The 72,089-nt window shown below is 37.1% G+C and overlaps 1 protein-coding gene across 1 annotated transcript; it reads left to right on the top strand.

Annotated features, from left to right (window-relative positions):
• Nucleotides 1-42,360: 42,360 nt before the first annotated feature.
• LOC110629036 (monoacylglycerol lipase ABHD6) lies at nt 42,361-45,322 on the top strand. Its single transcript, XM_021775875.2, has 4 exons — nt 42,361-43,035; nt 43,903-43,995; nt 44,426-44,493; nt 44,752-45,322. Exons 1-4 carry the CDS (start codon nt 42,412-42,414, stop codon nt 44,912-44,914), a joined length of 948 nt encoding a protein of 315 aa, XP_021631567.1. The 5' UTR covers nt 42,361-42,411; the 3' UTR covers nt 44,915-45,322.
• The last annotated feature ends 26,767 nt before the right edge of the window (nt 45,323-72,089 follow it).

Here is a 72,089-nt window from a genome sequence, read left to right on the forward strand (position 1 = left end):
TAAATGCATAGGGAAGCTGAGTTTCTGCCATTCTGGGAGAAACCAGGTTCGGCAGCCGAAGGAACTTTCGGCCGCCGAACATGCTTGTGGAGGCAGCCTTCGGCTGCTGAAGCTTGCCCCCGAAAGGAGACTTTCGTCTCTGTCTGGGACTTTCGGCCGCCGAACCTGCCGCCGAAAGTGCCCTGTCCAGCCCTTTCTTGCATGTTCTTCTATGATTATTCCATGATGTTTTAGGGGGTTTTTGGAGAATAGTTTAGAGTTATGTTCATGTATGTTTGGTCCCTCATTTGAGTCCACCTGTGTAGGTTCGGACCCGAGGAATCGAGGACCCCCGCAGTGAGTCTGTTGCCCCAGTGTCTGGTCAGAGCTATCCAGAGGTGAGTGGAATAAACTCTTACGTTTAAAGTAAATAAATTTCAAAGTTTTGAGCATTTTCCATGCATCATGAATGCCATGTGATGAATTAGGTTGCTTGCATTAGAATTCACGAATATGTTGCATTGCACATTTTGATGTTGATGTGGATGAATGTTGAATGATCCATAGCCCTCGATCTATGATATGACGATATGATATGTACGGTACGGAAAGTAAGATCAGTGGGACCCATTCTACGTTCGCTGGCACTATGTAAGGGAAAGACCAGGACCCATTCTACGTTCTGGCACAGTTGGACACTGTTATGTTATGATATGTAAGGGAAAGACCAGGACCCATTCTACGTTCTGGCACAGTTGGACCATGTAGAGGGCTATTGGTGACAAGTTCATCCTTGATGTGATTAGCTGTGATGTGATGCATTTCATGTTATCATATGTTTTAAGTGTTTTATTATTCTGCTCACTGGGCTCTAGTAGCTCACCCCTCTCCCAATTTCCCCAGGATTGCAGGTACAGGGTAGACCAGGAGGTTTACAAGAGTAATGAAGTCACGTGTATGTAATAGATAGTGTGGACATGATAAATGTATTAATGTTATGTAAAAGTACAGTTTCAGTCATGTAATGATATTGAGGATTAGATATTGTGCTTGACATTGTGTATGAGGTATCCCTTTTATTACATGATAAAAAATGTTTTATTATGTTCATGAAAGCCAACTCATCTTATGATGTATCGCCCATTGGGGCATTGATGAGATCCCACAGAGGGATCATGATTATGATTATGGCTATGTGCAGTGCATGTTCAGGTTGAGTTGGATGTATGAAAGAAAAGTTTTAAATTTTTATGTATGTTGTGATCATGTATGGGATTAAACAGGTTTTCAGATTGCAAGTCAGGCTTGCTACGGGTCTTGGCGGCCTTAAGCCGACCCGGATCCTAGCGCCGGTAGCGGTCCGATTTTCGGGTCGTTACAAGATATCTGAGTCTAGTGATCAGACATCTGAGCTTGGCGATCAAACATCTGAGTCTGGTGATCAGACATCTGAGCAACCTGCAGCTCTAGACGACCCATGGCATCATACAGATCAGATGCAGTCCGAGAAGATGTACCCTGCTCGGTGGACCGCCCGGTACTAGCATCGCCTCTGGGAGCTCGCTCTGTCTCAAGATCAGCAGGAGAAACATCATCTGACTCCTCATTAGAAACATCATGTGCCTGTGCTGCTGCATGTGCTGCTCTGCGGGCTGCAAAATCTCTCCTAGAATTATAAAATTTATTGCCTCTCCTAGTCAGACCCATGTGGAGGAGGGTAGCCTCAGTGTAAGGGGTATACTCACTAGACAAGGGTAAGGCAGACTCGGTACCTGGGTCAACCCCTAGAGCTCGAAGAAGAAGAGTAAGATGACGACCAAAGGGGAGACAACCTCGACTCAGCCTAAGGGAGTCTGCTATAGAGTGAATCATAATATGTGGCAGGTTAAGGGCTCGACCCTCTAGCAGACAGGACACTACAAACATGTCAGAGTAGGAGAGTGCAGTCCTATGACCCGCTCTAGGGAGAATCTCATAGGTGACTATGTGGTGAACAACTTTAGGGAGAGTGGTGAGGTCACAGGCCTTAAGCCTAGAGGGCTCCTCACGATCTACGTCTCCTGAAATAATCCTAGTCTGGTGAAGGGAAGAGACCTCACCAGTGATCCACTTATGAGTGGTGGAGACAACAGCCCCAGAGTTGGAGACACCTAGATGCCGAGCAATGATGTCAGAAGTGAGGAAAACTCTCTGACCATTTACAAAACTGACCAGGTGGGGGGGGGAGTGTGACAGGTAAAGGTGTGTAGGTTTGCATAGAACTCCCTAACAATCCTAGGATGGGTGTCTGATGGAGTGATAAGAAGGTGCTCCCAACCCTGGACTCTGAAGGGCTGAAGGAATCCCTGAGAGCGAAAGAGCTGAACACTATTAGCATGAACTGTTCTCCCAGGATGAACAAACCTGAGAGAAATAGGCTGAGAAGCTGGATCCTCCTCTCTAACTATAGGAAACTCAAAGGGGGGAGAGGCAGGAGGGTCTGGGGAGGGGGACCTAGGAGCCTCAGACTGTCTACTGGATTGACCTCTAAAATATGGATGTCTACGAGCAGTGGATTTTCTACCCATTTTTAAACACAGCAGCTAAAGAGGCAATGATACAGAAAAGACAAGCCCAAAAATAGAAAGCTAACTATAAGCAACATTGCCACAAAAACTTAGCCTATAAACAACACAAAGGCCAACCAATAAGCATAATAACTCTCACATAACAACTAATCATCCATTATTGTACCATATGTAATATAAAGAGAGCTAACAATATGAAATATAAAGAGAGCAATAAAACAAAAAAAATAACAGGCAATTTTTATATAAATTTCCAGCTAATCACAACAATAAGATAACCCAGCTAATCAGTTATTGCACCATGCCCATATTTAAAACCAGAAATAATAATAATAATAATAATAATAATAATAATAAAATTATGATTGCTTCATAATTTGCAAAAGCACAAAAAATTATGTAAAACAAAACCAAACAAATAAAACAACCCAGCTAACAAAATGCGGATATTATATGCCAAAAAAAAAAATTATCAAAACCACATCAACAAAACTCATCAAAAACACAACCCTAATCAAATTAGGAGCTAAAAACAAGATCAAATCAACAGAAAATAAATAAAAAATGCATAAAAAAGAGAGAGAAAATAGAAAACTTACCCAAAAGGAAAAAGCTCGAAATGGGTTCCTTGAGAAGAAAAGAAGGTGTTTTGAGGCGTTTGAGTGAAAGGAAAGATGAAAAATGGAGGTTTTTGAGGGAAAATGACTCAGAAACAACAGATTTTTGAGAGGGAGAACGAAGGGAGCTTCGGGGAGAGAGAGAAAGCTTCGGGGGAGAGAGAGAGTCGCGCGAGGAAGACGATGAGCTGTCGCGGGGGGTTTTAAGGAACGCGCAGTTTCGGCGGCCGAACTAAGCTTCGGGGGCCAAAACTGGACAAGTTTAGGAGGCCGAACTTAAACTTCGGCTGCCGAAATTCAATAATGTTCGGCGGCCGAATAAAAAGTTAGGCGGCCGAAAAGGAGAAAAGAAAAAGACAAAAAAATTTCCCGCTTTTCATATTGCCCTTGAAATTGAAGGTTAGGGGGCCGAATGTGCCTCCAAACCTGAAATTTTTGGGCTTCCTCTTTTTTTTTTTTTTAATTTATAAAAATAAATAATTAAAACTATATCAAACAATCTGACAAACTTTCAAAGAGATAAACACATAATAATAAAAAAATAAAAACACTCAACAAGCAACACCATCTAGCATTCCCAATTCCCTTTTAATGAAGTTAAATCTTTCTTCATTTAAGGGTTTTGTGAAAAATATCAGCTAATTGGTTGTTTGTATCCATAAATTCAAGAACAACATCACCATTTAACACATGATCACGAATGAAATGATGTCTAATGTCAATATGCTTAGTTCTAGAATGTTGAATAGGGTTCTTGGTTAGATTGATTGCACTTGTATTATCACATTTAATAGGAATGTGATCAAGAGACACTTCAAAGTCTCTTAATTGTTGCTTAATCCAAAGGATTTGACTACAACAAAGACCCGCCGCCACATATTCGGCTTCGGCGGTTGAAAGTGCAACCGAATTTTGTTTCTTGCTACACCAAGAAACAAGAGATTGTCCTAGAAGTTGACAAGTACCCGAGGTACTTTTCCTATCAAGAATGCTTCCAGCAAAGTCGGCATCCGAGTAGGAACATAAACTAAAAGATGTGCTTCTAGGATACCATAACCCCAAATGCAATGAACCATTTAAATATCTAAGAATGCGTTTAACGGCATGCAAATGAGACTCTTTAGGACTAGATTGAAAACGTGCACATAAGCATACGGAAAACATAATATCCGGTCTAGATGCGGTGAGATATAGAAGGCTTCCGATCATACCTCTATAGAGCTTTTCATCAATTGGCTTACCCTTTTCATCCTTGTCAAGCTTGGTGTTTGTGCTCATTGGAGTTCTACTAGGCTTGCTATTCTCCATTCCAAACCTTTTGATTAGCTCCTTTGTGTATTTGGCTTGGTTGATGAAGATGCCATCTTTAGCTTGTTTAATTTGAAGTCCAAGGAAGAATTTGAGTTCTCCCATCATGCTCATCTTAAACTCACTTTTCATAACTTTAGAAAACTCTTCACACAAATACACATTAGTAGCACCAAATATGATATCATCAACATATATTTGCACTACAAGGATGTCATTTTCATGATTTTTGACAAAGAGTGTTGTATCCACTTTGCCTTTTGAAAAACCATTTTGCAAAAGAAAATTGTTTAGTCTTTCATACCAAGCTCTTGGAGCTTGTTTTAAACCATATAAAGCTTTAGACAATTTAAAAACATGATTTGGAAGGTCATGATTTTCAAACCCCGGAGGTTGCTCAACATAAACCTCCTCCTTAATAAAACCATTTAAAAAGGCACTTTTCACATCCATTTGAAAGAGATTAAAATTCATATATGATGCATATGCAAGCAAGATTCTAATGGCTTCTAATCTAGCTACGGGGGCAAAAGGTTCATCATAGTCTATGCCCTCCTCTTGGTTATAGCCTTTAGCTACCAACCTAGCTTTGTTTCTTATGATATTGTCATCTTCATCAAGCTTATTTCTAAACACCCATTTGGTGCCTATGGTGGGGTGATATTTTGGTCTAGAAACTAAGGTCCAAACCTTGTTCCTTTCAAATTGGTTGAGTTCTTCTTGCATAGCAAAAACCCAACTCTCATCACTAATAGCCTCATCTATAGATTTAGGTTCTATATGAGATATGAATGCAATATTGTTACATACATGTCTAATAGAGGATCTAGTTGTTACCCCTTGTGATGCATCACCAATTATTTGATCTTTGGGGTGATCCTTCTTGTAGGTCCAATCCTTTGGCAAGTCATGTTGGACTCCTTGACTTTGTGTAATTTGCATTTGTTGCTCTTGAAGTCCAACTTCATCTTCCTTTGCTTCTATTGAATCCTCCTTGGGTTGACTTTAATCTCCATGAGGTTGAGGATCTTCAATGGTCAACTCATCAAGGTTACCTACAAGATCATCATCACAAGATACCTCCTTTCTAGGAACAAAGGGATTAGATTCATAAAAAACAACATGCATTGACTCTTCAACTATCAAGGTTCTTTTATTGAATACTCTATATGATTTACTAGATATAGAGTATCCTAAGAAGATACCTTCATCGGTTTTGGAGTCAAATTTACCTAGATTATCCTTGTTGTTTAATATGAAGTATTTACAACCAAAAACTCTAAAATAACTAACTCTAGGTTTCCTTCCATTCCAAAGCTCATAAGGAGTCTTATTTAAGAGAGGTCTAATTAAAACTCTATTTGAAACATAACAAGCCGTATTTATGGCTTCCGCCCAAAAATAAGTAGGTAAATTATACTCTCTTAACATAGTCCTCCCCATATCTAAAAGAGTTATATTTTTTCTTTCAACAACACCATTTTGTTGGGGAGTCCTAGGAGATAAGAAATTATGAGTGATCCCTAACTTATTACAAAAGACTTCAAATTTTTCATTTTCAAATTCTCTACCATGATCACTCCTTATTGAAGAAATTTGAAAGCCCTTTTCATTTTGAACTTTCTTTGAAAAACTTTTAAAAGCATCAAAACAATCATCCTTATGAGCAAGGAACACAACCCAAGTATACCTAGAGTAGTCATCAACTATAACAAAACCATAATGCATGTCACCAAGACTAGCTACTCTAGTTGGACCAAATAAATCCATATGCAAGAGTTGCAAAGGTCTAGAAGAGATTACCTTATTAATAGATTTAAAGGAGCTCTTAACTTGCTTACCCATTTGACATGCATCACACACTTTGTCCTTTTCATATTTGATCTTTGGAAGGCCATCAACTAGCTCATCTTTGCTCAAATTTTTTAGGAGATCCATGCTAGCATGAGAAAGCCTTCTATGCCAAATCCAAGAGTTATCACTAATAGACACAAAACACTTCATATCTTGGTTAGTCATAGCTTGTAAATCAATAAGAGAAATATTTTCAACTCTTTCACCAACAAACAATATTTTGTTATCCGACATTCTAGAAACAAAACATGATTTTGGTTCAAAGATAACTCTACAACCTTTATCACATAATTGACTTACACTTAATAAATTATACTTTAAACCATCAACTAAGAGAACTTTATCAAGAATAGGAGAGTTTTTCTTACCGACTTTACCTATGCCAACAATTTTACCTTTTTCATTGTCTCCAAAAGTTACTTGTCCACTTCCGTCTTTCTTTTCAAGAGAGATGAAGTGACTTGAATTTCCGGTCATGTGCCTTGAACATCCACTATCTAGATACCATTTGCTTTCAATTTTTGAGGATTTCAAGCACACCTAAAAAAAAGAATTCAAACACTTTTAGGTACCCAAATGTACTTGGGTCCTTGGGGGTTAGTCATTCCACTATCCAATTTCCATATGCTACCATATCCAAGATGCAATTTTCTAATAGTACACTTATAATTGGTATGACCAAACTTGCCACAATAGTGACAATGACCATTGAACCTTCTTATTCTAGGTCCATAGGTGAGTGAGTGTGTTTGAGTTCTCATATGGCCATTTCTCCTTTGTTTATTAAAAGCATGTGAGCAAGAGATATGATTAGAGTGGTGATTTTGTGAACTAGAAGTGTGTGTTCTATAATGATCATTTCTCTTATATACAAATTGCCTAGGTGTGTGTCTTATATGAGTGTTGTAACTAGTGAATTTGTGTACATGTGCATTCCTTATAGACATATTACTATTAGAAACTTTAGGCATACTTCCATTGGAGCTAGATACCTTAGGTTCATTTGAGTTAGTAGCTTTAACAAAAACCGTTTTAGAAGAGTTTGCTTGAGTTGATTTATCATAGCCAAGGCCATACTTGATGCTAGGAGACCTTTGAGAGTCTAATATTTCATCAAGTTTGTCCTTGCCTTTTAAAAATTTTGAAAGAGAATTTTTCAACTCAAGGATTTCATTTTTAAAATTTTTATTTTCTAGTGAGATCTCATCTAAGGATTTTTGTAAAGAATTATTTGAGGGTAAAAGTTCCTTAGGTGAGTTCTCACTTTCCCTTTTAAAGCTAGCTAACTCACATTTCAAAATTTTATTTTTCTTATGACTCTTTTCAAGCTCATCATTCATCAATTTTAAAGCACCTACAAGTTCATCATATGAAAACTCAACAACATCATCACATAAAGTAGAGTCATCAAGTATAGTTACCTCATTGGAGCTTTCTTCTAGAGCCATGAAGCACATGTTTGCAACTTCATCACCAACATCCTCCTCTTCGGTATCACTTGACTCATCCCATGTTGCTTTGAAGGCCTTCTTCTTGAACTTTTTGATATGCTTCTTCAACTTGGGACAATCCACTTTGTAGTGACCCGGCTTATTGCACTCATAGCAAATGACTACTTCCTTTTTGCTTGACTCACCCTTTTCCTTTCTAAAATTCTTTCTTGGGATGAACTTTTTATTTTGGAGAAGCAACTTCCTTATTCTCCTAGTTTCCAAGGCTAGTTCTTCCTCACTTATTTCTTCTTCTTCTTCACTAGTATCTTCGGAGGCTACCCTTAGAGCAATGTTCTTTTTCATTTTGCTAGGTTCCTCCATTTGCTCTCTCTTTAAAGTCATCTCATAGTCAATGAGGTTCCCCAAGAGTTCATCCAATTGCACTTTGCTCAAGTCTTTGGCATCCTTTAAAGAAGTTACCTTTGGTAGCCATTCTTTAGGTAGACATCTAAGGATTTTCTTCACCAACTCTTCATTTGTGAATGTCTTCCCAAGAGATTTCATCCCTCCAATGATCTCAATGAACCTATCATACATTTGGCTAATAGTTTCATCGGATTTCATTTTGAACAACTCATATTGGTAGATGAGGGATTCCATCTTGTTTTCCTTGACTTGATTGGTGCCTTCATGAGTGACAACCAAAGCATCCCAAATTTCCTTGGCGGTGGACTTCATGCACACTTTGTTATACTCACTTCTACTAAGAGTACAAAATAAGATGTGAATGGCTTTGTCATTTAGGGCTACCCTTCTCTTCTTTAGTTCACTCCATTCACTCTTAGGTTTTTGCTCTTGGTTTCCATCTATCACTCTTGTGGGAAAGAAGGGGCCATTCTCTATAATATCCCACAAATCAACTCCTTCCGATTTGAGGAAATAATACATTCTATTTTTCCAATATAGAAAGTCATTTCCATCAAAGAAAGGTGGTCTCACAACCGATTGACCTTCTTGAGAATTGAGGGCTGCCATTTGATCTTTACTCCAAGATAATTATATCTTCAAGATAGGGAGACTTAGCTTTGATACCACTTGTTGTCCCTTGAAGCAACCCAAGAGGGGGGGGTGTATTGGGTTTATAAAAACTTTAAGGCAAAAGAACAAATTAGAAGGCAATAAGGAAGAAGATAATCAACACAAGAATTTATAGAGGTTCAGCTATCTCAAGCCTACGTCCTCTCCTCAAGGTCCACCTTGAGAGTTCAACTCCACTATCAAATCTTCTTTGGGTGAAGATTAAAACCCTTACAATCTTAGAGCAAGCCTTTGCTCTTTACAAATCTCTTTTTCACTCAAGAGCAATTCTTTGCTCAATGCCACACTCACAACAACAGAATCACTCAACAACCTTTACTCACTCTGTAAACCCAACCAATTACAACTCAAAACAAGCTTTCAACAAATTAATGCTTTGGCTCAAGGTTTTGAGAGAGAGAGAGTGAAAAATGCTGTAATCTCAATAAATATTTGCTTAGATGGTTGTTGTAACCTTTTCATATCAAAAACTCATTGTATTTATAGTTCAGTCATAAATATGGCCGTTGGGAGTGCATTAAATGCAAATAGAGCCGTTTATGTTCAGAAATAACCGTTATATCTTTCTCAGAAAAATTCAGGTTCGGCGGCCTAAGCTAAAGTTCGGCGGCCGAACCATTTGAGGCGAAGAACATCACTCTTTAAAAAAGGACTTTCGGCGGGCTAAATTCATAGTTCGGCGGCCGAACTTGTGTGACTTTCATCTCTGTCCCTCTCTTTCGGAAGCCGAACTTTTGGCTTCGGAGGCAGACTTAAAAGCATACTTTCGGCGGCCGACTTAAAAGCATACTTTCGGCGGCCGAAGGTAATGTTCAGCGGCCGAACATAGGTGACTTTTGCCTCTGTCCTTAACTTTCGGAAGCCAAACATTTAGCTTAGGGAGCAAACCACCTTGGGCGGCCGAAAGCCAATGTTCGGCGGCCGAACATACAGGACTTTCGTCTCTGTTCCTCACTTTCGGAAGCCGAAGGTTGCACTTTAGGGGGCAGGCTGAAAATGCACTTTCAGCGGCCGAAAGTCAATATTCGGCGGCCGAACATGTGGGACTTTCGTCTCTGTCCCTGACTTTCGGAAGCCGAAAGATGACTTTAGGGGGCACAAAAAATAAATCTTTAAATCTTTGAAAAATCATAACTTAGGCTGTAAAATTCCTTTTTTCAATCCGTCTGAATTTTTGTAATCCATATTTTTAGATCTTTAATTTTGATAAAGAATAATTTCAAAATCGCTTCTTTTGGAAAATTTCATTTTAATCCCTAAAAGTCAATTACTTAAAATTTGGCCATATAAAAAAAACTTTTAGAGATGAAAGAAATCTTGAGCCATCACAATTAATTAATTGAAATTCACAATGAATAGAATTTAACAAAGTATAAACAAAAATACTTTCTTATCCCTTTCTTGTGGTATGCTTCCAAAATAGCCACTTTTCTCATTTGAGATTGAAGTAATTTCATTATTGTTAGTAAGGGACCTACAAGCTCAACATAAACATTTTTGAAGGTAATTAGTAGCATACCAATCGTTTATTAATCATCAAAACAAGGATTAGAACATTTAGGTTCAACATAACCTATTAATTATTATTGTATCAAATATATGTATAATTAGACAATAAAAATTCGTATTTATAGTATTTATAAAGATTTTTATTTTTAAATTAAAAAAAATCTTGTTATTTGTTTTTTTAACTTTTTTTCATTTAATATAATGTTTATCTAAAAAAAATTTATATGTTTTAAACTCAAAAATTATAATTTTTTTATAATCACACCACTGCGTTAATATTATATATATAAAATATTCAAAAATTTAAATTAAATATAAATAAAAACAAAAACAACCTGATAAACAATCTAATAGTAAAAACTAATATAACTAAGGAAAAAATTGTTTGATATTTAAATTTTATTTAAATAATTGTCTCAAATACATAATAATTAATATGAAAATATAAATAATATTAATTTCACTAAGGGTCTAACATTCTAAAAAAATATATAAAATACTGAATTAATATAGAAAGAATCCTAGAAGAGAATACCCTAAAAATTTATATTACAATATCCTATAACCACTTAAAAATTGTGAAAGTTTATACATATAGAAAATAAAGCTCAAATAAATTTAAATTAATTAATAAAAAAAAAACTGAGAATATGCTCAAATTAAGATAATAGTATGATATGATTTTAATATTGCTGAATAGTTTAGATATTTATAATATATATGTTTAGAAAATTCAATTACAATTTAAATAAGTAATGATTATCTACTATTAAATTTACCATTTAATAGCGGTCATATAATATTATTCAATTTATGAAAATATTTAGTATGTTTTTTTAAAAAAGTAATTTTAGTTCAATTTAAATATTTTAATTTGTGAATTTAAAAAATGTAAAAATTTTCATTTTTAGACGATATCAAAGTTCTTTTAAAAATTTGAATTATAATTTAAAAAAAAACTTTAATCTAATATTTTTAAACTCAAATCTATAATTATAATTGAAATTAAAATTTATAATAAAATTATATCATCACGAAATTTAGAGTTTAAATTAAAAAGAAATCCATTTAATTAAAATATTTTTTTCTCTTAATTTATGATGTGGCTGAAATGGAGTTGTGCTGCGATTAATCAATCTGCAAGAAAAAGAAAGTGAGGTGGTTGGCAGTAAATTAGAGAAAAGGGCGAGTGTAATTTAATGCTTTGAATTTAAGAGTAATTGTGTAAGAATTGCGTACTTTGATCTCTATATTCATCTGTTTTTATACTGTAAGAAGATGGAATTGGTTATCACATCTCCTGGAAATTCAATTAACATCGGCTAGTGGATATGAGATCCCATGATTATAGGTGTAATGGGAATTTGCTGGATTACATTCTCTAACGGTAACTTCCCATGGAGTCTCGTCCTGTAGGTGAGAGGGCGAGTCTTGACAAAAAGTTGAAACTTGAAGCGTCCGGGTCTTCTTTTCTCTCAGTGAGGTTGAGTATCATATGATCAAACCCTTGCCACGTGGCCCTGTCTTCGAGTGCCAGCAAATGGCCTACTTTGGGTGATTATTATATTATATCAAAAGTCCTCCGCTGGTCTTTGATTCTTCAGATTCGAAGGTGAAAGTTGCCTTCATGATCTGAGGTATGTGACCTGTTTAGATTGGCCTTCCATGCTTATATTGATTTGCCTGCTCTTACCCATAAATGATGATTGCCTTGTTTCTTGAGCTGCATTCAAAATTTGCTGGCAAAGCCATCGTATAAAAACTCTTCCTCTTCTTTAAATATGCTTTTACTCACAACTGACATCTTTACTTTAGAAAAGACTCAACCATTCCTCTTTTTCATTCACATTTCATTGCTTCAAGGTAACTCCTGTTTGCTTTCCCTTTTAAAATGAATAGGAATACTTTCTCTTCTTCTTCTTCTTCTAGTGAAAGTTCTGCCTCAAGCTCCTCCTCTAACGATCCCTATCTGCTCTCCGGCTCCCATTGTTCCACTGAGAGCAGTCCATGAAAGTGAAAGCATCTTGATCAACACATCCCTTCTGTACTAACTGAGAAGGACACAAAACGCCTTCACGGCCAATACCACATCTCTCGAGAAACCTTTCGTGTCTTCGCTCCATCTCCAAACATTCTCGTAGATGACCAGATTCCTGTGGTGGATACTATCATGGTCTACGAAGAGCAGTTGAAGGCGTGTCTTCAGTTTCCTACTCTTTTTTACTTATGTCCTTCGATTTCACAAGCTGTCAGTCACCCAACTGCACCCTAACTACTGGAGGATTCTGGTGGCTTTTTGATTCATTTGTTTTAACAATAATATAAAGCCGAGCATTGTGCTTTTCTCCCAACTGTACCAACTAGGTACATGAAAGAATGAGGATTTCTGGTTTTTCAGAAGGAAAAAACATTAGATGCTCTTCGACTGAATCCCCTAATCTTTGAAATGATGAAGGAATAAATCTTTCATTCTCCACCATTGGGTGTCCAGGGGTTTTGGTCCCCTTCGATCAAGCTGGAACGTATTTGTGGAGCTGAGAAAGGATGGGGTCTAGCCACAAAGGAGTGAGGAAGAGGCTTTGGACTTCCTCCAAATGATGGCCACATCCCAGAAGATAGACATCACTAACGTGGTGATAAACGTCATTTTATTTTGGCAGAGCCATCTCCAAGCGAGCCAAGCTCAGGGTCCTCACTTGCCCAACCTTTCCTACCTTGGGGAAAGCACCTCCCTGGCTAGTGAGCATGGTATTTATCTTTTCAACTCTTTTTGTACTTTAAACTGCCTTACTCACTTTTTGTTCTATGCAGACATGGTTGGATCATAAAAGAAATTCGTTGAGGCTGCCCATGCTGCTTGAAAAGACAAGGCTGTTATTGGAGAGATCGCGCCTCCACCTAAGCGTGCTCGTCGCATTGAGGAGATCATCATGCTTCCTCCTCCTCCTCCCTCTCCTGCAACTGAAGAATCGACTCCTACTCAACCCGAGTCCTCTGTAAGGAATACTTTTCCTACCGCCCCTACTCAAGCTGATGCTCCACAGGAAGAAGCTGGTGTTGGTGACACCTGGCCTCGGGGCATCCAGCACTTAGCCTTAGCTTTGTCTCAAACTACTTCCCTTCTCGAGGAGCCCCACCTATGGTGGCCATCTATGAAGGGGGAAGTGACTTAGTTTTTATCCGCTTGTGAGGTGTTTCAGAGGGTAAAGTTAGAACATCAAAAGCCAGCTGGAATGCTCAACCCACTACTGATTCTAGAGTGGAAATGGGAACATGTGGCAATAGATTTTGTAGTAGGGTTACCAGCAACGTCTAACAGACATGACTCTTTATGGGTAATAGTGGACAGATTGACCAAATCTGCTCACTTTATTCCTATCAAAAGCAGTTACTCTGTGGATAAGTTGGCGCAGATCTACGTAGAAGAAATCATCAGGCTACATGGGGCTCCAGTTTCTATAGTGTCAGATAGGGGACCGTAGTTTACCTCCAAGTTTTGGCGGAGTTTGCAAAATGCTATGGGCACGAGGCTAGACTTTAGCACTGCTTTCCAGCCATAAACTGATGGACAGTTGGAAAGGACCATCCAAACTATAGAGGATATGTTAAGGATGTGTGAGCTAGACTTTGGTGGTTCTTGGAGGCAACATCTACCATTAGTGGAGTTTGCCTACAATAGCAATTACCATACTAGCATTGGGATAACTCCTTATGAAGCTTTATATGGAAGAAAGTGCAGGTCACCTGTCTACTGGGAAGAAGTAAGAGAAAGGGCTTTAGCAAGGCCAAAATTGGTAAAGATCACCAGCAGGGTAGTACCCATCATCAGAGAAAGAATCAAAATAGCTGTGAGTAGGCAAAAGAGCTATGCAAACATCTACAAAAAGTAAGTTGTCTCTCAGGAGGGAGATATGGTATTGCTTAAGGTGTCTCCTAGGAAGGGGGTGATTTATTTTGGAAAGAAAGGTAAACTAGCTCCAAGGTACATCAGACCTTTCGAAATCTTGCAAAAGATTGGGAATGTATCTTACAAGTTAGATTTACCTGCTTCTATGGAGAGAATCCATCCGGTTTTCCATGTTTCTATGTTATAGAAATTTGTATCAGATCCGGAAAAGGTTCTTAGTGGACCTAATATGGAGATCCTAGGAGATCTCATCTATGTTGAGCAGCCAGTACGGATCGTAGACATGTAGATCAGAAAGCTGAGGAATAAGAAAATCGCGATGGTGAAAGTTTTATGGAATCACTACAATATGGAAGAGTGCACCTGGGAGACCCGAGAGTCGATGCTTAAGAAGTATTCCCATCTCTTTTAAAGTAAGTTCTTAGATGGTTTTATCCATCTTCTTAATGTGTATGTTTTGCTTACTTGCTTTGTGGAACATTCAAGGATGAATGTTCTTAAGAGGAAAAGAATGTAATACCCAGCTAAACTCCAGGGTGGGAATTCTAACTTTCTGATAGCATCTCCGTCGAAATCCGGGATCTCGAAGATGGAATCTTTAGAAGGGTAAAATAGTATTTTCATAAAATGAATTTGAAGTTTTTGGAATCATGTTAAAAAAAAAGTTTTAGAGGAATTTTAAGGTTCGGCCATCGAAGATGGCTCTTCCAGCCACCTATAAAAGGCCTTCAGCCCGAAAACGTGAGAGTTCTTTCTCCATTTTCGGGCAGAGGTAAGTCCATGCCCTTTTTCAGATGTTTTTGCTGAAATTACTTCAAATCTCTTGGACAATTCATGAGTTTTTACTTTGTTTTTGAAGATTTAAGTTTGGATTTCAAGCTTTAACCTTTGGAGACCTTCGAAAATCGATTTCCCTCTTCTCCAAGTCTTGGTTGCTGTGATTTTCCGTGTTCTTCAAGAGGTAAGTTCAATCCTTGCTTTTCTTATGCTTTCTGAAGGGTTTAAACCAGTATTATAAGTCATTAGGGCATGCATAATTGATTATTCTAAAGTTTTAAGTTTGGGTTAGTCTTGATGATGGATGATTTTCTCTTGGGATTTTGTTGATGCATGTTGAGTTTAGAACAAGTTTTTGAGGTCTCTTATGTATGTTAAGTGTGTATGGTAGTGTTTAGGCTGTTACATGTAAGTTTGGGCTTGTTTCTTGGCAGTGGGCATAGGGCAGAATTGGGTTCTGCCTTACTGGAGAACCCAAGTTCGGCTGCCAAACCTGCTTGTGGAGGTAGCCATTTGGCCGCCTAACCTACTCCTGAAGGTTTTAACCTTCAGATCTGTGAGGAATCTTCGGTCGCCGAAACTACTGCCGAAAGTCTCCTGTCCAGTCTTTTTCAGCTCGTTTCCTACGTGTGTTCTTGTATGTTTATAGGGGTTTCTTGGGAGATTATTTTAAGTGTTGTAAAAGTTATGTTTAGTCACTCATTTAAGTCCATCTGTGTAGGATTGGACTTGGGAGACCGTAGAGGCTTGCAGTGAGATAACTACTTCAGTATTAGGCAAGTATCAGCCAGAGGTGAGTAGAACTGAACTGATCTATTATTTTAAAGAAATCAAACTTTTTGAGCATGCTCATGCATCACGAATGCCATGTATATATGATTAGATTATTTTGCATTAGAGTTCACGAATATGATGCATTGCATAAATTATTATTTTTGTGGATGGATGTTGGATGACCACTAGCTCTCGAGTATGTTATGATATGTTATGACGGATATGGAAAGACCAGGGCTGCCCATTCTACGCCCCTAGCACTATATAAGGGAAAGACCAGGGCTGCCCATTCTACGCCCCTGGCACTATATAAGGGAAAGACCAGGGCTGCACATTCTATACCCCTAGCACTATGGACATGTTATGTTATGTTATGTTTAAGAAGAAGTTTTGAGGAGCACCCGTTGTGGGCTGGGCACTATTGGAATCTGTAGAGGGTTACTGGTGACAAGTTTATCTTGATGTGAATTGTTTGTGTTGTGACGCATTCATATGATCATATATTTTATTGAACTCTTTTTTTATGTTCTGCTCACTAGGCTCTTATAGCTTATCCCCTTTCCCCAAATTCCAGGTTTGCAGGATCAGAGTTAGCTCGGGAAGTCAGCTGAGTTGCTGGTATAGCCTGTTGTGATAGCATAGTTATGGACATGTATTAATTTGTGGATTATAATTATGCTTTGCCCGGATTCTTCCTTGTAATTCTTGCTTCATGATCCTTTTATATAAAAGTTTTTAAGTATATGTTATGTTTGAACCGAGCTTGAGGCATATTATGTTGACCATACTGGAGTATTTGATGAGGGCTTTCATATGGGTTTTGTGTTCTCATATATGATGCATGCACAGGTCGAGTCTTGGTTCATGTAATAATTTTATTTTTATTATTCGTGTGATCATGTATGGGATTATATCAAGTATAACATAATGTATAGTAAGCTTGCTACGGGTTCCGATAACCTTAAGTCGATCTGAACCCTAGCGCCAGTAGCGGTCCGGTTCCCGGATCGTTACAATCACCTCTTACACCACAATCACCATTATCTTAAGCACCAAAATCATCACCACCTTTGCCACAAATATTAACACCTTCACCAAGTGTGTCATCACCTCCATTATGTCCTTTGTGTGATTCACTATGCACTACAAGTAGTTTGCTATTGCTTCCTAGGAATAGGTTAAGCAACAACTCTTTAGACAGGTGTAAGATGGGGAAGCAATTACTTTCATCAGCAATGGAAAACAGTCATGAAATAACTACGGGACAAAAGGTTTGGTTGCTTATGGGTATTGTAGTGATTTTTCATATCAACTTTATTGGGTTCTTGGTTTTCAAGGGAAGGCAACTTTTGAGCAACTAAGATAAATATGAAACTTGTTGTTCTTAAAATTTTTATTATTTTCAAGTTCATTTCGTCAATACTTTAAGCAAGGTTTTATGGCAAAAGATTAATTTACAGATATAAATTAGATTATTTCGTAGTAATTTCTAGAGTTGATTCCCCATTCAAGCCATTGAGGTATTTATGTAAAGCGGGTTTTCACAAGTGTTAACATACTTGTAGTCAATGTCTGGAATGTGGAAGAATTATAATGAATTTTTAATTTTTTACTTCACAATCTTCCATTTATATCTTATCTGATAGATTTTATTTCTATTGAATTTAATGTTGTGAAGTTTGCCATTCAATTTAAATTTTTTCCATAGAGTACGAAGAATGTGAGGAAAGAGAAAGTCAATGGAGAAAAAAGTTAATTATTTAGAAATTTATAAAATTTTAAGGGCATAAAACTGATTATAGGTTTATATTAATTAAATTAAAATTCGGAGATTTTATATTATAAATTGAAGTTTGGAGATAATATTGTTACAATATATTAATGATGATTAATGAAATTTACTTGTGTTTTAGTGATTTTATCTAAATGTTTCAATTTTATCAATTTAATATAAAATTGAATGTTTTGCAAAAATTTTATTTTAATTTGAAATTAAAATCAAACGATTACTCTTATTCACATGGCATTAGTATTTTTTTATTATTAAAACATGAATTCCATTTGAAACACAAAAAAAAAATCTATATCTATACTTTATATAAAAGTGGAAAGAGAGTACAATGGGATTACCCATTTTACCCTTATATTATTTAATTATTTACAATTGGCTTCAAATTTTAAAATGAATAATTGTTTTATTATTTAAATAATTTTAAATTAATAAATTATTCATATATTACCTAAAATGATTTTAAATATTTATTAAATTAATGTATGCTTAAATTTCTTATTTATGAGTTTTAGTTAATTTTATTTCATAATTATTAAAAATTGATAATTTTGGTAATATTTAAATTAAAATTTTCAGTTAAGATTATTAAAATAATAAATTTAAGTATTAATTAAAAATATTAAAATAACTATCATGCTATCGTATTATTATATTTAAATTGTTAAGTTTTTGAGTTTAATTAATTGTATTTGATAATTAATTAATATTTAAATAATTAGTATCTTAAAATTTTAATTTTGATGTATTCTGTGCATTCAAATTTTGATAATTTTTTAACATACCTACCATTAAACTTATAGGTTTTGATTTATATATATATATATATATATATATATATGTATGATGATTAAAAAAATTAAAATTTTTAGATATGATTATTAAAATAATGAACTTAAATATTATTTAGAAACATCAAAAATAATTGTCACAATATTAAAATATTAAATAATAAATTTAAATTTAAAAAGTAAAAATAGTAAGATATATGGAATAGTTATCACAAATTAATAATTTTAAAAAAATAATAAAGTGATTACCTTAATTTTAAATATTAGTGACTTTATTATTATCTAAATACTTAAAAGTGATTTTTTTTAAAACTATGTTCTTATCACACACAATGATATATATTGAAGTAGAAGAAACTCAATAGAAGAAGAAACTCAATAGAACGGTAATATTGTATATTTTAAATTTTTTAATACATATAATAAAAAATTTTAAATAAATAATTTTTTCTGTAAAAAAAATATTTGATAGTTTAAATTTAAAAATATTTGAATAAAATATTAAAATTTATTATAATAATAAATAATTACTAATAATTAAATTATATTTTAAGCGTATTAGAAGTCATCAGGCAGAGAGAGTGTAAGTCCTGCAGAAATGTTTCGAGAAGGAAGTGTATGTTGAAACCCTAAGATTTTACAATGAGTATGTTTAGGAGAAATAGATCTTCTAGGTCCAGACAACCAGATGAAGAACTTATGAACTGATACCATTTTTCAAACAGGGTATACGATTTAAATATTAACTATTAAATATTAAATATTAACTGTATTTAATAGTTAATATTTAAATCGTATACCCTGTTTGAAAAATGGTATCAGAGTCAATGAAGAATCTATCTATCTTAAACAAACTCAAATTAAAGTTTTAGGGTCTAGACTGTGTGTTGATTGTCGTAAGTCAGGCAGAGAGAGTGTAAGTCCTGCAGAAATGTTTCGAGAAGGAAGTGTATGTTGAAACCCTAAGATTTTACAATGAGTATGTTTAGGAGAAATAGATCTTCTAGGTCCAGACAACCAGATGAAGAACTTATGAACGATTTAAATATTAATACAGATAATAATAACACAATACTGTCTAGAGAAAGTACTTGGAATAGTCAACAATTAGCTAATTGGAAACCACCTACCACACCTATATCAACAATATATAAGAAGGGTATATTAGATTTTAAGGCTGCTAGAGCAATTAAGACCAAAGAAAAAGTTGTACCTTTATATTCTGAAAACCAATCTATGAGTCTATTAAGTAAAAAGACAATATTAAAATATATTAATCAAGGTTATAGATTTATACATATAGGCTTAGTACAAATTGCAATCAAACCATTAACTGTAGAAGGTTTAAATACAAGTATGCATGTAGCATTAAGAGATTGTCGACATATAAATTATAAAGACTCCTTATTAGGGTTATTTGAAACAAGTTTAACAAATGGACCAATATATTCGAATTGTTTTCCTAATTTTACCATATCCTTAACTGACCCACATATTATGAAGATATTAACATTAGATATTTTAACACATAATTACAATATGTTAAAACGATCACATATATATGAAGTATTTTATCGATTAAATTATAAAATAATGAATACATGATTATGTCCAAATGCTATTAACCATAATAGATTAACAGGAGAGACAATCTTTTGGGAAATTGACCAAACTAAAGCAAATATAACTATACCAAAAACCATACAATGGAAGGATGTAAGTTTACCAGAGAGTTGGAAATATCCAATAAAAACTATACCAAGTTTACCTCCAAAAGAGAATAAAGAAATAGATTATATTATACAAAATAATGATGGATCAGTAGAATTAAAATTTAAAAGATCAAACTCTTTTAGACAAACTAATTCTAGCATATACCAACCCTCTAGACATTCTTTAGAATCTTCCAGAAGAAGACATAATATAGAAATACAAACAGATACAAGTCTATCCGAAGAATCTACTATTCCTCACTACCAAGGACCCTTTGTTGGAGAAACCTCAGGTACCAAACCTATAGAAGAAACTTTTAATCACCAAACCATACCACAACCTACCACCCAAGGTATAAAAATACAAGAAGGCGTATTTAGACAAGGCCAATTTAGTCAACCTTATGAGTACAGTGATTTCACTATTAATATATTAACTCAGGATTTTGTACTTGATAAAGACCAAATTCAAGCTGACTATATGTCAGATAAAAACCAGGGGAAAAGGGATACATTCCTTAACACCTATTCTCGACAACAACAACATTTAATTAAAAACCAATTTTTTAAATTCTGTGAACAAGTTGAACAAACTATACCATTCTTTACATACCTGAAATATTTTCATGAAAACAGATTAAATGTTTTAGAAAAGAAAATACATAAATGGAATAAAGTTAATGATATAGGAGAACCAAGTGACCAATATTATGAATCTGAAAAGCCACCTATGAATAGAACATTTTTTAAAAAAGACCATATATATAATGGTATACAACCAATTGTTCATTCACAAAGTATACAAAATACTGAAATAAAAGATATTTGTTTACAAAATAATTGGACTAATGTAACCTTATATTTATTAGGTCAACAATTAGATAGAATAGAAGAAAAAGTAGAACAAAGCCATGAAGCTATAACAGAAATAGATCATATTGAAATACCAAAGATACCATCTCCCATAGAGTATAAACCAAATACTACATATACTTCTCAAAGATATACTACTACAAAACCATATAATATAGATCCTGCTAAAAAACAATTAAATAAACCTTTTACAAAAATGATACCACCATCACAGAATCCGATAGATACAGTAACAATAAAACCTAAAACGGAATTAAGTGATATGTCTAAACTATTACAAAAAATTATAAATGAACAAAATACTTCTCCAAAAACTAGTATATCAGGAGGTATTAAAATAGAAGAACCTTTACAAACATTACCATCAAAAGGCGAAAGTACTAGTAAAGATAAAGGTAAAATAACCATTTTAACCGAATATAATGAAACCTCTTCTTCGGAAGATGAAACTGTATACAATCCCTTAGAAGCATCAGACTCTGACCTAGAATATCATATTCCCTTAAATACCATAGAAAGACAATATAATAATAGACCAGATGATTTAAAAATTCTAGATAGGAAACAAAAACAATACAATGCAAAAAATATATATGAGTGGAATATAGATGAAAGATCTGAAGTAGAAATAATACAAATAACCAAGGAAATGGTAATAGTAGGAAATATATATAAACAAAGAGTTGGAGTTACTGAAAAAGAAGCAGCTGAAAATATAATATTAGGATTTACTGGTGAATTAAGAACTTGGTGGGACAAATTATTAAGCAATGAAATAAAAGATAATATTCTATTAGCAAGACGAATTGATACAACAACAGGAGAATTAGTCATAGATCCTTTAACAGGACAACCACAATCTTTTACCTTAGCTTACTTAGTTTACAATATTATATCACATTTTATAGGAGATTTAGATCGATATACAGAAAGAAATAGTGAAATTTTACAAAATCTTAAATGTAGAAAATTAGAAAATTTTAGATGGTATAAAGACAATTTCTTAAAAAGAGTATATGCATTAGCAGACCCAAATACTTACCATTGGAAAGAAAAATTTCTAACAGGATTGCCTAGATTATTTTCAACAAAAGTCAAAGAAACAATTGAACAAAAGTTTGGACACATTTCATACGATGATTTAACTTATGGTGATTTAATAACATGTGTAAATTTAACAGGCATAAGATTATGTAGAGACATGAAATTACAAAATAAATTAAAAATGGAAAATAGACAATCTAGAAAAGAATTAGGTAATTGGTGTGAACAATTTGGCTTTGGAACAATCAAGAAACAAAAACATAGAAAATATAAACCTTTTAAAATAGATAAAATTTATAGAAAATATAATTACCAACGAAAACAATATAATAAATAAATAGATAAAAATCTTTTAAAAGAAAACCATTTAAACGAAATAATAGGAAAAATAATTTCAAAAGAACAAATAATAAAGATAATATAACATGTTATTTATGTAACCAAAAAGGACATTATGCCAAAGAATGCCCTGCTAGAAAAAAGATACATGAGCTAGGTTTAGAATTGAAAATAGATAACATTGACCAATTATTAGAAAAAATAGACCATATTAGCCTATCTTCGTCAGAGTTAGATGATGATTATCGTAGTGACAATTCTTCAGATACAATAAGCAGTACAGATAGTAACCATAATTGTAAAGGAGAAATTTGTAATTGTAATAATAAAATAAATGTCTTAACAGAATATAATCAAGTACTAGAACAAATAGAACAAGTACAAGATTCAAATATTAAAAGAAAATTTTTTAAAAAATTAACAAAATTAATTAATGAAGAAATAAAACAAGGGACAGAGGCACCAACAAACTTTGAAGAAATAGAACAGCTGTTTAGACATAAGAAACCAGTAACAACAATTTCTTCTATGGATTTACAATCAGAAATAAGACAATTAAAATTAGAAGTTAAACAACTAAAATTGAGATGTGACCAGTTGGAACAAAATCAAAATTCAAAAAATAAAGAGAAAATTGTAGAAAAGAAAGAAGAAATTACGTCAGACAATGAAAGCGATAAAGAATTAAAATTTAATGATATTACTAGAATTAAATATCAAAAGTGGTATGTAAAAATTACTTTGACAATTAAAGATTTTAAATTTGAAACCATAGCCATGTTAGACTCAAGAGCAGATATGAACTGCATAGACCAAGGAATTATACCTAGTAAATATTTCCATAAAACAAAACAAACTTTATCAGCAGCCAATTCAACCAAAGTTAAAATAAATTATAAAATACCAAATGCACATATTTGTAACAATGAGATCTGTTTTAAAACAAGTTTTATGTTAATTAAAAATCTTAATACTCAAATCATATTGGGAAATCCTTTTTTACAAATGTTATATCCCTTCAAAGTAACAAAATTAGGCTTAGAAACTAACGTACTAGGACAAGATATTATTTTTAAATTTATATCACCAATTAATTACCATGATGTCAATTTATTTCAACAAGAAAATATAAGTAAAATCAATAATCTAGAAAACCAGATAAAATTTCTTAAGAAAGATTTACATTCTATAAAAATAGAAGAACAATTAGAAAAACCAATTATTCAACAACAAATAAAAGAAATTCAAGAACAATTTGAAAGAGATTTATGTTCAGACTTACCAACAGCTTTTTGGAATCGAAAGCAACATATAGTTACTTTACCATATGAACCAGAATTCAAAGAACAGGATATTCTTACAAAAGCTAGACCTATCCAAATGAACCAAGAAATGTTATAATTTTGTAAAAAAGAAATTCAAGACTTATTAACCAAAAATTTAATTAGGCCAAGCAAATCACCACGGTCATGTGCAGCTTTTTATGTTATAAAAAATGCTGAAATAGAAAGAGGAGCACCCATATTAGTAATTAATTATAAACCATTAAACAAAGTTCTAAGATGGATAAGATATCCAATACCAAACAAACAAGATCTTTTAAATAGATTATATAAAGCCGAAATTTTTTCAAAATTTAACATGAAATCTGGTTTTTGGCAAGTACAAATAGATGAGAAAGACAAATATAAAACTGCATTTACTGTACCTTTTGGACAGTACGAATGGAATATAATGCCGTTTGGATTAAAAAATGCACCAAGTGAATTTCAAAAGATTATGAATGACATTTTCACACCATATGATTTTATAATAACATATATAGATGATGTTTTAGTATTTAGCCAAGATATCTCCCAACATATTAGACATTTACAAATTTTTTATAGGACAATAAAAAGAAATGGATTAGTTTTATCTAAACCAAAAATGAAAATATTTCAAACAAAAATTAGATTTTTAGGTCATGAGATTTTCCAAAACACAATTGTACCAATACAAAGAAGTATTGAGTTTGCAGACAAATTTCCTGATGAAATAAAAGATAAAAATTAATTACAGCGATTTTTAGGATCATTAAATTACATTTCTGATTTTTATCCTAATTTAAGAATATTTTGTAAACCATTGTATAATAGATTAAAAACAAATCCTAAACCATGGACTGAAGAACACACAAAAATAATTCAAGAAATTAAAAAATATGTTAAAAACTTACCATGCTTAAACATTTGTAATCCAGACCATCCAAAAATAGTTGAAACTGATGCATCGGACCAAGGATACGGTGGAATTCTTAAACAACATATAAATGATAAGAATTATATTATAAGATATTATTCTGGCATATGGAATCCCACACAAGAGAAATATTCTACAATTAAAAAAGAAATTTTAGCAATAGTTTTATGTGTTACAAAATTTCAAAGTGACTTATTAAATCAAAAATTTACCATTAGAGTAGACTGTAAAGCAGCAAAAGATGTATTAACCAAAGATGTGAAAAATTTAGCTGCTAAACATATTTTTGCACGATGGCAAGCCTTTTTATCCATATTTGATTTTGATATTATACATATTAAAGGAACTGACAATTCTATTGCAGATTTTCTAACCAGAGAATTTTTGCAGGGAAAATGACCGATAAAGGCAAGGAAAGTGATAAGATCTCTTTAAGATCACAGACCAATATTTCAAAGACAAATTTGACCAAATTACAATTGTTTACTTCAGGACAAAGTCCTATACAAAGTCTCTCTTCTGGACAAAATATTTCAGGACAGTTATCTGTTCCTCGACCATTGTATACTAATACTACTAGTATCATAAATAGACCAATAGGTCATATATCAAGTGCTCTTGTTACACAACCAAATTATCCAAGGCCCAGGTCCCCAAGGCCTAATTTCACGTCACTCAACAAATTTAGCCCATTACGAGCAGAACCAATACCTCCTTCTACCTTCAAACAAATAGTCACTGGACCATCTTCTCCAAACCCAATAACTTCTTCAAGCCCATCTTCTTCAAACCAAATAGATCCAACCCAATATAAATACAAACCCATTGAAGACCATATTCTCACTATCGAACCAGAATATTGGGCCCAGAATTCCAATTTAAATGTTTACCAACTTTGTGAATCTATCTTTCCAAAAACCCATTATTACATCCCAGACAATTTCCAAAAATCCCAAGCATATTATGAGGCCATTCTTGTTCATACCAATTCCATTCTTATACAAAACAATTTTGACCCCCAAATCCGTAACAAACTCAGATATTGCAAGGTGCGACTCTTAAAGGTATGGACTCTTACTGAGTGGGGACAAGAGCCCCATCGAACCAAAGAATTTACTTTTACCAATGGACAATTGAGACAAAATGCAAAGTATAATTACTATGATTACCAAATGGCCTGGGAAAGAACTTTCCTAAAACAAAATGACCAATTATCCATTTCCTTCTTTTTCTATATTTCTGACAATTTTACATATCCGATACCATATTGGTTTCACCAATGGTGGAACAAATTTGGACTCAATGAAGACACCATTCCTGACCAAATTAAAATAACACAAACCCAATTCTTTGATAGAAACAAATTACCCGACACCATTATTTGCTCTCCCAAATGGTTAATATATTCTCATTACTTCCATATCCCATGGATTTTTATGATTGAATACCAAATTAAAGACCAAACTATTGATAATTTTCAGATACCAATTCTAGCCCGAAAGTTCAAAATCAAGTGGTGGGCTAAAACCGATCTTGAAGCCTGTGGCCCAACGGCCATAGAAAATTTTTTTTCAAATTATCCTCAATATTGCAAAATTCCAAGTCCATCTTCTATAACCAAGCAAGAAACCTTTTTAGCCCGAAAACAACATATTATGGCCCAAATGGCTGCTTGTACTTCTGAACAAGAATATGAAAAATTACTTGAAGAATTGAAAGAAACAAGAAGCTCTACTACATCACCATCACCAGTGGATCTATCTGATGATTTTTTTACTCAAGTAGATATGTAGGACCCACAATGGACCTACAATGACAAATGGCAGATAAAGACAAAAATGTTGACTCAGCAGACAAAGACAGGCAAATGGCAGACAAAGACAAAAATGTTGACTCAGCAGACAAAGACAAGTGGAAGCCACCGACAACATGGCCGACAAAGTGGCCGACAAAGCAAAAAAGAGATACCCGACAAAGTAGCAGACAAAGTGGCAGACAAACAAAAGCTCTGGGACCCACAGAGCACTTACTAGATGACCAACCAGATTGCATAAACTTTGAAGTCCGGACCGCTCAACCAAATTCAATAAAATTTGAAGTCCGCGTCTATAAAAGGAGGCAGCCAGTTCATTTGGAGGGACACCGAAATTTCTCACCATCAAAATTTCTTTCCATGTATGCAAAGTTTAGTCTAGTTTCTATTTCAAGAAATTGTAAGGAAACCGTAGTTTACAACAACTCGGTTGTCGCAGCTATTGTATAAATATTTGTAGAACAAAGTAAGTTTGTATTTTGTATTTAGTCTTTAATATATTTGTATTTTACCAACTGATACTGTATAAGTCCGTATTGACGGCAACTCTTCTCTCTCTCTTCGAATACCACTCTGACTTATCTCTGAGGATCTCAGGATAAGATTGCAGGAACCTTAATCAAAATTAAAATATTGCATTCATAATAAGTATGCTCTGTGGTTGCAGTTTATACTGATCTTCCACATCAGAAATTGTGTTGCTCATTTGCTCATTTAAACTAAAATGGAAATTGAAATAATGATGTATTATTGTTATACTTGTAGATGTTATTATACTGTAATATTTATTAATTAATTACTGTTGTATTTATCTGCTGTATTTATATTTAACTCGTATCCTGTTTGAAAAATGGTATTTAATATATAATATTAAAGATTTACTGTATTTAATAGTTAATATTTAAATCGTATACCCTGTTAAAATATATTAATCAAGGTTATAGATTTATGCATATAGGCTTAGTACAAATTGCAATCAAACCATGAAGTAGATAATGATTTTATTATTTAAATTAATTGAAAGTTAATAAAATTTAAAATTTATATATATTTAAATTTATAAGTGAATGGTAATTTTATAATTGAAATTAACTTTTAAAAGTAGATAATAATTTTATTATTTAAATTAATTTATCATTAATAAAAAATTAAATTTTAAAGTATATATAAATAATAAAATTATAGAAAATGTATTTCTTATTATGTGATATTATATTTAAATATATTATTATTAAATGTGTAATTTATTTGATATATATGTAGACTTTACAATGCATAATTAATAAATAAAAATTATTTTAATCAATAAAAAATATTTTTAACCTTTATGTCATTTCTTATCCACCCTCTTTTTTTTTATTTTTTTTATTTATATCATGATTTCTCTTTTTCTTTTTTCTTAATATTATTATTGATAATGTAGTTTATAAAAGAATAACTGAAACAAAATAATTCCATTTTCATTTTACTCCATTGAAATAATAATCTTTATATTAAAATTATAATTTATGAAAATAGAAGGAAATTATGAAATTAAAAAGTAAAAAAAGAGAGAGATAAATTAAAAATATATTTTAATTAAGTAAAATAATTTTAATTAATATTATAAATTGATAATATTTATTTAAATATAAAATGAGTACATATTTAATAATAAAACATTTAAATATAATGCCGCATAAATACAATCTCTTAAATTTGATTTCAAACTTCGAATAAAATTTATGCGAATCTTTTAAATTTAGAATAAATTATTAAAATTAAAAGATGTAAATACAATAAAATGAATAAATATTTAATTTTTAAGATATGACAGTGACACAAAGCACAAACCGACAAAATGACTCAACAGGTAATGGACATGTGACTCATCAAAGCACCAGACAAATGACAGCTCAAAAGAAAAAGGCATCAAATTTATTTGAAGAAAAATTTGAAGTCCGAGTCTATAAATAGAGCTATGCATTTCATTGTAAGGCATCGAAAAATTTCTTTGATTCTCTCTTCATGTTCTTCATGTTTCACTACCAAAGATTTATTTGTATTTCTTCTACAAATTGTAAGGAGACCATAGTTTACTACAACTTGGTCGTAGCAGTGTAATTGTATTACAAATTAATACAAAGTGAGTATTTGTATTTACATTATGTATTATATATGAACTGATACTTGATAAGTCCGTATTGACGGCAATATTCTTTCTCTCTTCTCACTCCACTTTGACTTAACTTTGGGCAATCCAGGTTAAGGTTGCAGGAACCCTAACCATTTAAAATTATTCATCATCAAATAAGTATGCTCTGTGGTTGCAGCTTTGGCCGATCTTCCACATCAGAAATTGTGTTGATCATTTAGTTGCATTAAAATTAATTTGAATTCGGACAATAAATGTATGTATGCTTTATGCTTTTATAACTGTAATGTTATCTTTATAGTATTGTTTAAATCATTAAGAATTCCGAAATTCCGATCCGAAAATCCGAAAATGCGAAAATCCAAAAATGGTATTAGAGCTGTAACGACCCGAAAATCGGACCGCTACCGGCGCTAGGATCCAGATCGGCTTAAGGCCGCCGAGACCCGTAGCAAGCCTGACATGTAACCTGTAAACCTGTTTAATCCCATACATGATCAACAAACATACATAAAAATTTAAAACTTTTCTTTCATACATTCTATCATACGCCAAACTCAACCTGTGCATGCACTGAACTTATACATAATCATAAACCTGACCCCTCTGTGGGATCTCATCTATGCCCCCAATGGGGTGACATAACAAGTGTTGAGTTAGCTAAACATGGACATCAAAAAACATTAAGATCATGTATCAAAAGGGATTACAATATACTATGGTCAAGCACACTTCTAATCTCAATGTCATTACATCACGTATCTAAACATCATTATACAAACTGTCATGTCCACATTCTAACTATTACATACATATGACTTCATTACTCTTCTTGACTTCTCTGTCTAACCCGTACCTGCAAACCTGGGGAATTTGGGAGAGGGGTGAGCTACTAGAGCCCAGTGAGCAGAATAGTAAAGCATTTAAAATATATGATAACATAAAATGCATCACATCACAACTAATCATATCAAGGATGAACTTGTCACCATTTAGCCCTCTACATAATCCAATCATGCCAGGGGCGTAGTGCAGGCCACACCTGGTCTTTCTCTTATACATAACATAACATAACATACATAATCCATGATGCCGGGGGCGTAGTGCAGGCCACATCCGGTCTTTCTCTTACATAGTGCCAGGGGCGTAGTGCATGCCACACCTGGACTTCCATATCATATCATCATGTCATAACATATGAGGGCTAATGGATCATTCAACATTCATCCACATCAACAACATATTATGCAATGCAACATATTCGTGATTTCTAATGCAAGCATCCTAAAATATCACATGGCATCCGTGATGCATGAACATGCTCAAAACTGATTTGTTTATTTAAAAGCATAAGAGTCATTCCACTCACCTCTGGCTAGCTCTGACACTGACTGAAACAGCTGACTCACTGCTGGGGTCCTCGGTTCCTCGGGTCCGAACCTACACAGGTGGACTCAAATGAGGGACCAACCAACTAGAACATAACTCTAAAAACATCCCCCAAAAACCCCCTAAAACATCTCAAAACATCCATGCAAGAACATGCAAAGGAAGGCTGGACAGGGCACTTTCGGCGGCAGGTTCGGCGGCCGAAAGTCCCTCCAGAGCCGAAAGTCAGGCAGGTTCGGCGGCACCTTCGGCGGCCGAAACTCCCAGACAGAGGCGAAACTCATGCATGTTCGGCGGCACTTTCGGCAGCCGAAACTCCCAGACAGAGACGAAAGTCTCCTTTCGGGGGCAAGCTTCGGCAGCCGAAGGCTGCCTCTACAAGAGGGTTCGGCGGCCGAAAGTCCCTTCGGCTGCCAAACCTGGTTTCTCCCAAAGGGCAGAAACTTGGTTCAAACATGCACAAATGCCTCCAAACTCAAACCATCATGCATTTAGCTCAACCAAAACATGCATATAAGCTCCTAGGGGTCTCAAACTATCTTAAACCCCAACTACAACACATCAAACACACATTACAAGCCACATTGTTCATGAACATACATTTATACCCATAAACATAACTAAAACCTAAACATGCATTCTACCCCCAAGAACTTCATAAAACTTGCTTAAAACATAATATAAGCTAGAGATCGACTCTTACCTCTTGAAGATCGAGAGTAGAGGCGACCAAACTTGGAGTTGGAAGAGATTTGAGTTCTTGAACCTCAAAGCTCCAAAACTTTGCTCAAAAGCTCAAATCTTCAAAACAAAGTTAAAAAAAATGAAAAACTTGAAAGATCTAGAGGAAAAACATCAAAAATCGGTGAGGGACGGCGGAGAGCTCACCTTGGCCGAAAATGGGGAAAAGCTCGCCCGTTTTCGGCTAAGGGACCCTTTTATAGTGGCTGTTCAGGCCACGTTCGGGGGCCAAATGTGCCTCCGCATGCATGCCATGTTCGGCGGCCGAACTTGAGGTTCGGCGGCCGAACCTGGACTCCCCTCACTTATGCCTTCGGGGGCCTAAGGCACACCCGAAATGCATGCATGTTCGGCGGCCGAACTTTGAGTTTCGGCGGCAGAACCTGAGTTTCCTCCAAGGGTGTTTTTATTCTAAAAACTCATTTCCTTTTTACTTAAAATCATCAAAAACATTAAAACATCTCATGAAAACATGGTTTTACCCATCTAGAGGTTTCTGACATCCGAGATTCCACCGGACGGTGGGAATTCTGATACCGGAGTCTAGCCGGGTATTACATTCTCCCCCCCTTAAGAACATTCGTCCCCGAATGTTCCTCAACTAGCACATAGCATGGCATACACACATCATACACATAAAACACATGAAACAATTCCGAAACTAACCTTAGAAAAGATAAGGGTATTGCTGGAGCATGGACTCCCGTGTCTCCCAAGTGCATTCTTCCAAATTGTGGTGGTTCCATAGGACTTTCACCATCGCGATTTCCTTGTTTCTCAGCTTTCTGATCTGGGTGTCTATGATCCGCACTGGCTGCTCAACATAGGTGAGATCCTCTTGGATCTCCACATTAGGCTCACTAAGAACCTTGCCCGGATCTGACACAAATTTCCTCAACATTGAAACATGGAAAACCGGATGGATTCTTGCCATTGAAGCAGGCAAATCTAACTTGTACGACACATTCCCAATCTTCTGCAAGATTTCGAAGGGTCCGATGTATCGCGGAGCTAGTTTACCTTTCTTCCCAAAGCGAACCACTCCTTTCATTGGAGACACCTTGAGCAATACCAGATCTCCCTCCTGAAACTCTACCTGTCTTCTGCGGATGTCTGCATAACTCTTCTGTCTGCATAACTCTTCTGTCTGCTTGCAGCAGTCTTGATTCTCTCTGTGATTATGGGTACCACCCTGCTGGTGATCTCTACTAGCTCAGGCCCTGCCAAGGCCTTTTCTCCAACTTCCTCCCAGCAAACAGGTGACCTGCACTTCCTCCCATATAAAGCTTCATATGGAGCCATCCCAATGCTAGCATGATGGCTGTTATTGTAGGCAAACTCCACCAAAGGTAGATGCTGCCTCCAAGAACCGCCAAAGTCTAGCACACACATTCTTAGCATATCTTCTATGGTCTGGATGGTCCTCTCTGACTGTCCGTCTGTTTGTGGATGGAAGGCAGTGCTAAAATCCAACCTGGTACCCATGGCATCCTACAGACTCCGCCAAAACCTGGAGGTGAACTGGGGTCCTCTATCTGACACTATAGAAACAGGAACCCCATGCAGTCTGACTATCTCTTCAACATACACCTGCGCCAATTTGTCCACAGAATAGCCACTCCTGACAGGGATGAAGTGAGCAGATTTGGTGAGTCTGTCCACAATCACCCATATGGAGTCCAATCTGTTGGACGTCGCCGGTAACCCCACTACGAAGTCCATAGCTATATTCTCCCATTTTCACTCTGGAATAGGTAGCGGGTTAAGCATTCCAGCCGGCTTCTGATGTTCCAACTTCACCCTCTGACACACTTCGCAAGCTGACACAACTGTGCCACTTCTCTCTTCATAGCTGGCCACCAATAAACCTTTTTCAGATCCTGATACATCTTGGTGGCCCCGGGGTGAACGCTGTATCTTGCATTATGAGTCTCTCTCATAATGTCTCCTTTTAGCTCTATGTCATCTGGTACACACAAACGACTCCCATAGCGGAGGATCCCCTTACTGTTGAATCTGAACTCGCTGTCCTTGCCTGACTGAACAGTCCTGGCAATCTTCACTAACTCTGGGTCCTCATGCTGTTTCTAAGCCACCTGCTCCAGAAACACGGGTGTCACTTTCATCTGAGCAACCAAGGCACCTGTACCAGACAACTCCAACTGTAGACCTTCATCAATGAGCTTGTAAAACTCCTTCACCACTGGTCTCCTCTCTGCCGTGATGTGGGATAGGCTGCCTAGTGACTTTCGGCTTAAGGCGTCCGCCACGACATTCGCCTTACCCGGATGATACTGAATCTTGCAATCATAGTCACTCAGCAGTTCCACCCATCTCCTCTGTCTCAAGTTCAAATCTCTTTGACTCAGGATGTACTGCAGGCTCTTATGATCTGTAAAGATCTCACATTTTACCCCATAGAGGTAGTGCCTCCACATCTTGAGTGCAAAGATTACTGCCGCCATCTCAAGGTCATGTGTGGGGTAATTCAACTCATGCTTCTTTAGCTGCCTCGAAGCATAAGCAATCACCCTCTCATTTTGCATCAGTACACAACCCAGTCCCACACGGGACGCATCACAAAAGACTGTAAAGTCCTCATCACTCGATGGCAGAGCTAAAACTGGTGCTGAAGTCAACCTCTTCTTAAGCTCTTCAAAACTCTCTTCGCACTGGTCGGTCCACAGAAACTTCTGATTCTTCTGGGTTAATCTGGTCAGAGGAGCTGCTATTTTCGAGAAGTCCTAAATGAACCTCCTGTAGTAACCTGCCAAACCCAAGAAACTCCTGATCTCCGTCACTGAAGTGGGTCTAGGCCAGTTAGCCACAGTTTCTGTCTTCTTGGGGTCCACCTCTATCCCATTCTCTGACACTACATGCCCCAAGAACGAAATGCTCCTCAGCCAGAACTCACACTTAGAGAACTTGGCATACAAGCCATGTTCCCTCAAGGTCTGTAGAACCAACCTCAGATGATGGGCATGCTCCTCTGCATTCCTGGAATACACTAGGATATCATCTATGAAGACAATAACGAAGTGATCCAGGTACTGGCTAAACACTCTATTCATGAGATCCATGAATGCTGCAGGGGCGTTGGTTAACCCGAACGGCATTACAAGGAACTCAAAATGCCCATATCTGGTCCTGAAAGCCGTCTTTGGCACATCCTCATCTCTGATCCTCAGCTGGTGGTACCCAGATCTCAGATCTATTTTGGAGAAACAGCCCGCTCCTGCTAGCTGGTCGAATAGATCGTCGATCCTTGGCAAAGGGTACTTGTTCTTGGTAGTGACTTTGTTCAACTGCCTGTAGTCGATACAAAGTCTAAGGGATCCATCCTTCTTTCTCACGAACAAAACTGGAGCACCCCAGGGTGAGGTACTCGGTCGGATGAAGCCCTTGTCTACCAGCTCCTGCAACTGCTCCTTCAACTCTTTCAATTCTGCTGGCGCCATCCTGTAGGGAGGGATAGAGATCGGTCGGGTTCCAGACATTAGTTCTATCTCGAACTCTATCTCCCTAGCAGGTGGTAAACCTGGCAGCTTGTCTGGGAACACATCTAAGAACTCTCTAACCACTGGCACTGAGGCGGGCTCTCTGACCTGACTGCTAAGCTCTCTCACATGAGCCAAATACCCCTGACATCCCCTCCTGAGCAACCTACGAGCCTGAAGAGCTGATATCAGACCTCTAGGTGTACCCCTCCTGTCTCCTCTGAAGACAACCTCAGACCCATCCTGACCTCTGAACCTGACTACCTTGTCCCTGCAGTCCAAGGTAGCACCATGGGTAGATAACCAGTCCATCCCTAGAATGACGTCAAAATCTGTCAAATCTAGAACCACTAGGTCGGCGGACAAGCATCTTCCCTCAACAAACACAGGACTACACTGGCAGACTGACTCTGCCACTGATGGATCACACTTGGGTCCACTAACCCAGAGAGGACACTCTAACTCAGAGATCATCAACCCTAACCTCCTCACGGCTCTCGGAGCAATAAAAGAATGAGATGCACCAGGGTCCATCAAGGCATACACATCTGAACAACCAATGACTAAGTTACCTGCCACCACGGTGTTAGATGCATCTGCCTCCTGCTGAGTCACCGTGAAGATCCGTGCTGGAGCTGATGGACCTTCACCTCTGAAACCCGCTGAAGAAGAGGCTGCCCCTCTCCCTCTACCTCTGCCACTGGCCTGAGTCATGGCTGGAGCTGCTGGCTGCGCTACACTACCTGAAGCTGTCTGCTGGGACTAAGCCATCGGGGCTGCTCTTGGACATTCTCGAGACATATGCCCCTCCTGACCACATCTGTAACAGGCTGTCGTCCCAAACCGACATACTCCTCTGTGTGGCTTACCACACCTTGCACAAACTGCACTATCCGCACCAGAGCTTGAGCCACTCCCTAGTCCCAGACTTGACTTAACCTTGTTCCAAAACTTGTTCTTCTTAGACTTCCTGGGACCTCTGTCCCACTTCTTGCTACCTGAGGTTGCTGCACTCATTGAAGAAGAGCCTGGGGTCTTAGAACCAGAAAGCTGTGCCACTGACTGTTTAACTGATCCTTGTACGATGGCACTGGCCTCCATTTTTCGGGCCATATCCACTATGGCATGGAAGCTCTCCCTATCTGCTGACTGGATCAAGGAGGAATATCTGGAGTGGAGTTTCATGATATACCTCCTTGACCTTTTCTGGTCTGAGTCAAGGTTTTGCCCTGCAAAAGGCAACAGCTCCAAAAATCTGTCTGTGAACTCCTCTACACCCATCTCATCAGTCTGCCTCAACTGCTCAAACTCTATCATCTTCAGCTCCTTTGAACTATCTGGGAAAGCCCATCCTGCAAACTCGTTTGCAAACTCCTCCCAAGACATGCTATCCACTTTCGGGTTCACATAATTCTTGAACCACTCTCGTGCCTTCTTGCACTTAAGAGTGAACCCAACCATCTGAATGGCTCTACTGTCATCAGCCCCAATCTCATCTGTGATCACCTTAATCCTTTCAAGATACACAAATGGGTCATCCCCTTTTTCATACTGGGGAGCATCCAACTTCATGTAGTCGGTCATTTTGACCTTGCTCCCACTGGCTGAGCTAGGTCTAGGAGGTTGGGTAGTTGGGGCTGCAGTTTCTGTTGGAGGAGGAGGAGGTGCAGCATCCCCTGGGGTAGGATTTGCTGGATTTGGATAGTAAGGTGGAGGTGGATACATTGGGTACTGTGAATATGGTGGGTAGTAGGGTGGGTATGGCATCTGTGTGGGATAAGGGCTAAAGCTGTGGTAGTCCGATGTGCCTCCCATCGAATACCCAGGGTTTTGTGAGAAGGGTGGGTAGTAAGGTGGCTGAACAAATCCCGAGGCCTGAGTGCCTCCTTGGGATTCTCTCATTCCTTCTTCTGACATGCTAACTCCCAAACTTCCATCCCTCCTCTGCTCTACATCCATATCATCCCCCATATTCTCTGACGCTCCTCCCTGAACTGTTCCTCTGACTGATCTGCTTCTACCCAGATCCAAAGACCTTCTAGGGTCTCTCACTGCTCTTTCTCTGCCAGACCTACTAGACATTGCCCTAGGCAATGCTGGAGGACGGGCGCTCGCGCCCTCATCCTCAGGTGGTACTCCAGTCAATCTTGCTAATCGACGAGTTCCTCTCATCCTGTTTTCTGAAAAACAGTACACATCACACAAACATTAGCATCATATGGTTCATGTGGGCACACATGAACCCGCATCACATATCATAGCATATCATTCATATCATAGCATTTCACATCATCATGTAAGACAGGACTCCACATCCTATCCTAGTGGACATGACCTTTCCTATTATGCTTGACCTTCTATAACATCTATGAGCCCGACACTCTAGGTCCGACCATATGAACCTAGGGCTCTGATATCATTCTGTAACGACCCGAAAATCGGACCGCTACCGGCGCTAGGATCCAGATCGGCTTAAGGCCGCCGGGACCCGTAGCAAGCCTGACATGTAACCTGTAAACCTGTTTAATCCCATACATGATCAACAAACATACATAAAAATTTAAAACTTTTCTTTCATACATTCTATCATACGCTAAACTCAACCTGTGCATGCACTGAACTTATACATAATCATAAACCTGACCCCTCTGTGGGATCTCATCTATGCCCCCAATGGGGTGACATAACAAGTGTTGAGTTAGCTAAACATGGACATCAAAAAACATTAAGATCATGTATCAAAAGGGATTACAATATACTATGGTCAAGCACACTTCTAATCTCAATGTCATTACATCACGTATCTAAACATCATTATACAAACTGTCATGTCCACATTCTAACTATTACATACATATGACTTTATTACTCTTCTTGACTTCTCTGTCTAACCCGTACCTGCAAACCTGGGGAATTTGGGAGAGGGGTGAGCTACTAGAGCCCAGTGAGCAGAATAGTAAAGCATTTAAAACATATGATAACATGAAATGCATCACATCACAACTAATCATATCAAGGATGAACTTGTCACCATTTAGCCCTCTACATAATCCAATCATGCCAGGGGCATAGTGCAGGCCACACCTGGTCTTTCTCTTATACATAACATAACATAACATACATAATCCATGATGCCGGGGGCGTAGTGCAGGCCACATCCGGTCTTTCTCTTACATAGTGCCAGGGGCGTAGTGCAGGCCACACCTGGACTTCCATATCATATCATCATGTCATAACATATGAGGGCTAATGGATCATTCAACATTCATCCACATCAACAACATATTATGCAATGCAACATATTCGTGATTTCTAATGCAAGCATCCTAAAATATCACATGGCATCCGTGATGCATGAACATGGTCAAAACTGATTTGTTTATTTAAAAGCATAAGAGTCATTCCACTCACCTCTGGCTAGCTATGACACTGACTGAAACAGCTGACTCACTGCTGGGGTCCTCGGTTCCTCGGGTCCGAACCTACACAGGTGGACTCAAATGAGGGACCAACCAACTAGAACATAACTCTAAAAACATCCCCCAAAAACCCCCTAAAACATCTCAAAACATCCATGCAAGAACATGCAAAGGAAGGCTGGACAGGGCACTTTCGGCGGCAGGTTCGGCGGCCGAAAGTCCCTCCAGAGCCGAAAGTCAGGCAGGTTCGGCGGCACCTTCGGCGGCCGAAACTCCCAGACAGAGGCGAAACTCATGCATGTTCGGCGGCACTTTCGGCGGCCGAAACTCCCAGACAGAGACGAAAGTCTCCTTTCAGGGGCAAGCTTCGGCAGCCGAAGGCTGCCTCCACAAGAGGGTTCGGCGGCCGAAAGTCCCTTCGGCTGCCGAACCTGGTTTCTCCCAAAGGGCAGAAACTTGGTTCAAACATGCACAAATGCCTCCAAACTCAAACCATCATGCATTTAGCTCAACCAAAACATGCATATAAGCTCCTAGGGGTCTCAAACTACCTTAAACCCCAACTACAACACATCAAACACACATTACAAGCCACATTGTTCATGAACATACATTTATACCCATAAACATAACTAAAACCTAAACATGCATTCTACCCCCAAGAACTTCATAAAACTTGCTTAAAACATAATATAAGCTAGAGATCGACTCTTACCTCTTGAAGATCGAGAGTAGAGGCGACCAAACTTGGAGTTGGGAGAGATTTGAGTTCTTGAATCTCAAAGCTCCAAAACTTTGCTCAAAAGCTCAAATCTTCAAAACAAAGTTAAAACAAATGAAAAACTTGAAAGATCTAGAGGAAAAACATCAAAAATCGGTGAGGGACGGCGGAGAGCTCACCTTGGCCGAAAATGGAGAAAAGCTCGCCCGTTTTCGGCTAAGGGACCCTTTTATAGTGGCTGTCCAGGCCACGTTCGGGGGCCGAATATGCCTCCGCATGCATGCCATGTTCGGCGGCCGAACCTGGACTCCCCTCACTTATGCCTTCGGGGGCTTAAGGCACACCCGAAATGCATGCATGTTCGGCGGCCGAACTTTGAGTTTCGGCGGCCGGACCTGAGTTTCCTCCAAGGGTGTTTTTATTCTAAAAACTCATTTCCTTTTTACTTAAAATCATCAAAAACATTAAAACATCTCATGAAAACATGGTTTTACCCATCTAGAGGTTTCCGACATCTGAGATTCCACCGGACGGTGGGAATTCCGATACCGGAGTCTAGCCGGGTATTACAAGAGCCAATTGAAGTAACATTCTTAATTTTTATTTAAAATTTATTTATATTATATTGATTAAAAAATATCTTTTATAAATAGAGTAAAAATAATATAAATATTAATGTAGTTACAATTAATAATTATAGTAAGTTTTGTATATTTTATTTTATAAAATATGATATTTAATAATTATAAAATTAATTCATTTAACATTCATAGCAATTTTTTTATTATAATTTTATTTAAAATAAAAAATATTTATAATATTATACAAGTGAATTTAATTTTTAATGCTATTAATTTTAAATTTAGTAGAATTAAATTATTTATTATATTAAAAATAATATAATAAATTTAATAAATTTAAAAATTTAAAAATTTTATATATTTTTAATCTACATTTATCTAATTAGTTATAAATATATAATTAAAATTGAAGTAGATAATGATTTTATTATTTAAATTAATTGAAAGTTAATAAAATTTAAAATTTATATATATTTAAATTTATAAGTGAATGGTAATTTTATAATTGAAATTAACTTTTAAAAGTAGATAATAATTTTATTATTTAAATTAATTTATCATTAATAAAAAATTAAATTTTAAAGTATATATAAATAATAAAATTATAGAAAATGTATTTCTTATTATGTGATATTATATTTAAATATATTATTATTAAATGTGTAATTTATTTGATATATATGTAGACTTTACAATGCATAATTAATAAATAAAAATTATTTTAATCAATAAAAAATATTTTTAACCTTTATGTCATTTCTTATCCACCCTCTTTTTTTATTTTTTTTATTTATATCATGATTTCTCTTTTTCTTTTTTCTTAATATTATTATTGATAATGTAGTTTATAAAAGAATAACTGAAACAGAATAATTCCATTTTCATTTTACTCCATTGAAATAATAATCTTTATATTAAAATTATAATTTATGAAAATAGAAGGAAATTATGAAATTAAAAAGTAAAAAAAGAGAGAGATAAATTAAAAATATATTTTAATTAAGTAAAATAATTTTAATTAATATTATAAATTGATAATATTTATTTAAATATAAAATGAGTACATATTTAATAATAAAACATTTAAATATAATGCCGCATAAATACAATCTCTTAAATTTGATTTCAAACTTCGAATAAAATTTATGCGAATCTTTTAAGTTTAGAATAAATTATTAAAATTAAAAGATTTAAATACAATAAAATGAATAAATATTTAATTTTTAATATTAATTATTTTTTATTTGTGTTAAATGTGATTCACGTTAATAATAAAAAATTAGCGAATACACTCCTTTAATTTTAATTTTAAATTAAAATAAAATTTATATAAAATATTTTAATTTTAAATAAAATTATAAAAATTAAAATGTTAGAATAAAATCATCAAAATATACAAATATTTAGTCCTTTATTTATTTATATCAATTCTGACAAAATAAAAAACTTCTCTCTCTGTACCTTTTAAGTATGCTCAATGATATTATTTTTCATTTTTCATTTTTATTAATATAAAATTTTTAATTTAAATTTAATTTATTTCAAAAGTAAAACTTTTATATAAATTTATTGATTTTTTGATTTAATCTAAAACATAGAAAGTGTAATTGTTAATTTGATTTAAATTTCTTAATTTATTGATTTTGCATCAAAATTAAAAAAAATAATTTCTTAATTTTCTTGATTTTTGGAACACTCTTATAATAATTGAAATTAACTGCTGGATATTTGAATTAAAATTAAAATTTATTAAATGTTTAAATTTATAAAATTATAATAATTAAATATAAATTAATTATATAAAATTTATTGTTAACTGTATTATAATTTTATTGATTGTGTTGTAAAATTACTCTTATCTAGTAATTTAAAAAAATTTAAAATATAATAATAAAATTTAAAGCATAATTGTAATATAAATAATTAATTTTTATTTTTTATAAATTATCGATAATATAATTATTTTTTTTAATTATTATAATTTTATTAATTCAGACGTTTAGTAAAAAAAATTTTAATTCAGTTTATTAATATGTTAATTTCAAATAAAACTACGATATGCATTTCCAAAAAAAAATAAAATTATGATATAAATATATATTTAATGAAATAATATTATTTTTATTTTTAAAAAAGTAAAATAATTTTTTTAAAATAAAAAATTTAAAATTTTTTTAATTTATTTAAATATATTTATTATTAAATTAAAATTACGAGTAAAAAAAATAATATGATATTATTTGGTGAAATTTAAAAATTTATGGACCGTACGGGTGAGCATTCGATCGGTTCGATTCAAAATCGAACCGAACTGAATAAATTAAAAATGAAATTTTAGTGTTTATAAAAATCGAACTGAATTGATTTTAATCAGAAATTGAATCGAACTGAACCGGTCTGATTCGATTCGATTCGGTTCGATTTAATCGGTTTTAATTTTTAATCATTTTTTTTTATTTTTACACTTTATTTTTAATATTTTAAAATTTAATTAAAATATTTTAATGTTAATATGATTTAATTTCTCTATATTATTGAAAAAATATATTATTATCATTAATTGGTTCGGTTTGATTTAATTTTTTTGGTTTTTTTATAAAATTAAATTAAATTAAAATAATTGAAATTTTTAAAATTAAAAATAAAACTGAATTAAAATATATAAAAAATTAAATTCAAAACATTGATTAAATTAATTTAATTTAATCAATGTTTTGAATTTAAACCGAATAGTATTTCACGTACTATCCATCCTTCTAGATCCACCTTACAATGGTCTGGAAATACTTTTATGAGTTGCTCGTTATTGACTTCGACTTTTTCACCCATTTAGAACATTTTGGCGAACCACAACTCTCTTTTCTTTGACCTTTGCTCCACATTTATATCTTTCTTTTCTAGTAATGTTAATTCCAAGGTTCAATCAGATTTTCTTTCTTTTTTTCTTTTCTTTTTTCTAATTCAGAGAACATTGTAACTCTCTAGAAACAAATTTTAAAAATTAACTATTACTCATTGAATCCTTTTTTTTTTATTTATTTTTAACTATTTTAAAATAATTGTTATTTTTATATTTTAATTATTATAATAATAACATATTTTTAATTTTCATAATAAAATTAATAAAAAATATATATAATTTAATAACACTAATTTTTTTTAAAAAATAATTAAATAGAACCACAATTATTAAATTTAAGTTAAAATTATAATAATCTTAATAAGTTTTCTACACATTTGCATATAATTACGTGGAATCTCAAAATTATTTTCAAAATTATTAAAAAAACTCACGTGAGCTGTCTTGTTCAATTCAGAAAAAAATAAATAAGAGAAAAAGACCAGAACGGAACCGTTATTTATTAATTAATTTTTTAGTATTTTTTATTATATTTTATTACTTTAACAAATGAATATTATTAAATTAGGCTAAATCCCATCATTCATCGTCAGAATACGATACAAAGGAAACAGAGGAGAGAGATTAGAGTACAGAGACGTGAAATGGCCAAGTGTTTTAGCTTCACTGCTTCCCGAGACTCCTGTTATCGCCACTCCTTCACTAAGGGGGGCCTCAAATCCTCCACCACCGATCTCGGCGATGGTACCGTCATGCACTGCTGGGTCCCCAAAATTCACGTCCCCTCTAAGCCTTCGCTGCTCTTGATTCACGGCTTCGGCGCCAACGCAATGTGGCAGTTCAACTACTTCATCCCTCCTTTGAAGTCTAAATTCAATCTCTACGTCCCTGACCTCCTCTTCTTCGGCGATTCCTACACGACCCGACCCGAGCGGACCGAGGCGTTTCAGGCCCAATGTGTCATGGCTCTTATGGATGCGCTTAATGTTAGGAACATGGATCTCGTGGGGCTAAGTTACGGTGGTTTTGTCGCCTACAGTATGGCGGCGCTGTTCAAGGAGCGCGTCGGGCGAGTGGTGCTGGGATGCGCTGGAGTGTGCTTGGAAGAAAAGGATATGGAGGAAGGGATGTTTCAAGTGAAGACTGTGGATGAGGCCATCAGTCTTTTGTTGCCTCAGACTCCCGAGAAAGTTAGACAGTTGATGCGATTGTCGTTTCATAAGCCTCCACAGACTGCTCCGTCTTGTTTTCTGAACGATTTTATCGAGGTCAGATTAATTCATTTTACCACCTGAATTGCCAGTTGTTTTAAAATTTGATTTCTTGTGTGATTGGACAAATAACCTTTTTTATGATAGTTTTTATTAGGCAGAATACAATATCTTGCATTCAATTGCAATTAATACCTTGATGTTAATTACCAAAAAATGAATTTGATTTGAATACATCTCCGAACTCCAGAGAGCATGAACTTGCTTACTAAGTTGGAAGTGGATTTTTTTTTATTTTTTATTTATGAGGAATCGTGTATCAAGACTATTATGTTCTGTTTTGGTGTTATGCACATCTTTGAAATTGAAATTGTGAGAGTAAATATTGATTTGAACAATGAAATGGACTGTAATGCTTCTCTAAGTAGTTATGGTAGTGGACAAGAGTGAGGAATTTGGGATAATTAAAGACATAAGCTTCCAAAAATTAATGGGGTTTATTCATTTTGAATCTGCAGTGACTTAGGATGCCATAAGAAAATGAGTGAATTCATGGAAGAAGTAGTTCATAATTAGTGACTATGAAAGTTTGTGTTTAGATTGAAATTTGAAATAGCAACGATGTAAAAAATGATAGCATGTTACTTGAATTACAATAAAAAAGAAGTGCTTAAGTTGTAAATTTTTCTTTTATTTCTTCTCATTGTTTCCATCATTCAGTTTGGTTTTAAAAAATTTCGTACATTGATCATGTTGTGTGCTTCTTTCCTTCCATTTTGATGTGATGTTAGCCTACAAAGGCAGAAATCAATTAGGATATGATCCAATGATGAGATTACTTTAGAGGGCATAAATTTTTTGTGGAAAGTTGAATTCTTTGTAATTATGAGCAACTGGAATTTATTCTATTGGTTCTATGGGCAGGTGATGTGCACAGAATATCGTCAAGAGAGGAAAGAACTGATTCAGGCACTACACAAGGATAGAAAGCTGTCTAATCTTCCCAAGATAAGCCAGGTTTTATAATCTGCGCATCCATAGATCTAGATTTATTGTTTTCTGTTTCAACTTAGGCTTTGTTTATTTCACAGCAAATATTTTTCTTTAAAATTTTCATATCTTCTGATGTTTGGTACACTTAGGACTACTGGTCAACTGAAAATACTTTTCTAGTTAAAAGAAAAGTTGTCATTTTCTTTGAAAATGACTTTTATCTGCACTTTGAGAATATTCCACTTTATATAAATTTATTAATATCTTTTATTTTCTAAATTAACACTAAGCGATGCAAAATTAGTTATTTTTCAGGGGAAATATATTCCACATAAAATGTTTTTCATGGAAAATAGTTTCTAAATACAAGTCATTTTCTGCAAACAAACGGAGGGCATATTTTTCTTTGATCTTCTTGATCATCTTCTAAAGGTGTTGTTTCTCTTATATGCAGCCTACGCTCATAATCTGGGGAGAATATGATCAGGTCTTCCCACTCGAGTTGGCACATAGATTAAAAAGGTTAGCCTGGAACCTGGTAGCATTTTGTATTTTCAGAGTTCTCCATTCTTCCTGATATACAGGAAAACAATAGAAACGTTTAATTTTTTGATGGACTGAAAAGCTACTGTACCTCCTCCCTTTTGTCCCAGATATTTTTTTCTTCTTCTTCCTCATTGTAACCCGATGGAATAAATGTAATCTGCATCGAGTATTACGGGCAATTTTGTGAATTGATATCAATATTAGTTGATGATTTTTCATCTTTTACCTTTACAGGCACATTGGTGAAAATGCAGAATTGGTGATTATAAAAAATGCGGGGCATGCACTTAATGCAGAGAAGCCTAAAGAGATGTACAAGCACATGAAATCTTTCCTCATTGACACTCCACCTCCTACTAAGCAAGAAAACTACACAAATGGTCACAAAGCAGATTGAAAGGTCCGCAAGCAGCAAATGACCTTAGGAGTTCTTGATCCCTCAGTTGAGCCGAAATTTCGCAAGATATGTCTTGCGGTGGAGGATAGCACTGTCAGTCTAGATGAAGGTACTCTATTAGATTTAAAGCCAGAGTTAAATCAACGCAAGAGATATTAGCTAGAGTTCCTCTATCTCTTAGGAAGTTTGCCAGGTCACCCATGGAATTTGATCTGGAAGGGCTGATTCCTTGCTTTCACGATTCAATGAGCAGTTTGTATTATTGAAGGCCCTTGCAGTGTTTGTGTTGTTGTACGGCAGATGCATATAGGTATTAGGAAAATACTTGTATAGACTCGATGTGTGTGGACGCAAAACATTATAAGGATAAATTTTATTTATAGTAATAATAATGTGGTTTTACTTAAATACCCTAACATAAAAACATCTTTCCTCTGTTTCTTCTCTACTCCTGACCCGTCCCCTTTGCCTCACCATCTCTATCTTCCTCTCTACTCTTTGTAGCCAAAATTACGTCTTAGATTTTGTAATTTTCCTTGTTGGTTCTCGTATTGCCATTATAGTTTGTGTTGTTGTGAACATTGCAATCCAAAGAATGCTTCTGTGCCATAGCGAAGACAACGATGCGAACTTGCAAATACTTCATTTTCTTTCGTAAGCTGTGAACTATAGACAATGAGGAATAGTTCTTCATTTGGCTTGTCGATTCATTGGATTTTGCTCTAAACAAGTAAAGGATTTTCGAGGTTGTTGTGTCCTTCAGTTTCTTCCTCTTTTCCTCCCTGAATGTTCAACGCCCGAAACTCACAATTAAATTATTAGGGATGTTTGTGTTCAATTTGATCAAATATGGGTTGATTTTGCCAATTGATTCTTGCTATTCATATAACTTTTTGATTTGCGATTCTTTTAAGATTCACTCATATTTTCGATTTCTTCATAAAATTCGAATTGATTTTATATAGATCCGATATGAATCATATGATTCTAATAGTTCTGGCCTACATGTGCATAGTTGGCCACCAAATGAGCCAGCACGTTACCTCATCTTAGCACATAAAAGAACTTGAAGCTAATTGAAGAGAAGATATCACATCCACAAAGTAAAATATATGAGCCCGCATTCCCAGACTTCTAACGAATAGCACCCTAGGAAGCTTGAAGCTTGAAGCTTTCTTCAAAATCACAATAGCTTTATTAAATTTGTGTCTTTCGTTATGAATGACTATTTGAAATTTATAGAAATTCAAAATGTAAGCTGACATACATTGTCAAAGGATATTATTAGTCATACAATAAAATATGAACAAAATATATAAATCGAAGAAAGAGCGTATTTGATTTACTTCCAAAATTTAGATAATTTGTTTAATCTATTTTTAATATTTAAATGGTTTCCATGCCATCTAATGGCTTATATGATCTATTTTAAAATTTAGAGATATTTCATCTATCTTAATCTTAATAGTTAAATGGTCAATTTAAAACTTAAAAAAGTTTAATGACTTACATAATTGTTAGTACATACTTGAACGTTGGAACAAGTTTTTAATCTTATTTTTAGTCAACTAAGCTTTAAATAGAATTTAATGACTCACTTTTTTTCATAGAAAATGTGAGTTACTGATGGAGTATAAATTTAGCATATATTTTTCTTTTTCTCTATCACTAATATATATGATTTTTTATTAATTTTCTGCCTTTTATTATGTTTTTGCAAAAAAGTAAAGAATAGAAAGATGAACAAAAATAAAGAGAAAAAAAAGTTAATTATGTACAGTGGCTGAGCAGATTTGACTAAAAATTTACCTATGTTTCTAGGAAAACCTTCCAACAACAGCAAAAGCAAAACTAACGTGGAAAAAAAAAAAGAAAAAGATCTTCTTATTAAAGAATCAGTCCAAATATCACTTCTTTGAAGTGCAACATGATCTCTCCCAAAAATTAAGGAATCTCTCCTCAAGGAAACAAATGAAAAAGATATCTTTCATTAAAGTAATTCAAATCAAAATATTTAAAAAAGTTTGGTAAGAGTTCTGCTAGGGTTCATCTGCTATAAATCATCCTTTTTGACTGCAATAGCCAATCATCTTCTCTTTAACCGATTTCTTTTATTTTTTTTTTATATTTTCTTTCAAACCATGTGTGGCTAAACTCTTTATTTCTGGTTGGAGATAGATTGGAATTTCAGTTTCTTTATGAATTGTGAGATTTAAACATTATTGTTCATCTTTTATTCTTTCAATATTTATGCAATTTCAGTTTTTATCTTTATTATTGCTTTGTTATTTGACCAATAAGACCATTATTCATATTTTCAAAGTGATATATTGGTAGTTTAGATGCTTGAAGTCTATAATTGCTTGATGTATTCAACAAGTAACAATTAGTGTAATCCACTAAGAAATTGCATGATCTAGCTTGAACTCACCTTGCGGTTTAGTTTGTTGGTTAGAATTTGGTATCTCTTATTTGTTTACTAGAATTAATTAGCGAACGTTTCCTAATTAATTTACATCTAAGAAAAGATTCGTTATGTGGAGCGTCTTCTATAACTAGAACTAATTTATTGAAATGAATAATGATTTTTTTGTTTCTATAATCAATTTTCAAAACTGAAATAGATCATAATTTTTAATTAGAATTTATTTGTATTGATTTGATTTTTCATGATTATTGCTTTCTTTAATTGTCTTGATTTTTATTTTATTTTCACTCTTCATCAAACCCCTCCCTTTTACTTTCTTGTTTATTTTTCTAGTCATTGATTAGAGATTTTTAGTGTCGATTCCATATGGATTCAATCCTATTCACTATATATGCAATTTATATTTATTGAATTTTGATAGATTATTTTTGGTGGTTTTGACACCTATAAAAAATTGGCGTCGTTGTTGAGGAATTGATTTAGACTAACTTATTGATAAAGGACTATTTAAACTTCGTTAGAAATTTTAGCTAATATCGTTTGGTTAAGACAAAATAAGAGAAAACGATAGGCTAAAAAACTAAAAGTCTTATTGAAATTCCTCAAAAATTGAAAAAGTGAGTTTCTAGTAGTTAAGAGAGACTATTTATAATAGAAATAAAATCCTAATAAGCAAAATTATGAAAATACCTAAAATATCCAAAAAAATAATTAAAATGCAAAATTGACTCCCTAAACGATAAAATTTCCATATCGAACTTTGAGACAGGCCTATAGCCCTTGTCACTTTTTTGAAAGTTGTGTGTCTCAAAATTCCCTTTTCGAAAAGCTATTGACGTCAGCAGCAAAAGTTAGGCCCGATCCAAGTCTGCCGTAAAATCCAAGGCTAGTTGCTCCATGTCATTCCTTTCCACTTGTAAAGAACTCGATCTTGAGTTGTCATTAGTAGGGTAGTACTGAAAAAGATCTGCCACATTAAACGTCTTGGAAATTTTCATCTCATGTGGGAGGTCAAGAACATAGGCATTGTCTTTGATCTTCTGAATGATCCGGAATGGACCAATCTTCTTGGCGTCAAGCTTTTTCTGTCCTCCATCACGCTCCTTGTGTAAATACACCATAACTTGGTCACCGACATTGAAGGACTTGAAACGTCTATGTTTATCAGCTTTAGCTTTATATTTGTCATTAGCTTCTGTAAGGCATTGTTGTACCTGTTTGAAAATATCCACGTGCTGCTTTGCCAAGTTGCTTGCTGCAATACTGTTGTGAGAACATGTGGGAAGGGCAATAAGGTCAACTGTATGCACTGGGACTTTCCTGTACACAACAGGAAATGGTGACATCTTTGTGGAGGCAGCACTGTTGTAAGCAAATTCTACTTGGGCAAGAGCAAGATCCCTAGTAGTTTTCTTCTTACTGCAGATGCAGCGCAGAAGATTGCCAAGCGTGCGGTTCACCACTTCAGCTTGTCCATCAGTTTGGGGATGGGCAGCACTGTTGTATCGAAGTTCAGTTCCAAAACGTTTCCATAAAGTCACCCAGAAATAAGCTAGAAACTTCACATCTCTGTCAGAAGTAATGGTCTTAGGGACGCCATGTAAGTAAACAATCTCCTAGAAAAATAGTTTTGCCACATGAGAAGCATCATTAGTTTTCTTGCAAGAAATGAAATGCGCCATTTTGGAGAACTTGTCAATAACAACAAAAATGGAATCAGATCCACGTTGAGTACGTGGAAGACCAAGAACAAAATCCATAGACAAGTCCTCCCAAGGATGTGCTGGAATAGGCAGTGGAGTGTATAAGCCTGTATTATGCGAATGTCCCTTCTGAGTTTGATAAATTGGGCACTTTTGGACCATCCGACCTATATTCCTTTTTAATTGTGGTCAGTAAAAATGCTTCTCCAACCCATCAATAGTCTTGTCACGCCCCAAATGACTACTCAAACCTCCTTCATGGACCTCCTGAATCAGCTTTTCCCGCAAAGAAGATCGAGGGATGCATAGCCTGTTCTCCTTAAAAAGAAAGCCATCATGTACCAAGAACCCATCAGCAGGCTAGTGAGTCTGGAATTTAGCCCATATATCAGCAAAGTCATCATCTGTAGCATACAAATCCTTCAGAAATTCAAAACTGACAACCTCTTGATTAACTGTAATCAACAGAGCAGCTCTTCTATTTAAAGCATCTGCCACCTTATTACTATAGCCAACCTTATGTTTGATGACATAATGAAAGGCTCCAAAGTAAGCTACCCATTGAGCATGCATCTTATTCACATGTTTTTGAGTTTTAAAATGGATCAAAGATTGATGATCTGTGTTAATAATAAACTCTCGCTCCATCAGATACTGCTCTCAAGTTTTAAAATCCCGAAATACTGCATATAGCTCCTGCTCATAAGTAGACCACTTCTTTCTAGCTTCATTCAGTTTCTCATTAAAGAAGGCAATAGGCCTTTTAGACTGTGATAACACTCCACCAATCCCAACTCCACAAGTATCACATTCAACCTCAAATAATTTATCAAAATCGGGTAGAGTAAGAATAGGGGCAGAAGTAAGCTTATCTTTAATCTCTTCAAAGCTCTTATTGGCAGCTTCAGTCTCTGCAAATTTCTGTACTCTCTCTTTCTTCAAGCAATCTATGATAGGGGCAATGATGCTGCTGAAAATTCTGATAAACCGTCGATAGAAAGTAGCAAGGCCATGAAAGCTGCAAACTTCAGAAATAGCTTTAGGATGGGCCAATTCCGTATTGCTTCTACCTTCTTCTCATCAACATGTATCCCTTCTGCACTAACAATGAACCCCAAGAACAGAACGCGCTCCATCATATAAATGCACTTCCTAAGATTAATAACCAGCTCACTTTCTTGCAAGGCTGTCATGACTTGACGGAGATGTTGTAAATGTTCTTCTTTGTTGCGACTAAAAATCAAGATGTCATCAAAATAAACAATCACAAATTTGCATAAGAAAGGACGCAAAACTTGGTTCATGAATTGCATAAAAGTGTTAGGTGCATTAATCAAACCAAAGGGCATAACCAGCCACTCATACAAGCCTTCCTTAGTCTTGAAGGTAGCCTTCCATTCATGTCCCTCCTTGATCCGAACTTGGTGATAGCCACTTTTAAGGTGGATTTTAGAAAAGACTTTAGACCCAGATAGCTGATCCAGCATTTCATCCAATCGTAGCATAGGAAATCGATGCTGAACTGTAATTTTGTTGATGTCCCTGCTATCCACACACATTCTCCAAGTCCCATCTTTCTTTAGAACTAATAGGGCAGGTACTCCGCAAGGGCTAATGTTCTCTCGAATATGACCCTTCTTCAGTAATTCTTCAACCTGTTCTTGGAGGATTTCACTCTCCTTTGGACTCATCTTGTAATGAGGCAGATTCAATAATTTTAATCGAGAAATGAGATCAATATGATGTTGGATAGCTCGCAGAGGTGGAAGCTTGGATGATTTCTCCACTATCTTAGGAAACTCTTTCAATAGCTCTTTGATGGGTAGTGGTAAAGACGGTGCATCCTTTATTGTACCTTTTACTCTCACCAATAAAGCCAGTGTGCCTCCAGATTTCTCAATTGCGCCTGATAGTCTCTACACTCCCGTTGAAACAGCAACAACATTCTTTCCTTCCACTTTAGAATGTTTCGCAGAACCGGTAGGCAAGATAGTAATCTTCTTTTGATTCCACGTGAACATGTATGAATTCTCCTTCCCCTTATGCAAAGCATCAACATCGAATTGTTAAGGACAACCTAGCAAAATTCCACAATAATCCATATCCACAACATCACAATTAACAAGTTCAGTATAAGATTTACTGATCGAGATAGGCACACTACAGATTCTGTTGACCTCAATTATCAGACCTTCCTTAATCCATCCGACTTTATATGGCGAAGAGTGCAGCTGTGTAGGCAACTGTAATTTCTCCACCAATTGCTTAGCTATCAGATTCTCACAACTACAACTATCTATAATTAGCTTGCAAATTGTCTCTCCTACTCGACACTTTTCCTAGAAAATCTTCCTCCTTTCCATCTTATCCTCCTGTTTTGTTGAGTATAAGATTTTCTTTACCACATAGGTGACATCTCCATCTTCAGAACCAGCAATAGATCCGTCATCGTCATCCACTTCCTCATCAGTTTCAGCCACCTGCTCAACTACATTAACCTATCGGCGATTAGTGTTAACTCCTCTACATTCGGGGCAATTATTTGATCGACGACCTGGTTGCCTGCAGCGGTAATATATGTCTCCTGTTGGCTTTTGATAAGGATTGGTTCTGCCTCCTTTGTCAGCTGTCGTGGTGACTGGCTTTCCCTTATTGTCTCTCCTTTCTTCCATGGTATTTTAAGGATTGCCAAAATTTACAACCTTAGAAGGCTGCCTGCTGTAATTGCCTTTATACTGCTGCTGACTCGCGGTTGTCGAAGCTGGTCAAAAATAACCTTTCTGGTTATCAACAATATTACTACTGCAGATAGTGGTAAAGGATCGAATCCATAGAGAATTGAAAACTTACCTATTCTTCTTATCAAGACCAAGGAAATTAACTGAAACAAAAATAAACTGAAAGAGAAGTAAACTGAAATGAGATAAACTGAAAGCAAATAAACTGAAAGTAAAATGGGGGGCTTTTGAGATTAATTCAATTAATCTAATGATGAAAACAATAAAATAAGTGATTAATAAAAATAAAGGGAAATCAATAATAAGAAAGCTCTAGTTGAAGAATTGGATCCACTTCAGTTGTTGGGATTGATCATTGAAACTTATGTTCTTTTGATTGATTCAATAGATTAGTTATGGAGATGGAAAACGCTTCTCACCACCATGTCTCTCCTTAATCATAAACCAATTAGGAAACGTCCTCTAATTAATTACTAATCAACAAGTTGCCAAGGAACATCCTTGGACCTTAGGCATCAAAACAACTGTCAATTGCATTAAGAGATAGAGAGAGAGCCAATCCTAGCTACTCAAACACATGAGATGTTGCTAGATCATACAATTTCCTTAGTTTTTACGCCAAGTGTTCTTCTATTTGAACAATCCAAGCAATTACGAAATTAAAATTATCCAAACTAACAATATATTACCTTTCAATAAAGAATCAAGTGGCCAATTTGATCAAAATAACAAAGTAATAATGGAATCAAGCATGAAATTGTATGAATATTGAATAAATCTGTAACAGCCCGAAAATTGGACCGCTACCGGCGCTAGGATCTAGATCGACTTAAGGTCGCCGGGACCCGTAGCAAGCCTAACATACATCCTGTATACCTGTTAAATCCCATACATGATCAAACATAAACATGAAACTTTAAACCTTTTTTTTTTCTTTCCTTTACCAAGCTTAACCTGTGCATGCACAAAACCCATAAACATAAAACCCCACACTGGAGCCCTCATCAAATGCTCCAATGGGGTAACATATCATACATTAAGCTTGGTTTGCATAAAACATCATTAACATTTGAGAAGGATCATATGCCAAAAGGGATTAACCATACATGACTAGGGCAAAGCACAACTCTAACCATGATATGTCATTACATAGCTTTACATTTCAATACATACTTTTACATCATTTCATAACTTTACAAATACATCATGTCCACTACTATTCTATTACATAATCATAACCATAACCATAACCTGCTGATCTCCTGAACTATCTCTGACCCTGCAAACCTGGGGTTAGGAAAGAGGGGTGAGCTATAAAGCCCAGTGAGCAGAACTAAATAGAAAAACGGTTTATTATATTATATGCTTTCATGACATGCATCACATCACAAACAATACACATCAAGGATGAATTTGTCACCAATAGCCCTCTACATATAAATCTCATATCATAACAAGTTAAGCAATGCTCTATGCCAGGGGCGATACGACCACGCCTAGACTTCACATACTCTATGCCAGGGGCGATACGGCCACACCTGGACTTCTCTTACTCTATGCCAGGGGCGATACGGCCACGCCTGGTCTTTCCATCTCATATCATGTCATACATGCCATATCGTATCATGTCATGTCATACTGAGGGCTAATGGATCATCCAAAATCCATCCACATCATCATCATCGTATTATGCAATGCAACATATTCGTGATCTCTAATGCAACAACCTTTTACATAACATGGTATTCGTGATGCATGAATATGCTTTGAACATTTAATTTCTTTAATATTAAAAGAGTTATGTTCTACTCACCTTTGACTAGCTCTGGACTGACTCTGAAGCAGCTAGCACTGCCAAACACCTCGGTTCCTCGGGTCCGATCCTACACAGGTGGACTCCAGTGAGGTGCCAAACACACTCTAAACAACTCATAAATAACTCCCCAAAAACCCCCTAAAACATCCTCAAAACATGCATAGAAAACAACCATGAAAGGGCTGGACAGGGCACTTTCGACAGCACTTTCGGCAGCACTTTCGGCGGCCGAAGGTCACTTCCAGAGCCGAAAGCCATGCAGGTTCGGCGGCCGAAGCCTCTCTCCAGATCCGAAAGTCAGGCACTTTCGGCGGCCGAACATCACCTTCGGCGGCCGAAAGTCTGCTCCAGATTCGAAACACAACTTTCAGGGGCAAGGTTTGGCGGCCAATCCATGCATCCATAGGCAGGTTCGGCGGCCGAAACTACCTTCGGCGGCCGAACCTGAGTTCATCAGAACTCAGCCTCTCGTGCATAACAGCCTCCAAAACCTTACCAAACACCCCAAACAAGCACCCAACCTCTTTAAAACATGCATAAACCCTTAACCATGCACAAAGGAGCTTAAACAAGCTTAAACACCAACAAAAAACATCATAGAGCATACATAAAGAGCTTATGACCCACATAAGCCAAAACCATCAAAACTACTCAAAACCTCACTTGCTCTCTCCCAATCATGCATACACTCTCCCACATGCATGAAGGAGCATAAACATTTGTCTAAACCCCCCAACAATCAGCACATAAACATATATTGGGTACAAAACCCATATAAACCCTAACATGCATATCTACCCATACTCAACCATCAAAACATCTTTAAACTTACTTAAAACTTCATTAAAACCCAAGGAAAGCAAGGATCTACACTTACCTCTTAAAGATCGAGGGGTGGTGCGATCCCTAACTCGGAGATGTGGAGGATCCAAGCTCCAAAAGCCTCCAAGCTCCCAAAACTCCTATTTAAGCTTCAAAACTTCAAAACAAGGGTAGAACTCATGAAAACTTGAGGGATGGGTAGAGAAAGCATGAAAACGACCAAAGGAGTACAAAAACTCACCTGAGCTCAAGAATGGGGAGAAAACTCGCCCATTTCCGATCTGAGGGCTCTTTATAGGTGGCCTGGTCAACGACCTTCGGCAGCCTAACGTGCCCCCTAAACTCATGTATGTTCGGCGGCCGAACCTGAGGTTCGGCGGCCGAACCTTGGTTCGTTCAAATAAAGCTTTCGGAGGCCAAAAGCACTCCCGAAACCTTCCCATGTTCGGCGGCCGAACCTGGCAAATGCCTCCTTGGTCTTTTCTTTTCAAAACTCAATTCTTTTTCATTTAAAACCATAAAATCAGTAAAAACATTTTAGAAACCACATTTTACCCCTCTAGAAGACTCTGGCATCATCAAAATTCCAGATTTCAACGGAAATTCCACCGGAAGGTAGGGATTTCAATGCCGGAATCTAGCCGGGTATTACAAAATCAAAGACAAATAATGTATGTTCAGATCTCACAATCCATATAACAACTTAAGTTTCAATCAATCTTCAACTAAAATAAAAGGTTTCAGCCACTTATGGCTGAAACAAAACCAAAAATAAAGAAAGAGATGAAGAAGAGAGGTGGCCAATTACAATCCCGTAGGTGTGTCCAAGGGAGAGTAGAAAAAGCATAGGGAGGCTCCTTATGTGTCCTTTTATAGTTGAAAGTGTTGCCCTAGGTCATTACTTACTGCCCAAGAGGTACTTGCTGTCCAAGTTGTGTCTGAAAAGGAAAGAATCGCATTGCAAGGTCTTCAGAAGGAAGGAGGCGCGCGAATGGCTCTTTAGAAGGAAGGTGGCGCGCGGATGGGTTGTGCAAAGGGAAAGATATGCTGTCCAATCTTTCCTTTTTAGGTGGAGCCTTCGTTTGAATTTCAAATCTTGAATGCTGAATGCAAGAGAGGCAAGTGCGTCTTCTTGAAATCTTGCTGCCTAAATAGGAAGATCTGACTACTTAGGTGTCTGCACATTTTTAAACAAGGAAAGAAAGATCTGCAATTTGAATTTCAAATAATCTGTTGACTGCGCTTTCCTTTTCTGTTTTTGCTTCTACACTTTCCTTATTTGGCACTTTCCATATTTGAAAACTTTCCTTATCTGAAAACTTTCCTTATTTAGCACTTTCCGTATTTGGCACTTTTTGGTAGTTTTAAGAGTATTTTTACCAGATTGTCTTTTTACACTTATTTTCTGCAAAATAAGATTAAAACCACAAAATTAGGCAGAAAAAGTGTAAATGAACATCAATAATATCATGATAAATGGGTCTAAAATATGCTCTATTAAATACCCCACACCTAGCCTTTTGTTTGTACTCAAGCAAATAAACATAGTCAAACAAGCTCTCTTTGCTACTTGATCCTTATTTCCACTTAAGCTCTTACTCTTGACCCCTATTTTGAATCATTGCAGTGAAGAATATATGCATAAAGGTTACTCACCTTCTTTCCTTGTTTCCCTTTACTTACCATGGCTAGGCTTTGTTTTCTTCAAGAGAGATTACACATGCACATGTTCTTGTTCAGTTAAGACTTTTTCTAGCTTTCAGAGTGACTTGCCCTTACCTTGAAGTACTTTATTCAGCCTTTTGCATATTAATCTTGCTTGAAAAAGTCACCAACCTTTTGACGTGAAGGTACATATTTGTGATATCCACCCCCAGTTACTCAGTTGGTCACCTGTCCAAGTGGCTACTAGCTTTGTTCATAGTCTTTCAACCATTGGAACAGTTTTCAATTTGTGCTCATGAAGTCTAGGCCTTTGCCGAATTTTCTTTCTTAATGATTAGGGCAAATCAACACCAATTGCTAAAACAAGTCATGTTAAGTTCATTCACACATCTTTCAATTCATTCTCTCTAATGAGTGTCATTAATATATTTTTCACCATGGCAAGCTCAAAGATTCAATTCAAAAGGCAATTCCCAAACATGAATACAACTCATTGCAATTGATTCAACATAGGTTTAAAGAGTCATCACATTAATGGGGTCATGGAAAGAAAACTTATCCAACATAGCTTATGAGATTGAGTAAAGCACATCAAAACAGAAAACAAATAAAAACTGTGGCTATTCAGAACTTAAGAAGACGCAAACTGTGGCACTGAAAGAGATAAAAAAATTGCAAAAATGGGACTGAAAGAAAAGAAAAATCGCAAAAAGGAACTAGAAATAAAAGATTGACTGAAAATAAAAGTTCAGAGATATGCACCCCCACACCTAAATCATGCATTATCCTCAATGTATTGAAAATATTGAAATGCAAAAGAAACTGAGTACTCCCTTGGGTGTGGTGGGCATGGTGCGATCCACTTGATCAAGGCTCAAGTAATTGGGGAAGGGAAAAGGGTCCTGTAACGACCCGAAAATCGGACCGCTACCGGCGCTAGGATCCAGATCGGCATAAGGCCGCCGGGACCCGTAGCAAGCCTGACATACATCCTGTAAACCTGTTTAATCCCATACATGATCAACAACATACATAAAAATTTGAACTTTTCTTTCCTTTTTACCAAGCTCAACCTTTGCATGCACATAAGCATATACATAAACATAAACATAAACCCCACACTGGAGCTCTCATCAATGCTCCAATGGGACATTACATCATACACAAGCTTAGTGGAACATAAACATCCTAAAACATAGATCATGTTTACAAAAGGGATTACTATACAAACTCGGTCAAGCACAATTTCTAAACCTCAATCTCAAAATCAACATTTACATGACATAACTATTCATAACTTTACATCATTTTACAATTTATCATGTCCACATTCTAACTATTACATGCACATGACTTCATTCATCTTGACTTCTCTACCTAGCCCGTACCTGCAAACCTGGGGGATTAGGGAGAGGGGTGAGCTACAAGAGCCCAGTGAGCAGAATAATAAAAACATTTGAATCATATGCCATAATGGAATGCAACACATCACAGACAAATCACATCACGGATGGTATTGTCACCAATAGTCCTCTACATTCCAAAGTGCCGGGACGTAGAATGGGTCAACCGGTGTTTCTCTTAAACATATCATAACATAACATTTCCAAGGTGCTGGGACGTAGAATGGGTCAACCGGTCTTTCTCTTACATAGTGCCGGGACGTAGAATGGGTCAACCGGACTTCCATACCATGACGTACCGTTCCATATCACATCATATCATATGAGGACTAAAGGATCATCCAATAACAATCCACATCAATATCATAGAATGCAATGCAACATATTCATGAATTCTAATGCAAACAACCTAGGATATTACATGGCATTCATGATGCATGAACATGCTCAAAACTTTGTAATTTATTCGCTTTAAAACGTAAAGGTTTATTCTACTCACCTCAGCTAGCTCTGACAATGACTGAAGCAGCTGACTCACTGCTGGGGTCCTCGGTTCCTCGGGTCCGAACCTACACAGGTGGACTCAAATGAGGGACCAAACATACTAGAACATGACTCTAAAGCATCCCCCAAAAACCCCCTAAAACACCTCAAAACGATCATACAAAACATGCAAAGGAAGGCTGAACAGGGCACTTTCGGCGGCAGGTTCGGCGGCCGAAAGTCCTTCCAGAGCCGAAAGTTAGGCAGGTTCGGCGGCACCTTCGGCGGCCGAAAGTGCCCTCCAGAGACGAAAGTCCAACTTCGGGGGCAGGCTTCGGCAGCCGAAAGGCTTACCTCCCAGGCAGGTTCGACGGCCGAAAGTCCTTCGGCTACCGAACCTGGTTTCTGCCAAAAGGGCAGAAACTCTGTTCCTCATGCACATTTGCCTCCCAAAACCTTCAATCAAGCATACAACTCATTCAAAACATGCATAGATACATACATCAGCTCCTAGGGGCTTCAAACTATCCTAAACCCTATCTACAACACATCAAACATGCATATACAACATACATTGTCCATAAAACACATAAAACCTAAAAATGCTCAACTAACATAAACATACATTTCTACCCCATGAATCAACTTACAACTTGTTTAAAACATATAGTGAGCTCAAGATCGGCCCTTACCTCTTGAAGATCGAGAGGAAAATGACCTTAGCTCGGAGATGGGAGAGATTGAGTTTTCTTGAACCTCAAAGCTCCAAAACTTGCTTTATGCTAAAAAATCTTCAAAACAAAGTTGCAAACTCATAAAAATCATGAAGAATGGAAGGAAAAAACTCAAGATCGGCGAGGGACGGCAGAGAGCTCACCTTGGCCGAAAATGGGGAGAAAAGCTCACCCGTTTCGGCTAAGGGACCCTTTTATAGGTGGCTGGCCAGGCCATATTCGGGGGCCGAATGTGCCTCCGCATGCATGCCATGTTCGGCGGCCGAACATAAGGTTCGGCGGCCGAACCTGGACTTCCCTCACTTATGCTTTCGGGGGCCTAAAGCACTCCCGAAGTGCATGCATGTTCGGCGGCCGAACCTGAGGTTCGGCGGCCGAACCTGGGTCTTCCTCCAAGATTATTTTAAAGCAAAAACTCATTTTCCTTCTAGCTTAAAAACATAAAATACATTAAAACATTTTATAAAAACATGATTTTACCCTTCTAGAGGTCTCCGACACCCGAAATTCCACCGGACGGTAGGAATTCCGATACTGGAGTCTAGCCGGGTATTACAGGTCCCAACTGCATTGAGTAAAAAGTGTAACACGCCCTTTGATTTGGTAGTAGCCCATCCTATTTCTTTCATGTACTCATGAAGTAACATGATTAGCTTCTCCTCTTTCAGATGAGGTGTGCCTCTAGCCCTTATGTTTGCATTTTTGAGATGATTGGGCAGCACTTTGAACTCCAATTCATGTTTCTCTATGGGTAGCTGCAATTTGGTACTGAATTCAGGCAAAACAAATTCTACCTTATCCAGAGGTTTGGGTAGGCATTAATCCGCATGCTCCTTTGGTTTGGGCGATTGGACTTCCACTTGTTCCTTGTGAGCATGGGCTGTTCGCATTGGATCTATGACTGAATCGGTTTTAGTTGCCTCCTTCTGCACATGATTGGTCTGCAGTAGAAGGCTGGAAGGAGTTTCATGCGATGGAAGCTGAATAGGCGCGATGGGAAGTGTTGCAAGACTGTCCTGCGATGGAAGCTGAAGAGGTTCGATTTGGATTTCTTCTGTCTGTGCAAGGCTCTTCTGTGAACTCATTTGAAGAGGTGCAATTGAGCTTTCTTCATTCTGCTGATGGCTGCAGTCCACCTGTTGGACGCAACAGTCAGTTTCTTTCAGTTCTGGCTCTTTCTGGCTCTCTTCCCTACAAAGATCATTGTTTAGTATATCATCTTGATTTATATAAAAAACATCTTTGCTAAAAAAAACAATGATATCTAAACTATCAACAAGTTCTGTTTGACCAGTTTGTTTGGACAAACAGTTTTCTGGTTGTGTTTCTTCAGCAGCTTGTTCTTATACTTATGAGCTTTCATCATCAGCCTTGACATCTTGAAGCTCTTCCTCTCTTCTTAACATGATTGCATTCAGTGAGGTGGTCATTTGATCCACCTAATATTGGATGCCTTGCGCATAAATTGCTAATGTCTCTATCATTTTTTCAAGGTAATGGTTGGAACTTGGAAGTGCTGCTTGGGCTTGGCATCCTTGATAATTTGGGTAGTCATTGTCCCTAGCATAGCCGAGGTCTGGATAGTCTCTCCAACCTGGGTTGTATGTGTTATAGTAGGGATCATGTCTCGGCTGTTCATAGAATCCTCCAAATGCATGTACTTGTTGGTCATCCTCATAAAGTGTAGGACACTGAGTAGTCGGATGTCCTACATATGCGCAAATCCCACATGGCCTAGGTGGCTGGGGTGCTTGAGACTGTTGAGCTAGTCCTATGGAAAAATCTTTCATAAAAGAGGTCAGTTCAGAAAGCTGAGAAGAAATAGCAGATGTACTTACCTCATCCATGAATCAGTTCTGCGATGGCTCGGTGTGTTTCAGAAGCTTCAGAAGGCTGATCTGCGATTGGGACTCTTCAGGTGCGATCTATGGTTGTGTGGTCTCCCAAGGCCGAGGTGCTTGCTTTCCTAATCTCCTGATTGTGCGCTCAATTTTTGGATCGTAAGGCAGAGTTTCCCTACGTTCAGATCTAGTCATGAAAGAAAAATAAACAAGTTAGATCAACTCCCCGGCAACGGTGCCAATTTTTGACTCGCGGTTGTCGAAGCTGGTAAAAAATAACATTTTCGATTATCAATAATATTACTACTGTAGATAGTGGTAAAGGATCGAATCCACAGAGAATTGAAAACTTACCTATTCTTCTTATCAAGACCAAGGAAATTAACTGAAACAAAAATAAACTGAAAGAGAAGTAAACTGAAATGAGATAAACTGAAAACAAATAAACTGAAAGTAAAATGGGGGGGGGGGGTTTGAGATTGATTCAGTTAATCTAATGATGAAAACAATAAAACAAGTGATTAATAAAAATAAAGGGAAATCAATAATAAGAAAGCTCTAGTTGAAGAATTGGATCCACTTCAGTTGTTGGGATTGATCATTGAAACTTATGTTCTTTTGATTGATTCAATAGATTAGTTATGGAGATGAAAAATGCTTCTCACCACCATGTCTCTCCTTAATCATAAACCAATTAGGGAACGTCCTCTAATTAATTACTAATCAACAAGTTGCCAAGGAATGTCCTTGGGCCTTAGGCATCAAAACAACTTTCAATTGCATTAAGAGATAGAGAGAGCCAATCCTAGCTACTCAAACACATGAGATGTTGTTAGATCATACAATTTCCTTAGTTTTTACGCCAAGTGTTCTTATATTTGAACAATCCAAGCAATTACAGACTTAAAATTATCCAAACTAACAATATATTACCTTGCAATCAAGAATCAAGTGGCCAGTTTGATCAAAACAATAAAGCAATAATGGAATCAAGCATGAAATTGTTTGAATATTGAATAAATCAAAGACAAACAATATATGTTCAGATCTCACAATCCATATAACAACTTAAATTTCAACCAATCTTCAACTAAAATAAAAGGTTTCAGCCACTCATGGCTGAAACAAAATCAAAAATAAAGAAAGAGATGAAGAAGAGAGGTGGCCAATTGCAATCCCGTAGGTGTGTCCAAGGGAGAGTAGAAAAAGCATGGGGAGGCTCTTTATGTGTCTTTTTATAGTTGAAAGTATTGCCCTAGGTCCTTACTTGCTACCCAATAGGTGCTTGCTGCCCAAGTTGTGTCTAAAAAGGAAAGAATCGCGTTGCAAGGTCTTCAGAAGGAAGGAGGCGCGCAGTTGGCTCTTCAGAAGGAAGGTGGCACACGGATGGGTTGTGCAAAGGGAAAGATATGCTGTCCAATCTTTCCTTTTTAGGTGGAGCCTTCATTTGAATTTCAAATCTTGAATGCGGAATGCAAGAAAGGCAAGTGCGTCTTCTTGAAATATTGCTTTCTAAATAGGAAGATCTGACTACTGACGTGTCTACACATCTTTAAACAAGGAAAGAAAGATATGCAATTTGAATTTCAAATAATCTGTTGACTGCGCTTTCCTTTTCTGTTTTTGCTTCTGCACTTTCTTTATTTGGCACTTTTCATATTTGAAAACTTTCCTTATCTGAAAACTTTTCTTATTTGACACTTTCCATATTTGGCACTTTCCATATTTGGCACTTTTTGGCAGTTTTAAGAGCATTTTCACCAGATTGTCTCTTTACACCTATTTTCTGCAAAATAAGATTAAAATCACAAAATTAGGCAGAAAAAGTGTTAATGAACATCAATAATATCATGATAAATGGGTCTAAAATATGCTTTATCAGCTGCGTTCTTGTCAAACCAGAATTTCTGTAATTGAAATTCTGGTTATACTGTTGTCGTGGCTGCCAATCAACACGCTCTTCTGCCCTTTTTGCCATCTCAATAGCGTCTTCCAAGGTGAAAATCATAGCTACTCCCATCATACAACGAATTTCGTAATTTAGGCCCCTCTGATAATGAGCAACCTGCTGGGTTTCGTTCTCACAGTTTTCACACCTCGCCTGCAATCTCATAAACTTCGCGGTATATTCATCCACCCTTCGGTTCCCCTGTATACAATCATGATACCGGTTATATAAAATCCGAGCGTGATCGCTAGGTAAGAACCGTTGTTCAATCATCTGCTTTATTAATACCCAATTTCGTATGGGTTCCAGCCTCCTCCGATAGCATTCGTTTTGAATCAAATTCCACTAGGCTGCTACACCCCCTTTTAACTTATAGGCCATAATTGGAACCTTGCGATCCTCTTCCACGTTCATAAGTTTGAAAAAATATTCAACCTCTGCCAGCCAATCAAGAACAGATTTCACATCTAGCGAATTAGAAAAGTTTTGAAGGTCTATCTTGATCTTGTAACCTTCCTGATAATTCTGATGGCGATTTGCAAGCATAGGATTGGTGACCATAGGATTGGCAGCCACAGGATTGGCGACTGGCTCGGGATGTGCGGTGGTGGCGGGTTAGTGGAGTCCTTGTTGCAGGGTCAGCTGTCCGATCATCTCCCTCAATTCTGCCAAAGATGACTCAATCACAGCAAGTCAGACCTCTTGGTTATCTGCCATGGTCGAACTTTGCTCTGATACCAATTTGATAAAGGACTATTTAGACTTCGTCAGGAGTTTTAACCAATATCGTTTGGTTAAGACGAAAAAAGAGAAAAAGATAGGCTAGAAGACTAAAAGTCTTATTGAAATTCCTCAAAGATTGAAAAAGTGAGTTTCTAATAGCCAAGGGAGGCTATTTATAATAGAAACAAAACCCTAATAAGCTAATTAATAATAATAAAGTGTTATTATTATTGATATTTAATAATAATAAAGTGTTATTATTATTAATATTAATTATTAATATAATTAATAATAATAAGTGTTATTATTATTAATATTAATTATTAATATAATTAATAATAATAAAGTGTTATTATTATTAATCATTTATTATTATGAGATAATAATATTTAAAAGATCTGCAGTCTATCTGTAACTGTTACAGATAAAGGTGTAACGACCCAAAAATCGGACCGCTCCTGGCGCTAGGATCCAGATCGGCTTAAGGCCGCCGGGACCCGTAGCAAGCCTGACTTACATCCTGTAAACCTGTTTAATCCCATATATGATCAACAACATACATAAAAAAAAATTGAACTTTTCTTTTCTTTTACCAAGCTCAACCTGTGCATGCACATAAGCATATACATAAACATAAACATAAACCTCACACTGGAGCTCTAACCAAATGCTCCAATGGGGTAACTCATCATACACAAGCATGGTGGAACATAAACATCATATAACATAGATCATGTTTACAAAAGAGATTACTATACAAACTCGGTCAAGCACAATTTCTAAACCTCAATCTCAAAATCAACATTACATGACATAACTATTCGCAACACTACATCATTTTACAATTTATCATGTCCACATTCTATCTATTACATACACATGACTTCATCCATCTTGACTTCTTTGTCTAGCCCGTACCTGCAACCCTGGGGGATTAGGGAAAGGGGTGAGCTACTAGAGCCTAGTGAGCAGAATAATAAAAACATTTAAATCATATGCCATAATGGAATGCAACACATCACAGACAAATCACATCACGGATGGTATTGTCACCAATAGTCCTCTACATTCCAAGGTGCCGGGACGTAGAATGGGTCAACCGGTCTTTCTCTTAAGCATATCATAACATAACATTTCCAAGGTGCCGGGACGTAGAATGGGTCAACCAGTCTTTCTCTTACATAGTGCCGGGACGTAGAATGGGTCAACCGGACTTCCATACCATACCATACCGTATCATATCACATCGTACCATATCGAGGACTAAGGATCATCCAACATCCATCCACATCCATCATAGAATTATGCAATGCAACATATTCGTCGTGAATTCTAATGCAAACAACCTAGGATATCACATGGCATTCATGATGCATGAACATGCTCAAACTTAATAATTTATTTGCTTTAAAACATAAAGGTTTATTCTACTCACCTCAGCTAGCTCTGACAATGACTGAAGCAGCTGACTCACTGCTGGGGTCCTCGGTTCCTCGGGTCCGAACCTACACAGGTGGACTCAAATGAGGGACCAAACAACTAGAACATGACTCTAAAAACATCCCCCAAAAACCCCCTAAAGCACCTCAAAACAATCATGCAAAACATGCAAAGGAAGGCTGAACAGGGCACTTTCGGCGGCAGGTTCGGCGGCCGAAAGTCCCTACAGAGCCGAAAGTCAGGCAGGTTCGGCGGCACCTTCGGCGGCCGAAAGTGCCCTCCAGAGACGAAAGTCTCTTTTCGGGGGCAAGCTTCGGCAGCTGAAAGGCCTGCCTCCCAGGCAGGTTCTGCAGCCGAAAGTCCTTCGGCTGCCGAACCTGGTTTCTGCTAAAAGGGCAGAAACTCGGCTCCTCATGCACATTTGCCTCCCAAAACCTTCAATCAAGCATACAACTCATCCAAAACATGCATAGATACATACATCAGCTCCTATGGGCTTCAAACTATCCTAAACCCCATCTACAATACATCAAACATGCATATCCAACATACATTGTCCATAAAACACATAAAACCTAACAAAGCTCAACTAGCATAAACATACATTTCTACCCCATGAATCAACTTAAAACTTATTTAAAACATATAGTGAGCTCAAGATCGGCCCTTACCTCTTAAAGATCGAGAGGAAAACAACCCTAGCTCGGAGATGGGAGAGATTGAGTTTCTTGAACCTCAAAGCTCCAAAACTTGCTCTATACTCGAAAATCTTCAAAACAAGGTGAAAACTTGTGAAAATCCAGGAAGATTTGGAGGAAGAAACTTGAAATCGGCGAAGGATGGCGGGGAGCTCACCTTGGCCGACAATGGGGAGAAAAGCTCGCCCATTTCGGCTAAGGGACCCCTTTATAGGTGGCTGGCCAGGCCACATTCGGGAGCCGAACGTGTCTCCGCATGCATGCCATGTTCGGTGGCCGAACATAAGGTTCGGCGGCCGAACCTGGACTTCCCTCACTTATGCTTTCGGGGGCCTAAAGCACTCCCGAAGTGCATGCATGTTCGGCGGCCGAACCTGAGTTTTCCTCCAAGACTATTTTCATGCAAAAACTCATTTTCCTTCTAGCTTAAAAACATCAAATACATTAAAACATTTTATAAAACATGATTTTACCCTTCTAGAGGTCTCTGACACCCGGGATTCCACCGGACGGTAGGAATTCCGATACCGGAGTCTAGCCGGGTATTACAAAAGGATTCTATCACATAAGATATTTGAGTATCTGCAAGATTGTGATAGTGGGTTATGAACACAACTCCTTTTAGGAAAAGGAGTTATGGGATAAACACAACTCCTTTTAGGAAAAGGAGTTATGGGAAAAATACAACTCCTTTTAGGAAAAAGATTTGTGTGAAAACAAAAGACTGAAACATATAAATACCCCTTCTACGAATTGTGGAAGGTACGTTTTTTAGAAAACTTAGTCTAAACGATTGCAGATTGTGGAGCACATAATCTATCCATCTTTGAGAGAGCTAGCACTCTAGAAGGATAGAAGACGTTCGTGTGGATACCATAGAGGGTGTTCGTTTGAAAAGGCAGCACCATTAGTCCGGCATTGTATCTTCTTGACGAGATTAACAGGTTAGTCTCATATCCATCTTTTGAATTAAATGAAGCACTCGGATTCTGGAGAAAGGAAATCCACAAAGATTTTATTTTTCCGCTGCGCAACTGGGTTGCAATAATCTCGGGATTTCCTAACATCTAGCTCATGTGAGAGAGCTGGATAGTCAGGTTAGGAAGCTCGCCTCAGAGAGTTTCCAGATGTCTTCCCAGATGAGCTTCTAGGACTACCACCTGCTAGGGAGATAGAGTTTGAAATAGAATTGATGCCTGGAACCAGACCAATCTCTATCCCTCCCTACAGGATGGCACCAGCAGAGTTGAAGGAGCTAAAGGAGCAGTTGCAAGAGTTGGTAGACAGGGGTTTCATCCGACCGAGTACCTCACCTTGGGGTGCTCCGGTGTTGTTTGTAAAGAAGAAGGATGGATCCTTGAGACTTTGTATCGACTACAGGAAGTTGAACAAAGTCACTACCAAGAATAAGTATCCATTACCTAGGATCGACGATCTATTTGACCAGCTAGCAGGAGCAGGTTATTTCTCCAAGATAGATCTGAGATCCGAGTACCACCAGCTGAGAATCAGAGAAGAAGATGTGCCGAAGACGGCGTTTAGGACCAGATATGGGCATTATGAGTTCCTAGTAATGCCGTTTGGGTTAACCAATGCCCCTGCAGCATTCATGGATCTCATGAACAGAGTGTTTAGCCAGTATCTGGATCACTTCGTTATTGTCTTCATAGATGATATCTTAGTATATTCCAGAAATGCAAAAGAGCATGCCCATCATCTGAGGTTAGTTTTGCAGACCTTGAGGGAGCACGGCTTGTATGCCAAGTTCTCCAAGTGTGAATTCTGGTTGAGGAGCATCTCATTCTTGGGGCATGTTGTATCAGAACGGGGAATTGAAGTGGACCTCAAGAAGGTGGAAGCTATGGCTAACTGGCCCAGACCCACTACAGTCACAGATATCAAGAGTTTTTTGGGTTTGGCAGGTTACTATAGGAGGTTCGTTCAGGACTTCTCTAAAATTGCCGCTCCTATGACCAGATTAACCAAGAAGAATAAGAGGTTTGTGTGGTCTGATCAGTGTGAGGAAAGCTTTGAAGAGCTGAAGAAAAGGTTGACGTCAGCACTGGTGTTAGCTCTGCCTATCAGTAATGAAGGCTTCACAGTGTTTTGTGATGCGTCCCGTGTGGGACTGGGTTGTGTGTTAATGCAAAATGAGAGGGTAATTGCTTATGCTTCTAGGCAGCTGAAGAAGCATGAGTTGAATTATCCTACACTTGACCTAGAGATGGCAGCTGTGATCTTTGCACTCAAGATGTGGAGGCATTATCTTTATGGGGTAAAGTGTGAGATCTTCACAGATCATAAGAGCTTGCAGTACATCTTGAGTCAGAGAGAGTTGAACCTGAGGTAGAGAAGATGGGTAGAACTGCTTAGTGACTATGATTGCAAAATTCGATATCATCCGGGTAAGGCAAATGTTATGGCAGATGCCCTAAGCCGGAAATCACTTGGTAGTCTATCCCATATTACAGCGGAGAGGAGACCGGTGGTGAGGAAATTCTATAAGCTCATCGACGAAGGGCTACTGTTGGAGTTGTCTAGTACAGGTGCTTTGGTAGCTCAGATGAGAGTAACACTCGTGTTTTTGGAGCAGGTGGCTCAGAAACAGCATGAGGACCCAGAGTTAGTAAGAATTGCCAGGATTGTTCAGTCAGGCAAAAATGAAGAGTTCAGATTTGACAACAAGGGGATCCTCCGCTATGGGAATAGATTATGTGTATCAGATGACGTAAGTCTGAAAGGTGACATTATGAGGGAAGCTCATAATGCTAGATATAGTGTTCACCCTGGAGCCACCAAAATGTATCAGGATCTGAAGAGAGTTTATTGGTAGCCAGCTATGAAAAGAGAAGTGGCACAGTTCGTGTCCGCCTGCGAGGTATGTTAGAGGGTGAAGCTGGAACATCAGAAGCCGGCAGGAATGCTTAACCCACTGCTGATTCTAGAGTGGAAATGGGAGAATATAGCTATGGATTTTGTGGTGGGGTTACCGGCAACGTCCAACAGATTGGACTCCATATGGATGATTGTGGACAGATTGACCAAATCTGCTCACTTCATCCCTATCAGGAGTGGTTACTCTATGGATAATTTGGCGCAGGTGTTTGTTGATGAAGTGGTCAGGCTGCATGGGGCTCCCGTTTCAATTGTGTCAGATAGGGGACACCAGTTCACCTCTAGGTTTTGACGGAGTCTGCAGAATGCTATGGGTACCAGGTTGGATTTTAGCACTGCTTTCCATCCTCAGACTGATGGACAGTCAGAGAGGACCATCCAGACAATTGAAGATATGCTCAGAATGTGTGTGCTAGATTTTGGCGGTTCTTGGAGGCAGCATCTACCTTTGGTGGAGTTTGCCTACAATAACAGCTATCATGCTAGCATAAGGATGGCCCCCTATGAAGTTTTGTATGGAAGAAAGTGCAGGTCACCTGTCTGCTGGGAGGAAGTTGGAGAAAGAGCCTTAGCAGGGCCTGAGTTAGTAGAGATTACCAGTAGAGTAGTGCCCATTATCAGAGAAAGGATCAAAACTGCTACGAGCAGGCAAAAGAGCTATGCAGATGTCTGCAGGAAGCATGTAGAGTTTCAGGAGGGAGATTTGGTGTTGCTCAAGGTGTCTCCTATGAAAGGGGTGATTCGTTTTAGGAAGAAAGGTAAGCTAGCTCCACGGTACATCGGACCCTTTAAAATCTTGCAAAAGATCGGGAATGTATCGTACAAGTTGGACTTACCTGCATCAATGGAAAGAATCCATCCGGTTTTCCATGTTTCCATGTTACAAAAGTTCATGTCAGATCCGAGCAAGGTTCTTAGTGAGCCTGATGTGGAGATCCTAGGAGATCTCACTTATGTTGAGCAGCCAGTGCGGATCCTAGACACGCAGATCAGAAAGTTGAGGAACAAGAAAATCCCGATGGTGAAAGTCCTTTGGAATCACCACAACATAAAAGAATGTACCTGGGAGACACGGGAGTCTATGCTCCAGCAATACCCTCATCTCTTTTAAGGTTAGTATCTATGTGCTGTTATGTGTTTATGCGTGTGTTGTGCCATGTTATGCTTGTTTGGTGAACATTCGGGGACGAATGTTCTTAAGGGGGGAGAATATAATACCCGGCTAGACCCCGGCATCGGAATTCCTATTTTTCAGTGGAATCTCGGATGTCGAAAACCTCTAGAAGGGTAAAATATATTTTTCTAAAATGTTTTCATCTGTTTTAAGGTTTTAAGTAAGAAAGAAATTGAGTTTTTGAAAGAAAAGCACTAAGGAAGAAAAGCCAAGTTCGGCCGCCGAACATGGTGGAGTTTAAGGAGCACCTTTGGCCCCTGAAGGTGGTCTGGCCAGCCACCTATAAAAAGCCCCATGTCCGAAAATGGGCGAGTTTTCTTCTCCATTTTCGGGCAAAGGTGAGTCCATGCCCTTCCATGGTTAGTTTTGATGTCTTCCTTCAAATCATTCATGTTTTTGATGAGTTTTAACTTGGTTTTGAAGATTTTTGAGCAAAGATCGAAGTTTGGAAACTTGGAGACCCCGAAGCCATTTCCTCCACAACTCCAAGTTTGGATCGCCTCTCCTCTCAATCTTCAAGAGGTAAGAGTAGATCCTCGCCTCCTTTTATGTTTTGAGTAAGTTTTAAGAGGTTTTAAGGGGGTTTTATGCATGATTTGAGTAGTTGTAAATGTTAGGGTTTATGTGAGTTAAATGATGAAATGTGTGTTTAATGTATGTTGCTATGTTGATGTTTGTTGGGGTATAGGATAGTTTGAGACCCTTATATACTTGATCAAGTGTTTATGCATGCTTGGGAGTGTTGTGCATGAGTTTAGAGGGTTTGGGAGGCAAAATGTGCATGTGAGGCTTGAGTTCTCCCATTCTGGAAGAACTCAGGTTCGGCGCCGAAGCCATGTTCAGCCGCCGAACCTGCCTGGGGAGGCAGTTCTGGCTGCCAAACCCTGCCCCCGAAAGTTTGGACTTTCGGCTCTGGAGGGAAGTTTCGGCCGCCGAACCTGCCGCCGAAGGTGGGTGACTTCCGGCTCTGGAAGCACTTTCGGCCGCCGAACCCTGCCCTCGAAAGTGCATGACTTTCGGCTCTGGAGGGACTTTCGACCGCCGAACCTGCTGCCGAAAGTGCCCTGTCCAGCCTTCCTTTGCATGTTTTCTATGATTATTTTATGTTGTTTTAGGGGGTTTTTGGGGAGATGTTTAGAGTCATGTTAGTGTATGTTTGGTCCCTCATTTGAGTCCACCTGTGTAGGTTCGGACCCGAGGACCCCAGCAGTGAGATAACTGCTTCAGAGTCTTTGCAGAGTCAGCCTGAGGTGAGTAGAATGGATCCTTATGTTTCCAAGTAAATAAATTTTGAGCATGTTTGTAATACCCGGCTAGACTCCGGTATCGGAATTCCTACCGTCCGGTGGAATCTCGGATGTCGGAAGCCTCTAGTAGGGTAGAAACATGTTTTCATAAAATGTTTTAAAGCATTTCATGGTTTTAAGTATGAAAATTAAATGAGTTTTTGCATGAAAAGTCTTTGGAGGAAAACCCAGGTTCGGCCGCCGAAAGTCAAGTTCGGCCGCCGAACATGCATGCGTTTTGGAGGCACGTTAGGCCCCCGAAAGCATGAGTGAGGGAAGTTCAGGTTCGACCGCCGAAAGTCAAGTTCGGCCGCCGAACATGACATGCATGCGGAGGCACTTTCGGCCCCCGAACGTGGCCTGGCCAGCCACCTATAAAAGGGTCCCTTAGGTCCGCACGGGCGAGCTTTTTCTCCCCCGTTGGCGGCCAAGGTGAGTCTCCGCCACCCCTCCCTCGATCTTGAGTGTTTTCCTTAGATCTTCCATGATTTTCACGGGTTTTAACTTCTGTTTTGAAGATCTGTGAGTAAAGAGCAAGTTTTGGGTACTTGGAGGTTCAAAGAGCTCAATCTCTCCATCTCCAAGCTAGGATCGCCTTTCCTCTCGTTTCTTCAAGAGGTAAGCTCGGATCCACCCTTGTTATGTGTTTTAAACAAGCATTAAGTTGTTTTATGGGTAGAGATGCATGTTTAGGCTTGTTGATGAGTTTATGGGTTTTGATGTTTTGATGAACAATGTATGTTGATTTTTGTGTGTTTGAAGTGTTGTAGTTGGGGTATATGAAGGTTTGAGACCCCTAGGTGTGATGTATGGTGTGTATGCATGTTTTAGAACAAGTTTATGCATGATTTGAGAGTTGGGAGGCAAATGTGCATAAAGGAGCCGAGTTTCTGCCCTTTGGCAGAAACCAGGTTCGGCAGCCGAAGGCACTTTCGGCCGCCGAACATGGCTGGGGAGGCAGGCCTTTCGGCTGCCGAAGTTGCCCCCGAAAAGAGACTTTCGTCTCTGTCTGGGACTTTCGGCCGCCGAAGGTGCCGCCGAACATGCATGAGTTTCGCCTCTGTCTGGGAGTTTCGGCCGCCGAAGGTGCCGCCGAACCTGCCTGACTTTCGGCTCTGGAGGGACTTTCGGCCGCCGAACCTGCCGCCGAAAGTGCCCTGTCCAGCCATTTCTTGCATGTTTTTATGTGATGTTTTCATGATGTTTTAGGGGGTTTTTGGGGAGTATGTTAGAGTTATGTTTATGTATGTTTGGTCCCTCATTGGAGTCCACCTGTGTAGGTTCGGACCCGAGGAACCGAGGACCTCAGCAGTGAGCCAGCTGCTACAGAGTTTATCAGAGCTAGCCAGAGGTGAGTGGAATAAACCTTAAGTTTTAA

The sequence above is a fragment of the Manihot esculenta genome, chromosome 13, assembly GCF_001659605.2.
Source record: "Manihot esculenta cultivar AM560-2 chromosome 13, M.esculenta_v8, whole genome shotgun sequence".
Taxonomy (NCBI): domain Eukaryota; kingdom Viridiplantae; phylum Streptophyta; class Magnoliopsida; order Malpighiales; family Euphorbiaceae; genus Manihot; species Manihot esculenta.

Coding starts and splice junctions, on each gene's coding strand:
- LOC110629036 (XM_021775875.2), top strand. CDS start 42,412: ATGGCCAAGTGTTTTAGCTTCACTGCTTCCCGAGACTCCTGTTATCGC. Junction 43,996..44,425: donor ATCTTCCCAAGATAAGCCAG/GTTTTATAATCT, acceptor TCTTATATGCAG/CCTACGCTCATAATCTGGGG. Junction 44,494..44,751: donor TTGGCACATAGATTAAAAAG/GTTAGCCTGGAA, acceptor TTACCTTTACAG/GCACATTGGTGAAAATGCAG.